At 48.6% G+C, this 71,012-nt stretch overlaps 1 protein-coding gene across 2 annotated transcripts; it reads right to left on the reverse strand.

The window, feature by feature from the left end:
- Positions 1 to 1,057: 1,057 nt before the first annotated feature.
- Positions 1,058 to 49,584, reverse strand: PHC2 (polyhomeotic homolog 2). 2 transcript variants are annotated; one of them, XM_061148501.1, is made up of 14 exons: positions 49,414 to 49,584; positions 46,656 to 46,814; positions 45,472 to 45,549; positions 44,833 to 44,997; positions 42,667 to 42,753; positions 41,286 to 41,598; positions 28,736 to 29,148; positions 28,305 to 28,470; positions 10,739 to 10,941; positions 8,947 to 9,076; positions 8,027 to 8,141; positions 6,809 to 6,950; positions 5,588 to 5,864; positions 1,058 to 2,455 (listed from the first exon to the last, which is right to left on the reverse strand). In XM_061148501.1, the coding sequence occupies exons 1-14, from the start codon at positions 49,567 to 49,569 to the stop codon at positions 2,301 to 2,303; spliced, it is 2,559 nt and encodes an 852-aa protein (XP_061004484.1). In that variant the 5' UTR covers positions 49,570 to 49,584; the 3' UTR covers positions 1,058 to 2,300. The 2 variants fall into 2 exon arrangements, with proteins under 2 accessions (XP_061004484.1, XP_061004485.1); XM_061148502.1 differs by lacking the exons at positions 28,305 to 28,470; positions 28,736 to 29,148; positions 41,286 to 41,598; ... (3 more) ...; positions 46,656 to 46,814; positions 49,414 to 49,584 and adding an exon at positions 23,870 to 23,975.
- Between the last annotated feature and the right edge of the window lie 21,428 nt (positions 49,585 to 71,012).

Here is a 71,012-nt window from a genome sequence, read left to right on the forward strand (position 1 = left end):
TAAGGCATGATCAGGAGCGTATATGTGTTGAAGGAAGCACCCTTCAGACTGAGGCCTTCCACTCAGAGTGAAGAGACAGCAGGGGTGTTTACCTGTGTCAGCCCTGCAGATCCACCATACCCTCTTTTGGGAGTTTCGGCTCCCTCTCCCACCTCACATACAAGGACAGACTCAGGCTGGGCCTGGCTTTGTCCTCCAGAAAGCGAAAGTCAAGGTCCAGCATGGACTCGCCAAGCTGCACAGGCCACAGTGGCCTGCTCCCCTGCCCTGGAGTGGGGTGGGCAACATGGGGATCTTCCTGGGGGACCCTCCCCACTCCCTCAGCCCAGGGTCCCATGCTGGCCCCTGTCCTGCTAGCCATTCCCGACCTTCCGGAACACCAGACTTCCCAAGTGCTAGCTCCATCCTGTGGGTGGTCAACTAGTCAGTTATTTGTTTCTCCTCTTCCTCCAGGAAGTAGTTACAACTTAAAGGTTTTCCGGAGAGTTGTCATCAAGATGTGGGTATTGGCTCTTAAAAGTTCCCTGCTAATCAATCTCCCTGGGGCCCTGTTACAGAGTTGAGTGCATAAGTGGCCTGTGCTTGGGAGGCCCCTTCCTGAGACAGAGACTCTCCTAATAGTTGGCTATTTCAGCATCCAAAGAATGCTCAGCTGTCGAGTGAGGCAGAGCTACCCCAAGGGCGGTGCTGGACATGGAGCCACACCCACCACAGGTGCGAGTGTGAGGGTGGGGAGCTCTGGGCTCTGCCTCCCGTGTGCCAGGTATTCCTGGCGAACAGCGTCCTGTCTCCCCAGAGGCAGTGGCGGGTCAGGGAGGCTCAGAGTTGAAGGGGCCCTGGACCCTTGCACTCCCAAGGAACACCCGTGAAGAACAGGTGGGATCTGAACCGGGGCTAAGCGTGCCCTCAAATGACGCGGCAAAGCATGGAGGATGCGCTCTCCAGTTCAGGTGGCCGTCCCTCTCCCAGCCCAGGGACCCACCCTCTCCTTGCAGGTGAAAAGTAGCTCTTCAGGATGACGGAAAGGCATCCCCAGGGGAGAAAGGCACAGAAGGAATGGATTTTATGGATTTATTTTTAAAAAACAAAAAAGGTTAAAAAAGTCCTTCATTTCCAACCCTGCCTGGGGGTGTGAGTGGGGAACAGAATGAACTGAGAAGGGCACCCACCCGCCCCTGGGGAGAGTCCGACTCTTCCCGGGAGCCTGCAGCATGCAGGGCAGGTCAGAGGCCGGCCTCGCCCTTCCCGCCCCGCCTCCTCCATGGGCAGCTCACACTGCTGCCAGCAAGTTCCAGAAGTGTGGGAGCCGAGGCTGAAGGCTGCCCTCTTCACCTCAGCGGTCACTCCAGCTCTTCTGCCCTGGATGTTCTCTGGGCCCCACCACTGGGCTCTCAGGGTGGGCGGACAGGCAAGACCAGGAGGTTCGGCCTGGCCCAGCCCACTGGCAGCTTCCTTAATGCCATCTGTGACGCAGCAGGGCAGCTGGGGCGGGGGGCATCACAGTGCGGGAAGGGGCTGCAGAGACACCACGACAATCTGGAAAGGAAAATCTCCTGCTAACCTGCATCGCTTTCTGACCCTGCCTCTGCACCGAGGCGGCCCTTTTTCCCGTTCCCCATCCCGAGGCTGAGTGGAGTCCAGGACAAAGCACTAAGTGGCTGTTTGCTACAAAACACCTGGAGATGCCGGGGGGGCTCTCGGCCCGTCAGTCAGTCCAGGCTCCCACACAGTCACACAGTCACACACACAGCGTTAAGGCGTCTGTACCAGCAGGTGTGGCCAAACCGGGCCCAGCTTCTCTCCCTCCACCTGCAGGGGTGAGGGGGGAGAACCCTTCTGGCGGCTTCAGTAACAGCTGAAGTGGGAGAAGCTGGCAATGGAAGAGCGAGCTGGGCCCCGAGAAAGAGGAGGAGGAAGGCAGGTGGGGGCTTCTGCGGCCTCTCTCCAGGCCCGGCGGCTGCCCTGGGAAGTGACCCAACTCAGGTTGGGAGCCCTGACCACATACCCCCTGGAAAATGGGGGACAGAAAGAGGGGAAGAGAAGCGGGGCTAGAGTTGTGGGACTTTGGAGGAAGCCAGTGCTATCAATATTTACAAGCATAAAGCCCCATCTTCTGTGCCACCTACCTCTCTGCCCCTCCCACAGAAAGAAAGGCCCCTGAGAGCCACCTAGGAGGTCCTGAGACCTCCCCCCAGCCACGCCCCACAGCGGGGCCCTTCCCTCCACTGGCCCTGCTCTGGGCCCCCAGGAGTGTCCGCCGGCTCTGCTCGGTCGGGAGGAGCCCCGGCGCCCGGCCAGCCCTAGGAGTCCTTGAGCATGCTGATGCGTGCGTAGATCTTGAGGGCGGGCCCCAGCTTGATGTTCATGGCGCTCATCAGGTGGTCCTCCTTGAGCAGCAGCAGAGCTTGCCCATCGATCTCCTGGGCACGGAACTCCTCCGCGATTTCCTGGCAGCCTGAGGGGATGTGACCAAAGACAGTGTCAACCAGGGCTCCACACGGTCACCCCTTCAGAAGCCCCGTTTCACTCGACCTTCACGACCACCCCATAAGGAAGCTGATGCTGTTCTCACTTTACAGCTTGAGAGGCTCAGAGACTTAGCCAGAGTAGCCAGACTCCGCAATGGCCTCCTTGTTTACATGTGTACTTGTTCACCCGCCACCCCCTCAATGGACAGGGCTACCCCGGGGAAGCGACAGCATGGGATTTCCGAGGCTGGATCATAAAGGGCACAGCATTTCACCTTAGTCTTTTGGATAAATCTCTTTTGGAGTGAGTCAGCCCCGATGTCAGGAGGGCCCTCAAGCAGCACTCTGGAGAGGCCTGCCTGGAGAGGGACTGAGGCTTTCTGCCCAGAGTCAGCCCCCACAACCCTGGGACTGCGGCTGGAAGGGGGTTCCTCCAGCTCCAGGCCTGTAGGTACCTGCACCCCCGCTGCCATCATGATGGGGTCCTTGAAAGATGAGCCAGAAGTGCCCACTAAGCCACTCCCCAGAACTCTTGAGATGTGATGACTATTGTAGGCCACTAGGCTTGGGATAACATTTCTCAGAAGTGAATTAACTAATACAGATTTTGGTACCTGGAAGAGGGGGTGCTGCCATCACCACCCCTTAGCAGTGTGGGTGTGGGCCTGGGATGCAGCAGTGGGTGGGGGCGGGAGTCACTTCGAGGGGAATATCTAGGTTCCCTGAGAGACTTTGCAGAAGCCTGATGGCCTTTGAGGAGACTGCTGGGGAGGCTTAAAGCAAAGTGAGGAAATGGTTACTGGAAACTGCAAGAAGAGGGATCCTTGGTATGAAATGGAAAATTTAGCCACACTGTTGCTGGTGGTGACCTGGTGAGTGTGAGACTCCCACTGAACCAGCACTTCAGCTCACGGGACACCAGGCAGAACCTGCAGGTGCCGCCTGGCTTCCCAGCGCGGCTGTGGGAAATGCGAGGGGAAAAACTGGGAAACAGCGAAGAACCTGGATTTGCTGCTTTTGAAAATCCTCAGCCTCTCCAGATGGCAAATGATGCTAAAATTAAGAAATGGTTTCTAGTGCTTGTTTCAGCAGCACATAAACTTAAAAAAAAAAAAAAAAAAAAAGGTTTCCAGGCAAAGACCAAATCCAGGACAGTCAAAAAAACAGTTTAAAGATGAGACAGCGGGGGTGACTTAAATCATCTGTTAAATCTGCAGAAAGCTCTAAGGTGCGGCCTCAGAGAACTGCTGGATCAAATGCTCTCTCAGGATTTTATGGGCGTGACTCACAGTCTCTCCATTCAACAGACAGGCTCCTCAGACTGTTAACGCCATAGTCCCTCAGCTTCAGAAGAAGCTTAATATGGAGTAGGGCTTGTCTTGAAGACACTTTTGGATAAGATTTATTTAAAAAGCCCACAAAGAGGAAGAGACTTGTCTGGCAGAAACACCACTCACTTGGACTGAAAGGGTCAGAGGTAATAGGAAATAAAGGCATCAGGAAGTAGGCTGAGCAAACAACTCCACCAGCTACCTCCTTTCAAGGGTGAGGAAGGATGAGTCAGGGTGGAACTCAGAGAGGAGGAGAATCATTCCAGGCTTGGACTCCTCGTTATCAAGGAAATGCCCACACACGCCTGGTGTGGACTGGTGACTCCTGCAGCCTCCTGTGTGCTCCCTTCTTCAACAGGCACATCTACCGCGATGACCTTGTGCCCGTCCCACCATCTCCTAGGTTCGTGGAGGGAAGACAACGACCTTCCTCATTCTCAGGTGTGAAGGCTGAGGGAACCCTCCCTGAGGAGCTGGACCCATCGAGCTTCATCTGGGCCTGGACCTGAGTCAGATGCTGAGATCTTAAGACCTTGAACCACTGCTGTGATGGGATGAGACCCGTGGGGCCTCGGGTCGGGGTGGGGGTGTTCTGTATGAGGGAGGAACTTGAATTACCGGGGTGAACTATACTAACTGGCCTCCAAGTAGCTCCCTCCAATAACGCTTGCTTTCATGTCTTCATGAAGCCTTCACAATGAATAGGGTTGACCTGTGTGGTCAATAAGATACTGCTGAAGTGATAATATGTGATTTCTGAGGCTAGATCATAAAGGGCACAACAGGTGGCTTCCACCTTGCTCTCTTAGATCTCCTCCTGGGGGGTCAACTGGCTGCCATATCACAAGAATCCTAGAGCACGAGTGTTCTGAAGAGACCCATGTGGACAGTGACCGAGGCCTCTTGCCAATGGCCATCCCCTCCCTGAGAATCGCATGAGTGAGGCATCTGAGGATGGATCTAACAGCCCCAATCAAGCCTTCAGATGGCCTCAGCCTTGGCTGACACCACAGCCTCCTAAGAATGCCTGTGGCAGAACTGCCCACCCCAACCACCTGTGTGCTGACGAACTGTGGGGCTGCAGCAATAGATAATGAGCACACTGGGTTAAGTGTCCGAGCCAAGACTTGAGCCCAGTTCTGTTTAACTCCGAAGCCCGCTTTCAACCACCATAGCCCACTTCAGTCTCTGAGTGAACTGGCTTATGGCCACCACAACCCAGCCAGAGCCTGGGTGAGACTGGCAGGAGAAACCGTGAAAAGCTTTGGGGCCTTAATGAGCGCAGCGGTGCAGATGCGAGCTCTGTCTTTCGAGCTTCATTTCCAGATCCTTGCCCTGAGACCCTGCATGCCCGGGGTCAAGGGCAGCCTGTGGCTCCCTCACGTGCTTCTGCGTCTCTGCCCCGGCTGCTCCCTCCATCAGGCACAGGCCTGCGCGTCCACTGCCACTTGGTGTCCGCCTTCTGCGTTCTCCTTGACAGCGTTCCTACACTCCCACCTGACGCCCCTCCCAACTCGCCCCGGAAACACACAGGGTAGGTCACGTCATCATCGCCACACAGGCCCCTGGCAGAACCCAGATATGCTGGCGTCTGGCCACAGGACACCAGTCAGGGCACTGTGCTAGAAGGTAAGCGCTCACAGGCAGGCATCCCCTCACGCTTATCTCTGCCCCGTTCCTCAACCTGCATCTCTCACTGAACCGCCCGGTCTCTCCTGGGGGTTAGGTCTCTCACGCCCTCTCATTCTTTGCTACTCCAGGCAGGCATGGAACTCCCAAGGGTCTCACCTGGCAGAGAGCGGATGAATTCGTAGACGTCGTCCACGTTCCACTTGGTGGGCTCACTTGGCAGGAAGTGGTGGCCCATGCCCACCAGGTCCCGCATGTGCACGTCAGGGAGCTCCAGGTCCCGCGGGCCTTGTCGCCGGCGGGAGGTGGACGAGCTGGCTGAGATGGGTGACAAGGGTTCCTCATAGCTTGAGTTATCTGAGCAACGGCTGGAGTCTTCCTGGCTGTGCGTTAGCTGCAGGGCAGCCGTAACTGAAAGGGGTACGGTGCCTGTCGGCTGGGAGCAGAGAGAAACAGTTTTCTTCAGGATGGAGGAGTAAACCAACTCTAGCAAGAGTGCTGGACAAAAGCAGGTAGCCTCCCCTTTCTACGTGGTTGGCTGCTATGTACTTTTGAATTCTACATCAAAAAGTATCTTTTGCAATGTCTTCTCTCTGATCCTAAGCAGAGTGAGTCCCAGTACTGGTGCACGTACCACCCTGCACTGCAATAATCTCATTATAGGTCTATTCTTTCTCGTAGATGTAGGTTTATTTAACCAGGGCTCTATGGGTTTTGGGGAATGGTCTGTGTACCACCTGAAAGAGCATGTAGATTTTCTTGTGTGTGTCCATTTTTGGCTTTCATCAGATTCTTAAAGAGGTTTTAAGAGCAAAACAATAAGTAGCAAAACAAACATACGGTCTAAAGCATCACACTAGGCTGTGAGTTCTTGCAGCACAATTCAGAGCTTTAGTGCCTAACAGTTCCTGGCACACAGCTGGTGCTGAAACATACTTAATGAATAGAACATCCAGTTTTTGATAGAGACCTTCAAGGATTCAGTGCTCTGATACACAGAGAAGCAAAAAGGTGGGGAGATGAAGGGTGTTAGCTTCTTCTCCCCTAGCCCTTCAGGTAAGGTAGGCGTAGCTACCTGGGACAGCCTGTGTCTTCATGGGCAGCCCCAGAAGTCAAGGATGGAGGTAGAGTGGGAGAATGGGGTGAGCAGAGGCAAGGTCAAGGAAGAGGGACCCTGGGTCCCTCTTGAACACCCATGGCTCTAAAAGAGCTCTCTAAAGGGACATGGGAAAGGCTTGACTTGATACATCAGGAGATATGAGAATATAATGGAGCACTGACCGCCACAGCAGAAAGGACGGTGGGCACCCAGGGTTGTGCTAGGAAGGGAAGTCGGTGGAGACTTGAGAGAATGAGCTCCAGGCTCTGCCGGCCTCTCACCTGCTTCTTGGTATCCTTGGTAAGGGTTGGCAGACTGGCTTTGCTGGCCCGACGGCGGTTGTGGGTAGTGGCTCCTGCCTTCTGCAGCTTGCTCCGGTCCGAGTGGAAAAGCCCCACTCGTTTGGTGCACCCCACGTTGTACCTGCCAGTCAGGGGAACAAGGGAGGTCAGGGCAGTTGCAGGGTGCCCATGGGCCCCAGGAGGAATAACAGCAGCTAAGGGGCAAAATCTGAGTCTGTCTACTCGTTCCAATCCTAAGTCTATCACTCAGGACTGGCTGTGTGAATCTGGACAAGTCGCTCAGGACCTCTGTTTTCCCATCTGGAGTTGGGGATGAGACCACTCACTTTCTGTAACTGGTCTGGCAGTTACACAAGCTTGTGCTTGACCCAACTGCCTGGGTTGCGGTAAGAACTCAGGGCTGCCCTATTCTATTCCACATGTTACCTGTGCCAAGAAGCTAGTGTCCCCTGTTCTGATGCGGGACAGCTTGGCAAAGCATCACAAAGGTGCCAGGAGGACCTCCAGCATAGCCCGAGGGGGAGGAAGGCTGGGACACCCCTACTCTAACTTGTCCGCAGGGCCCCTCTACCTGGGGGCCTCGAGTCCCTTCTTTTGGGAGCTCGGGCCCCTTCCACCTTGGCACAAGGACCACACAGCACTTAAGAGTCAGACGTCTAGATTCCCAGCTCAAAGACTTTAGGCACAACTACTTCTTGTGCCTCAGTTTCCTGTGTTTCTCAGTTTCCTATCACGTATAAAGGACCTGACAGCAATACCTGTCTCACACGGTTACTCAAGACGAGATGACACAATGCATATTAACGCTTGGCACAGAGACCTGCATACGGCAGGCCCACAATAAACACTGGTGTCTGCTGTGATCATCTGTCTTCTGAGTCGGGTGAAAGCTCACAAAGGAAATGCAGTCAGTACAGTGTCAGGGCAACATTTCCAGTGGGGGCTTAGGTAACCCTAAGGAGATGGGAGCTGCCAGAGCCAGGTGCCAGGGCTGCCCAGGAGGGCCAGACAGCTAAACGCCTCTTCCTTCCCAAGTGGGCTTAATGCTGCTTTCCCAGACCTGCTCATGGAGTTCTCGGGTGAACAAGTGACAGGACACTGCTTCCAGGCAGGGCACGGAAATAGGGCGCTGGGCACCAAGGCGCAGCCCTAAGAGGAGGCAGGGGCTGGGCACAGCAGCGGGGTGAGGGCACTTACCTTTTTGCACAAGCCATGGAACAGAAGCGCTTGGAACGCTTGAACTTGTAGGCGAAGTCCACCCGGCCACAGAGCTCGCACTTGAGTTTGAGGGGAGTACCCTCCTCTTTGGATTCTGAAAGGCATGAAAGTTTGTAAGTGTGGACAGTGAGTGGTCCCCACAGGACCGTCCACAGCCTGCCCTGGGGCCTCTCACACTCCGCCCAGCCTGTCCTTGTGCTCATAGCCATGCCCTGCAGCAGCGGTCTGGACAGTGCCAAACCACTTTCCCCGCTGTTTTAGGAAGGGCTATGATTTCGTCCCCTGGACACCTGGCAGTTTCTTCTTTTAGGGGCTAGAAGACAAAACACGGTGGGGAAGAACTAGCGGCCCCCTCTTTATGACTCTAGGAGAGAGAACAGGCGACCCTCTAGAGGGAAAGTGCTAATACTGTCACCACTGGTCTGCAATCATCCTACCCTTCCTGGGGGTGTCTGGCTGGCTGCTGGCCTGGGTGTCAGAGCCCAGGAGATGGCGGCCCCGCCTCCATTTAGCCGGGGGCTTCTGTGGCAAGTGCAGCCCTCACTGGCTTCACTGTGCCTCTGCGCTGGCCCCTCTCCTGAGTGCAGGCCCCTGAGGCAGAAAAAGAAGGCGGCAACTTGCCTGGGGCCGCACTGGCTGGCCTACACCTCAGCAGTAACTCCTGGGGATCCCGGGGCTGGAGTGGAAGAGGACACACGTTTCCCCCGGGACAGGAGCTCCTGTCTGCTTTTGAGGGATGGGGCTGAGTGCACACTGGGGGAAACGTTTGGTCAATCAACATGTTCACACACTTTCTGGCTCCGAGACCCTCTGTGGACACCAGGAAAGGACCTTCCAGCCTTGCTGATGTCCTGCTCCACCCTGCCCGAAGCCCCAGCATCCAGGGTCTGGCATGCTACCTTGCAGATAGGGCTCCTCCATCTCTGAGTCAGTGGTGGTGGTATGGTCCTGCTGCGGAAGTTTCTCAGGCAAGAACCCCTGTGCATACTTCTTCTTGAGATTCCCCACCAGCAGGGACGAGCGTCCCACCTAGAGGACAAGGCGACAGGGAGGCCGTGAGGGTCAGGTGGGCAGGCTCCCTTGCTCTCAGCCTCATCACAATCACAAGTATAAAGCACCCAGGCGCAGAGGTCACCCCCCACCACCATCCAGGCACACCTGCTCAAGGCCTGTTTTGCTGCTGAGCTCATGAGGCAAGAGGCCAATGGCCACCAAAGGACGGGGATGAAAATGGCTTCAGCCCAGGACTGACAGATGGTTTAGAGGGTCAAGAGGGTATCTCTTCTCCCAAGTTGTCTAAGGGGCACAGGTTCCGGCATCACTGGAACCAGGGCCAGGCCCTAGCCCTCACGTCTTGGGGCAGGAACATGGCTGAGGCTGCGTGTGAGTCTATAGGTGACACAAGAGTCCCGGCAACCATTCCTGGACCCCTTACTGCTCTCCCTTACCACTGCCCTACCCAAGTCAGAGGGACAGGCAGCCACAGGGGAGAAGAGGAACATGAGAATGCAGGGCCACACTGAAAGGCCAATTCTGGACTGGCTCATTCACGCTTTGGTTTACCCCCTTTATTGCCTTTTGATCAGGCAGCCTGGTGGCCAGAGCTCTAGCGGGGAGACGGGCTGCTACCCCGTCTGCATCTACACTGTGAGGTTCTGGTGTTTCTCTAGGAGGCCAAAAGGAGGACTGAGTCTAATGAAGGAGGGGATGTGAAGGGCTAAAGCTCCTTGTAGCTAAGGGGCCACAGGCCTTGATGGACCTCCAGAGGGAAAGCAGATGAGAACCTGTCCAGGCATTTTTGTCTTCTGGCATTTCAGAAGGGCAGTCCACCCATCTCAGTTAATCAAGCTCAGAGGCTTTGACTGACTGTTTAAACCACTCATGGATCCAAAGAAAGCACAAAAGACAGATGGCATCCCATGAAGATGCTGTGTCTCTAACAACCAGTTAATTTTATCATGAGAGAGGCTGGAGTGCACCTGGCTCTGGGCCCCTCTCACCTATGGAGCAGGCAACCTGTCTCACCAAATTACACGTGCACTATCAGTGCTGGGTGCTGTGTTCTAATGAGCCATTTTCTTGCCTCTTCTGTATTTCCCTGCGGTATAACGCTTAACTTGAGACACTTGATGAAATGCCCCTTTCTGAACAGCCCCTTACTCTCACTCCTCTTTCAAGGCTCTGTCCCCAGAAAAGAAGCTTCAGGCGAGAACTCTGTTCACTTATCTTCCATTCAGATAGGTCTTGAGGATTCTCTTCTATACAGGTTCCCTTTGCTCTCTAATTGGCTAAAGGGTTGCCATTTGGGAGTTGTGGCATTCAAACCTGAACAAGGTCTCATTTCCCAAAGTACATCATCCTGCACCAACACCCCAGTGTGAACTCCCTTCTAACCAAGGGGTTCCCACTTCACCAGGTGGGGACACTGCTGAGTCTGTCTGGAAATTTCTAACTAAAGGGGTCATGCCAATTATTCTTAGTTACTGACCCCTTCTGGATCTTAGGAAGACAAGCCTACAAAGAAAATGGGTCTGACACTCCTTTGGGGGGAAATAAGCATGGAAAGAGCAATTTTTTTTTCACATTTTTAGAAATTTTACATGGAAATGTAAAAATACTCTAATACACATCCAAAGTATACTTATTTTAAAAAAAAAAAAAAAAAAAGAGGGGAAAAGAAGTAGTCCGTACCGGGAAAGGCTCCGCCCCCTCCTGGATCACAAACCCTTCGATAACATGCGTCAGGATTTGGGGTTTCACAATGGCCTGTGGTGGTTTATTCTCACCATTCTGGGGGGCAGTGCCGGTGATGCTGGAGGCAGAGTTTCCGTTCCCTGAGGTCATGCCGGGGCTGCTGAGGTCGGTCAGTGCATGAACAATGCCCTGCCCTGTCTCTGTGCAAGGAAAGGAGGACACAAGCGGATGAGGTCAGAACCAGGTCGAGGCCAGCAGAAGGCGAGCAGGGACTCCACCTTGCCCTCAGCAACCACTCAAAGTGGTACAGTTTCCGTGGACACACCACCACGAGAATACACTCCGCTCTACAGCAATGAAGCTCAACAACCAGACGTGTTTCTTATTCTTATCCTGCGCTAAGAATAGTTTGACTAGGTTAAACAGACAAGGATTCTGCCTTTCGGAGAAGTGAAGACCTTGGTCAATATTAATCTGGACAAACAACTTAACATTCAGCTCAAGGGAAAAAAGTGTATTCAAGGTACCATCTAAAACCAGGATGAAAAAAGCTGAACTAGGTATAGGGCTTGGGGCTTTATGCGTTTGTGGGAGACAGATTAAACGAAACTTCTATGAGGTTCCTCGGAAAAGGGCCCAATTTTAAGCATGCTGTGAAATGTCAAAGTACTGAACCCCAAGTAAACATTGTAATATAGATCTGCCCATGCAAAGACTGGCTGTTTGGGATCACTGCATTGAGATACGTGTGTTCTATTTCTCCACCAAGAAAGCCGCCAGGCAGAGATGAGGTTATCTATGCTGTTCCTGCAGGTCCTGTGCTTCGAATCAAACCTTTTATCCAGTTCTCAGTTTCATACTCAATCTCATCCTTGGCCGACCACAGACTCCTTCCCTCCATGGACTGCGCTGCCTAAGTTCTCCCCATAGGCCTGCCAGACTTCCTCTGAAAGGCCTGACAGAGAGCTCCAAAAAGTGTGAGGGGGAGCCTCCATGGAACCGCATGAGGGACCTCCTCGTCTCCACTTCAAACAGTACTTCTCATGAGCTGCTTCACTCTGTGAGAAACAACCTTTATCTCCTCACTTTTGTAACTCTCTTCCTACCCCTTCCCAGGGCCATTCTCTACCACCACCAACTGTGTGAGCTGAGGCTGCTTTTAAACTGGAACTTCCTAAAAAAGAAAAAAAAGAGAAAGAAAGAAAGAACAAAAAAGCCATTTCTTTATTGGAACAAGCCTACTGACAGTAAGCATAACTCAGTGTGTATATGTGTACACACTTTGGAAAATGATTTCAGTATAATTATTAAAGCAATTTCTGCACAAAATTTATAGGAAGATGCTCTTATTTCATGTTAAAGATCCAAAATCCCACCGCAGAGGAGGAATTTACAATGCCTAATTATACAGGATGGAGAAATCAAGTAAACTCATTTTAGGAAAGGTTTATAACTGGCTGACTTTCTTACTAGTAGTCCTAGCATACAATAAACCAGGATAAATCTTTTTTGTTAAAAAAAAGTTAACTATGACATACATCTTCAGTACTCAGACTTCTATAATTCAATTATAATGAACTTCAGAGCTGAGCAGGAGTTACCTGAGAGATGTGATTAAGGAGATTTTAAAATAATTCTTTGGAGACACAGTCATACCAGCAAGTTAAGAAAAATTCCTTTCAATGTTTATAGTCTACTTTGAAAAAACATTTTTGGACAGTTTTGACTTTTCTATAGGGATGGAAATTTTCTACTTCGGAATCAGTGTTTCTAAACTGTAAAGGTGTTTGGGAAGTGAAAAAAAAAATCTTTCCTTAACAATTCATGAATAACTAGGAGGACTGAGTTAACTATGCAATCAATTAAGTTTCTTTGCTTTTAAATTTTAAATACATGAAAAAGCAAATGTGTATTTTTAAAAATGAATAAATGTTAAGATAGAATTAAATTAAAATCCTATTTTTAAATGACACCTATTTCCTTCTAATTAGAGCCTAGATAAATATTCCCTAGGTTCAAGCCCTTACCAATGCCTGACCTTTCTCTGTAACAGCCCCACTTACTGATTTTCTGGCTTTTGCTTGAACACCTCTAATGACAAAGGAACTCACTACCTCTGAAGTAGTTTGTCCCCAACTTGGGCAGTTCAAGAAGTTCTTCCTTATAATGAGCCAAAAATCCATCTGTTAATTTTTGTCTACTTATGCTGGTTCTATTCCTTAAGACCACACAGAACAAGGCTAATCATACTTGCACAATGGGTAAAAACACAGCCTTAGACTTGGCTTAGAGACTGGTCTCTATCACTCAAGTGGATTAGGGGCATGTCCTTATCTGTCTCTGGGCCTCAGTTTCTCCAGCTATAAAATACAGACGATAAGATGACACTCTTACAGCCCTGCTATGAGGCCTAAGTGAGAGGATGAATGGCAATGCGGTGTGAGCACACTGGGAAACACTCAAGAAATGCCCTTGGTGTCATGAAGGACGGCACTCATGATCCCAGTACGTATTTTCTCCAGGCCACACTCCCTCTGCTCCTTCAACTACTTCTTATCTAAAAGGCTGCAAGTTCATCACCCTCTGTGATCTTTGTCAGCATGTTTTAAAGTCAGGTAGTCAACACTAACATATCATATCAAGTGTTGATCTAAGAGATCCAGTTTGTAAGAGTTTTGTTTCTTTTGAACAAAACCGGTTTCTTGCTGAGAGTACAGATGGAGGGCAATGAGTGACTCCCTTGTTTTAGTTTATAGCACTTCTATGCAATTAATCCATTTTCCTCTAAATTCTGGGATCATGCCTGCCTGTTGCTTTTCACTAATATTTATCACCAAATGGGTGCTGAGACCTTATCTCCCTGAGATTTCGCCAACCTTGTTGGACTCTTCTTCTTGGCCCCTCTACCCTACTGATTAATGTACACTGCAGAGGTGGTGGCTCCTGAGGGCAGATTCTTTCCTCATGCCAAATACAGGAGCAGACAGAAACATGCACCAGCCCAGGGGCTACAGGGCCAACGCTTAACTCTGGGAGGAAAAAGACTTGTTCTGAATCTAAGTTCTAAAAAAAAGGATCTTATTAAGCAAGAGAACAAACTAATAAGCCTTTTCACTACATCCTTAGAACGATCACTCTCTGTTATGACTCTGGCTGGTTGCAGGAGAGACAGAGTCCCAGGGACGGGCAGGAGAGTGCTTTACAACTTGTACAGAGGTTTGCAACGATTCTGTTTTGCAGTCATCTTGCAGGCAAACCTTGATCATCTGCTTTAGCAACAAAGGAGTTTGGGCTATTTCTAGAATGACCATACACGATCTCACCCCCTGCCAAGCTCAGCACACTGAGATTAATTTAATCTGCTTCCCGTTCTCCCAGACTGCTCTGCGGCCTGTTTAGGGGAAAGCAGCTTAAACATGCAACAACCTGCCCTGCTGGCCCTGAGGCCAGATGAGAAAGAGACAAAGAAGTCCTCTATCTTTGGAATTCTTCCTTACTCAGTTCCCTTGACTAGTCTGAGGCTGTAAGTGCTGCTGGGATTCCCGCAGGTCTCAAATGCCTTTATACAGAGTGAGGTACCTGGATCTGCAAGGCGGAGGCCAGGATACCCTGAGAAGGAGAAGCTGCAGGAAGGAAATAAAACCAGGCTCCAGTGGGGGCGGGGGAGGGAGAGGTAGAATCTAGCATTTAATTGAAGCTGACCACAAAGGGCCAAGTATTCCGATGAGAATGAACAAAGCAATGTGTTCTGGGGGCGTCGTTATATAACACAGGCCTCAACCTGTAGGCTGCATCTCAATCTGCTCTCAGGCTCTGGCAGAAAACAGTCCTTATAGCGACTGAATTAAAACAGGAAGGGCGAATCCCCTCCCCACTCCCTGGGCCCCATTTGTGAAATTACCTGCTCAGGGACAGTCTTCCCTGCTAGGCAAAGCAGGGGCCCTAGTTAGGCAGGGCTGTTCGGGTCTTGTCTGTATCCTCAGGGTTAACCCAGTGACCAGCACATGACAGCCATTTAACAGGTGCCGAACCAGAGTGTGCGGTAACTGTGGTCTCCGTCTTCACGGGTGACTAGAGTACTGTTCTCCCTAGTCTTCCAGCAACAACCCGTCACCAGTTGAGATTGGCAAGTCACTTTCCGAGGCGGTAGTGACTGAGACAGAGCAGGTGGCTGGTGCCTGCCTACAAGAATGGCATTTCTGGCTACCTGGCTCTGAAGAAGAATAAGAGCTACTTCTCAGCCCATTTCTTCTTGTTAGAGTGGGGATTTCCTCAGTGGATGGGAAATTTAGCATAAATCAGCTCCAAAGACTGCAGCTCTGGGCTCCTCGGTCTGCTTTCAAACACTGATGCTGGCTCCAGGCATTTGGAAAGGCATGATGACCTCCAGAAGCAAGAGGCCAGAGGCACCTATAGAAACAGCCTTGCCCCCAGGGCCAGGAGGTAGGTATCCAGAGAGGCTGAGCTCTCCTGCCTTTGAGGACAGAGGTAGGGCTGGCCCTAGCTAGGCTCCATCTGGGCCACTTTGGAACCAGTTATAGTGCTCTTTTGGAGAAGGCAATGGCACCTCACTCCAGTACTCGTGCCTGGAAAATCCCATGGATGGAGGAGTCTGGTAGGCTGCAGTCCATGGGATCGCGAAGAGTCAGACACGACTGAGCGACTTCACTTTCACTTTTCACTTTCATGCATTGGAGAAGGAAATGGCAACCCACTCCAGTATTCTTGCCTGAGAATCCCAGGGACTGCGGAGCCTGGTGGGCTGCTGTCTATGGGGTCGCACAGAGTCGGACACGACTGAAGCGACGCAGCAGCAGCAGATGGTGCGCTTTATAAGCACAGATATGGCAAAAATCATCAGTTACGCTAAAATATGGTTCAGTACTAACATTTATTGTGGGTTTCAGATGACCTGACCAAGTCTTTCTATTTGCCCCCAAAATAAGCAGCCTTGAAGACCTGACTTCAGAGGAGATGAAAAGTAAGCAGGGCCTATCCCTGCACCCCTCAGCTGGCCAGTGGCCACTTCCACTTTCTACAGACATGAGGAGAAAGAGTATTTTAATTCACAAGACTTCTGACTACCAGAGCCTGGCAGCAGCAGGAGTAAGACAAAGCTAATGAAGTTAATAGAGGATTCAAGGAGGCAGCGTAGGTGATAATACGGATCATTTGCCTGCAGCAAATTCTGCTCGACAAATGGCTAAACAAGGTCGCTTACACAACACAGAGTGTTCTCTCCAGGCCCCTGGCTGTGAAGTCCTGCTCGCTGGGCCTCAGCTTGGCAGGCCAGTCCCACGGGCAGGAGGGGTGACAGTAGGGCTCCTAAACAACTGCCTGCTCTAGAGAGACCCTGAGCGGAGACCTGCAAAGGGACACCCAGGGAGGCCACATCCCAGGCGGAGAGCAGCTGATGCAGAGCAGGCACCCCTGGCGCGAACAGGGGGCGGCAAGCGGAGGGCCCAGTGAGCCCTCAGGAAAGGCTGTGGCCACCCTTTACAACCTCTTCATAGTTGGGCCCCTAAAGACATCAGTGCCGCTGCAAGTGAGGGAAGTACAAAATCTCATTAAGTACCAATTTGTTGATGGGGGGAGGGAGAGGGGGAAGAGAGAGGGAAAGAGGAATTGTGGCTCCATCCTGGGACCCCTACAGAGCGGTCAACTAAAGAGATTAATCTGGTTAACAACCTGCTTTAAAATGCAAATATACACTTGCAGTCATTCCCACCTGGCTGTGAATCATTTAGAGAAGCAGAGAGCTTTCCTCCCCATTTAGGGACAGAAGGTCTGGGGAGAGGCATGGGGGGTGAAGAGCGGATATTTTAGATCAGGGGCACTAGCCGTCTGTGGACTGGAGACAGGAGGGTCCTGGGTCTAACATCTTAATTTTCCAGAGGAGGAAAAGGGTGCATAATTAAGTCTACATTTCAGAATGAAGGCAAGAGTGTGTGCCATCTAAATAAAGAGACTACATTCTAAAACGGGCTTCCCTTGTGGCTCAGGGGAAAAGAAAACCACCTGCCAATGCAGGAGACCCGGTTTGATCCCTGGATTGGGAAGATCCCCTGGAGAAGAAAATGGCAACCCACCCTAGTACTCTTGCCTGGAGAATCCCATATGACAGAAGAGCGTGACGGGCGACAATCCTTGGAGTCACAAAGAGTCGGATGTGACTTAGCAAGTAAATACCACCACCCACTAAACCATGCACAAAAGGAGCTCTTAGAGGTGGGAAAATTGTAGTTTGTTTCCCACCCTGTATTCCCCTGAGAACCCAGAAGGTAAGCGGTACCAAGGCCAAATGTTTGTAGCTTGTGCAATTCTGCTAAGGACTGAGATGTCAGACACACAAAAAGTCCTTGCCTCCAGGACACACAACAGGCTGTGGCTTTTTCTCACAGGTGCTATCACAGTCCTGCCCTCAGAGCACCTTTGCTCTTGGGAGCCACTCCCGAGAAGAGAAAAAAGGACTCTGACAGGAAGATCCCTTTGGCCTGCTCTGCTGAGTCACAGGAGGCCCACACCCGGGGTCCTCACCTGTGTCTTTGGGGAGCTGGCTGGCACAATGCCAGGGAAGCTGGGCCAGGTGGCCTCAGACGGGCCTCCGTGTCACTGCGGAGTGACCCTGTTAAGTCTGGGTTAAGAGGATTCAAGAGCAGACGGGCTTCTTAAGCATCAAGTCTGGTAGGAGGGATCCTCCTCCTCCCTTGCGGCCATTACCATACAGCTGACTTTCAGCCAGTCTCTTAGGACACAGGCGGAGCGCACAGCCCTTCTGACTCACCCACAGGCCCCAGCTACAGTGGACATAAGCTGAATTGTAAACAGCTGAATGTTTTCCAAGCGGCCACCCCCAGCTCTGGAGGAAGGAATCAATGGAGTGAACCGCCAGCCGCCCCCGCACGGTTTGGGACCAGGACTCAGGGGGGATTTCCACACAGCTGCGGCACTGCTGCCCGGCTCCGGGCAAGGAGCACTGTGCGATGACTACCTCCGGCTGCAGGGAGCCAGGGAGAGTTCTCAACAAGAGCTCCACTAGCTGGAGCCAGTCCTCCAGTCTCCAGTGCCCAGGGAGGGCTCCCAGATACCCTGATGTCACAGTTCTCTAGCAGATGCTGCGATTTCACAAGGCAAAAGGTGTGGAACAGACATGAGAGGCCCTCTTCTAGGGACATCAGAATCACAGGAGATGAGAGGAAAAATGGCCGAGTGGAAAGGGCACCGGCTCTGTGCAGACCTGGGTTCACACTCTGGTCCCCTCTTTGATCACCTGGGCAGCTTCAAGCACTCGGTACTTGTCTGTGCCTCCATCTATATAAATGACCATCATGCTGCCTGTCTTGCAGGTTAATGGTGAATATCAGAGTTTATGTATGTAAAATGCTTGGCATTGATTATATCTGGAAGCTGTGCTACACAGCAGTTAAGACTTGGGATCAGGAAGACCCTAAGCTTAAATCTTAGCTTATTATCCCAGGCAAGTTACTGTAGGCCTCAGTTTCCTCATCTGTAAAACGGGATGCTTATCTTTGTCTCATATGGCGGTGGCAAGTATTAAATGTGATACTGCAGTTACAATGCAGTGCAAGAGGCCTGACTCGCCATTGGAGGGCTCCCATCACCGAGACTCAAGAGACCAGGAAGCTGCCCCAGGCTCAGTGCACTGGGCCTGGCCTCGTGCGGCTCCAGAGCACAGCTGTTCTTTCACTGGCCCAAACTCAGGTATCACTCATGTTCCTCAGGTGCGCTGGCCTACTCAGCGTCTTGTCCTGGCACTCCCGAGTTCAGGCTTCAGGAAGAAATTATTCTTCCACTTTGACAATGAACTGCAACACAAGGGAAATATACTTGCCGTTGAGGGCAGATCACACGTCTCAATTCACCTTCAACAGTCATTAATCCAAAGGACATGAGAAGTGCCAGATTCCCTTCCTATGCATTTATTTCATAAAGAGTCTCAGGGTATCATACAAAGGAACCCCAGAAACCAGGAAAGAATTTAGGAGCCAAAAAAGAACCACTTTTCCCCAGTGGTTCTTATAATGCCAGGAGGTGGTTTAGCCTGTGAAAAGAAATTACTTTAAAAAGTTGAAGATAAAATCATGGAAGATGGATTTGTAACAGTTAAAAAAACAACCACAAATGTTTAGAAAATTCTCTATCTTCAGGCTGATAACAAGGAAAGGCCACCATGTGGCTGGATACGATGCCTTTTTTGTTTACCAACTGCAGAAGCAACAATACTCTTAGAGAAATGGGTGAGAGAAAGAGAGAGAGAGAGGGAGAGAATATGCACTAGAGAAAGCCAGCCTTGGTTGTCCTTGTCTATATAATGGGATAGATTATTCTCATCTTGCAAATCAATCTTCTTGATCATTTCTGTTCTTAGAAAACACTGCCCTCTCCCTTTAATAACCACCGTCTAAGTTCTCAATCACCCTACTTTGCTACCAATCAGCTGACAGAAGTGATTAATACTGGAGGCCTAGAAATGTGGACTTAATTGATTTTTTAAAAAAACAGTATTTGGCTCACATTAATTTTGTTTTAATTTACAGTGTCATTTGCTTGGGCTATTTAAAAATATCTTAATATAGCAGTGTGGATTTAGGCCACATATGGATGGTTTCAAATATGCTAAAGATATCAGTAACTAGGGATAATTATACAGTATTTGAGACATAATAGCCGTGCAACTAGGGCTTCAAAAATAACTCCTAGCAGTCATGAACTCTCATTTTCTTGCCAACAGTTCCAATATTCAGCAGCAGGCCTGCTCTTCCTAATCTACTGGAGAAGAGTCGGTTATGACATGGCATCTAAAAGCCATCTTTTCTTAAGAGAAGCTGTGACAAATTTCACTGCTAAGAAGAAAATCATCCAAGACACAGGTTTCTGCTTTAAAGAAAGCCCAATGGCAGACCGGGACTCTCTTCAACATCTGGATTTATCTTAGAATACTGGCAATCCCTGTTTAACAGCAATCACTTCTTTGGCAGATGTAAAAAGAATGCTTTCTTTTGGACTGAACTAAAAAAAAAATCATTTGGAAATTTAAAGTATAGGAAAACACATCCCTTTTCACTAACTATAAATAATTTGGAAGGGGAAGGAAAAAGAAAAAACCATTAAGTATGCTGGCCTAGATGATTTTACAATGAATCACACAGCAACAATTTATTATTTAAATCATATGCTATTTTTTTAGTATATATCTTCAAAAACTAATCATTCTTAATTATATAACTAGATTAACTATTAAAAAAACATTTTTTTATTCATGTCAATTATATTCTACTTTTGTAACTAATGGGGGAAAAAGCCCTGAGTCTATAAGACTGTTGTCTTGGATAAACAAATGGCTGATTCTTTTCCTAACAATTCTCAAAATGTCATAAAGTTGAATTAAAGATGGTTTGTCTCTGAGTTTTTTTTTAAAACAAGTATCGTATCTGTGTTCTGATGTAATTAAATTCTAGCTGAAATTTTAAATAAGTCAATGCTTAAAATGAAACCTGCATCTATTTGAACTGTGGATAAGTATTTCAAGTTATCTTGAACAGGCCCACTTGAAACAATTTTAACAGAACACATATTCAAACAGTCTTTCAAACTGGTGACTCACACTGCAGTTTAAAGCAGGCCATAAAAACACTGAAAACATAAGTCTGTATATGTTCATCACTCTACCTTGAGGGGTTAGTTCCAGCTTTGACTTCCATCAGACAAGGTGCTAGTAAGTCACTGCAGAGAGTCATTTCTGTTACTGGCAAAAGCCCTCATGGGAGGAGATTGCGTAAGGCAGCTAGTCCTTACTCTGTTTCTCCAGGGGGTGGAAAACACCCAAGCATCTCTACAACCACTTTTGTGAGATTCCTCCTGACCACAGAAAATCATCATCTTCATCTTCCAGTTGCAAAAATTGGCACCAAAAAAAGGGAATAAAAGAGAAACTATGCTTTTCTGAAGGCGTCTTGCTTCCTTATTCTTATTTCTAGTAGATGTGATGTAGCTTTTCAGAGAATCTTTTCCAGGAGGGGATCAAATCTGCCTGGAGAGTAAATGGTACTGCACAGCTGGGAGAACTCTAATAATATAATCTGGGACTAACCAAGAGGAGATAAAAACTCTCAGTGAATGTCACACTTCCATGGAGCAGCCTTACTAGAACTGGAACCACCATCCTATTCTCTAGTTTTTCAATTTAAACTTTATGTTGGCTTACCTACCTGTCAATGCGAGCTGAAAGGGAAGGACTTTGACAGGAAAGGGGTGAACTTTATTCAGCAAATAAGTTACTGAATGCCTAGAGAGAGGCCCACAGCCCAGAGGAGGACAGAGACTTAATCACAACAGGAAAAAAGAGAGACAAAAAGACATTCACACACTCAGGGAAAGGTTCTTAATTCTGAGATAGTAATTGTTTTCTTTCCCCTAAAACAAGAAAACCTACAGAGGGGATGCTGAAGGAAGAGCATGCAAGAACAGAGGCATGAACAGTTCAGGTTTATAAATCATCTATCTATTTATTCCCCTTATTCTCTCTCCCACTGAAAGATCCAAGGGATCCAAAGTATCTGAGACAGGAAATGAGTAAGGCAGGAAAAAGGATGTGGTTTGAAAAGAGTGGATTCTGGGGCTGAGCCAGAGCAAGGCACAGGCACAGGGTCAGAGACGGGGGAAGGGGCCTCGGGGGCAGGAAGAGAAGTCTCAGGGTCACCAGTTTAGACTAGAAAGTCAGTGTCAGAGGAGGGATGTCTGGAGAGGCATGAGACACCTTCCTAAGAGGTTCTCCTCCACTGCAATGCAGAGGAACAAGGGCTGAAGAGGCCGACAGCCAGGAGAATCATTACTGGCACAGAAGGAAGAAGAGCTGGAGACTCTTCCTCACTTTGAGGGCTGTGGAAATAATACCTTGAGTGCACCTGACAAGGGCAAGTTAGAAATTAAGCCAGGACCTGGCAGAGAAGTGGACGGGGCTAGGAGGCCATGAAAAAATACGAATATTCATCAAGTATCTATGTGCCACCTAGCAATACAGCAACAGCTTAAAAAGGCGGGGGGGCGGGGGGGGGGGAGGTGATGAAAACAGGAGCTAGGGCTCACAAAAATGCAGTTTGGACAACTGAGAAACCAACTCAAGAACAACAGAAAGTGGACTTGAGATTAAAGCTGAAGAGGGGGAAAAAGGTATCTCTTCTTCCCAATGTGTATGGACAAACCTGGAAACAGATCCTGGGTGGGCTGAGAGGCAGAGCTCCCATGGTGAGTGCCTGAAAAGGGCAGGTGCCGCACGAGCACCACTGCCCATCTGCTGGGCCCTCTGTGAAAGAAGCCAGCCCTTGTGAAGGAGCCGAGCCAGAAGCTCTGGTTCCCGTCTGGCAGGGACTGGAACTCAGGGACAGAAACAGTGGGAAACACACAGGCATCAGCTGATTCAAAAGTGTGGTTATTTCCACAGAGAGATCCAGATGTTGAGGGCGAAGCGGGGAAAACCACTTTTACATTCTTCACAGTGCCTAGGACAATGCTTCGCATGGGTCAGGAGGGCAAACAAGGTGTGTGAAATCTGAGAGGAACCAAAACTACTTAGCTGTGCAGGTATCTTAAGATACGAGATAGAACCTCTTGCTCTGTAACCAACACAGTAAGTTTCTTTCTCTCCTAGAGTCAAAATGCTATGAAGCCCTATATCCCATGTGACCTCAACTTAAGCCCTAAATCAACAGACACTGCCACAGGTCTGAGGCCCTGTACTCAGAATAAAAACTGGGGAGGGCAGGGGCGGGGGCAGACATATAGGAGCAAGAAGGAATTGCCCTGTCTCATTAGCCTGCAATTTTCAGACTCATCTAGTAATCCTAGTAGTTCCAACGTTTGGGTTGACTGGGGGTGGGGTGGGGAATAAAAAAATCCCCAGTGAATGGTAATTGGATTACCCAGTTATGCCCCAGAGTCAAATGGCTGGAAAAGGCCAGGACAGCAGGGCCTGATACGGTTAAAATGACACTATTTTCTAAACCAAAAATTGAGACACTTGGCTGATAAGACAACAGGATGGAATATTTTAAATTGGGGTTGTCCTAGAAAAATTGGGGACATATGGTGGATTTAGGTCGGTAGCTTATTTCACAACAAGGGATCCTCTGGGTCCAATATGCTAATGGAAGAGGATTAAAGATCTGGGATGGGAGATCTAAGGGGGAGAGCGGTCACTGATTTAAGCAGGAAAAGGAACAGAAAACTGTGTCTCTGCAGACAGCAAGGCAACAAGGTCAACATTCTAGGTATGGAGCAGGAAGGAAAGGAAAGTTGATTATAACTGAAACTGTGTCAGTGAAATCTGTTCAGGTCTCAAAAGCGGCCTTGGGGGAGGGAGGGTGAGGACCGAGACGGTGGGGCTATCACTGGCACAAACTGGTATCCAGCAATATAGCAGTCGCCGACTAGGAGTTCTCATCACTGCAGGGTCACCGTTGGTTGGCAACCTGACCTTGGGCAGATTATTTCCCTCCCTGTGGACTTCAATTTAACGACGGAATCTCACAGGTCTCGATTTTTAATGTAAAGAGCCCACTCAATACAATATGCCTTCATTTGGCATGGGAAGGAGAGAAAACGCTCTTCTAAAAATGGAAGAGAGGACGGACACAGAACAGCTTGTCCCTTTCCATCCAATTAAAAGCCTCGTGAGACTAGATTAAAAACAAAACTCTCCAGCGAAGTCGCAGGCCCTCCAAGATAGGCAGTCGCCTACCCAGAAAGTATAGCGGATGCCAGCAGCCCTGTCCCTAAGCGGACCGTCCATCCCCAGGAAAGCGCCGTCCCCGGAGGACCGAAGCGGGGGTGGGGGCGTGCGGGGACACAACGGAAGCGTTGGGCACGCCGAGGGTGACGCAACGGCTGCCGGGGGAGTGAGGGGCAGGCAGGGTCCCCCGACAAGGCGGGGGAGGCGCAGGACACCTCCCCGGCGCCGGGAGGGCGAGAGTCGCGGGCTGGCACGGCCTGGCAGCCGAATAGGCCCGGGCCAGGAGTGGCACCGGAGGGCGGTGCCCGTTGTCCGGTGCGGCGAGCGCGGGCCGCGGGACCCCTCCGGGCTAGAACCCCTCCCCCGCCACGGGCACTGACCTGTCCAGGGCCCGGCTGGGCCTGGCCGGGCGGGGCCTACGCAACCCCTCGGCCGGGCGCCGCCTCGCGCGGGGTCCCGGGCCCGGGCGGGCCGCCTCCTCTCCGCCGGGAGCCTCCGAGCCGGGGCCCGGGGCTGCCGCGGCGCATCCGACCGCACCGGCCGAGCCGGCGTCCACAAAGGGCGGCAGGGGCGCGAGGCCGGGGTGGGGGTGCGGGCGGCGGCGGATTGCGCGCGCGCACGGCGGGCGCTCTAGGGCTGCAGCCGCCGCGGAGACAATGCGGCGCGTCCCGGCAGGGCTCCCGCGGCCGCCTCCGCCGGGGGCGGGGCGAGGCGCGGGGGCGGGGCCTGGGCGCGCGGGGCGGGGCCTCCGGGAGGCGGGGCGCCGGCGCGGAAGCCGGGCCGCGCGCTTCCTTTGTGCGGCCGCGCCGGCCCCGCCTCCGCGGCGCCCTCGGGACGGCGCCGCAAGGCCGGTGGCCGGTTAGAGACGTCACGGTGAGGTTTCGGGAGGCAGGCGCTGCGCCGACTTCCGCCCTCGCCCCGTCAGAAGTCCCCAGTGCGGTGATGAACTGTGACTCCCGCCTGGCCAAGTCGGAGGCAGGAAGAATAACGACTAGCACTAATTGAGTGCTTAATTTGTGTCAAGCCCTACATGCGCGCGCTCTCCTCTGACTTAAAAGAGTTCACAATAACCCCACAAGTAGTCATTATCCTCCCCACTGGGAACTGAGTATCAGAGAGGTTAACTAATGACCAAAGTGACCCAGTTACACCTCCATAAACGGGGATAATACCTCTTTTTTAGGCTTACTATGCAGGTTAACTGAGGGCATTTACACAAATTGCCTGCAGTGCCTGGCACACAGTGGGAGCCCAGTAAACGTTCTTTTCCTAAACCACGCTGGTTTGAACTGTGGGGAAGCACCTTCATTCAGTAGACGTGCTAGAGCTTGTGAGACCTTCACAAGCCCCCATCCCCCACGCCCAGCTTTATGCTGAATAGATGATCCGAATTCCTCTCCCCATACTTGACTTCTATTTCCAGTATCTTCTCATATCCTTACCTTTCTTAGCATTCATTCGTTTCCCCATCCCTTTCCCCTCAGGCCTCATCTCTTTTGTTTCCACATTTTACATTTATTTTGTATTCTCTGATGGTTTACTTTGCTCTCTTTTTCTTTCCCTGCCCCCCCCCCGCCCATTTTTCAATGCCTTCTTTCATTAATACTCACATTTCCTCCCCCTTTCTGTCCTTACATTTCTTACACTTATATTTTGTTCTATAAACATGCCCACACTACTCCTTCCCTACTTTTACCCACTTCACTAGTCCCTTCTGGAATACCGTCTGCTCAGCTCCACCTGTCCAGGTCCTACCTCTCCTAAAGGTCTCACAGACTCAAGAAAAGTAGCTGGCAAACTTTTTCAGTAAGAGATCAGATAGTAAATATTTTAGATTTTGTAGGCCACGTGGTCTCTATTGCAACCATTCAACTCTACTGTTGCATCAGGAAAGCGACCACAGACAACACTACATGAATGTATGTGGCTGTGTTCCAATAAAACTTTATTTGTGGACACAGAAACTTGGATTTCATATAATTTTCATGTATCGCAAAATATTCTTTTGAGTCTTAAAAATGTTTTTTTAATGTAAAAAACAATTATTAGCTTGTGGGCTGTAGGGATACTGGTGATATGATGAATTTGGCCCTTAGGATGTAGTTTGCCAACCTTTGCTCTAGAACAATGCCACTTCCCCCCCCATCCCCCCCACCCTCCGCAATCTACCCAGATAATCTCTACTCAGCAGTAACTTTTCTGTCTTACCTTTTGAAGCACTTACCCATAATCTTTCTATGACATTTATCATATCTTATCTTTTACTGTATTTTTTTCCTGTGCATTTCTTATCTTTTCCTTAAGCTCCTTGAAGGTAGGGTACAGACCTTCTTTCTCTGTGGATTACCTCCCATTTCACAGTGCTTTGCACAAAGCAGGCATTCAAACATATAATACAGAATGGATATTTAAATCTTGGGTGGTTAACAGTTGTTTTCCATTGTGCAAAACTTACTTTTCTCATGAGACAGAACCTTAGGAACAGGGTGCTTTGTTATATGTGTATCATTTGAACTAGATTTCAGAAAAAAATTTTGAGAGCTTTATAGACAAGATGAAGAAAGGAAGGCAAATGTCAGTTCATTCAGAGATTGTTGGATAACAAATAACTGAACAAAGACTGTTGATTATCACCAACCTGCAGACTGGGCATGTGTCTTCAGTCAGGTCCTATTCAACATTTCTATCAGCAAATTGGTTAAAGACATGCTATATAATATACAGATGGCAAAGTTAAGCAGAGGAGTTAGTAGAATGAGTGACAAAATTCAGATATAAAACATTCCTGGCCCATCACTTATTCTCTCTTGCCTCGGTTTTCTTATCTTGAAAATGGGCATGATAAAGGTTCTAGTTTCAGAGAGTTATTGGCAGGATTAAGTGAGGAAATGCATGTAAAGCTGGCAGAGAGGACTCATTAAATGCTAGCTATCAACTGTTACCATTTTCTGGTGTGCCTTGAACTGTGGGCTAAATTCACAAGACACCACTGAATGGATATAATTAATAACATTTTGGCTTACAATATAAACTGTACAACTTTGAGATGGAGGGGACCTGAAATGATAGCAGTTCACATAAAAAGAAACCACGAAAACAGAAACTGAAACCAAGCCCAACCCCTCTGGGATTCACAAGACACAGTGCTCTGTGAACCAAGGGTATCATTCCCTTGGGTTGGGGGAGTTAACATGGGGTCATAGGTGCAATGTCGTGATGAAGGCAGGTGAGGGCATTACCCCTGAAGCCAGAATTATGGGGCTGCCCTTTCTTACCTCTGAGACCCGGAGCCTTTCATTTCCTCCTCTAAATAATGGGGACAATGGTAATGCTCCCTCAGGGATATCATGAGTGAGCAAAGGAAAACAGAACTTGGCATATAGTAGGTGTTCAACAAATTTTAGTTCCCCTCTACTATACTATGCAGAGCTCTGCCTCTTGGAGGGCTTATAAAGCTAGGTCTAGGTGCCAACCTTGGGTCACTAGCATCTTTTTATATTCGGAATTAGTGTGCTTCATTTGGGGGAATCACACTTTAAGAGAATTAGTGGAAGGGTGGAATGTGGCTAGACAAGAATGATCATCATGGTGGAAATGGGAGGTCTTGATGTGTGATAGGTAAAAAATGAAATAAATCTCAAATATTTAGCCTGGAGATGTTTTTTCTCTTTCTCTCTCTTTTTTTAATGGGGGGGATGGGGAGAAGAAAGAGACATGATAATTGTCTACACACACTGTAGGAGATGGACTCCATTACAATCCACAAGACAGAATCACAGCCAGTGGTGGGAGTTCCAGGACAATAGACTTTGGCTTAATTTGAAAAGCCACTTTCTGATAATTAGAGCAATCCCACAGTGGAATGGGCTGCTTTACAAAATGGTGAACCCCTTTTCATTGCAATTTGTCAAGAGAACTCTGATCTCCTCTCTTTTAATTTTTCGAATGTTCTTTGCTTTCCTTTGCTTTTCTTTTCCTTGATCCCTCTTCCATTCCTTATAGGACATTTATAACTACTTTGTCCCTAAGTTCTTTTATTCTCATTTCTCTTTCTTCCATTTCCATCCCCCCCTTTCTCTTGGTTCTCTCCACCCCCACTCTCAGCACATTGAGTTCAACAATGGAACTGCCTCCCTGAGTTATACATGGCCCATGGCCCAGAATGTCATCAAGATCTGGGCCAAGATGGCTGCACAGACTGGCAGAGAAGGAAAGGAAAGTGAGGGGATTGCTGTGGCGGCAGAGGTACCACCGTGGTTCTCCTGTCAGGGTGGAGGGATCAGTGGAGCCTCCTGAAACCCAGGTTTTAGAGAAGCCTGCCTGACACTGAGCGCTCAGTGGGGGAGCTGGGAGCAGAGCCACTCTTCCTTCAATGAGGCTTTCCATGAATCCCCTGCTAGATCCCCTTAGGCATTGCCCTCATCTGTGTGCTATGCAGCCACCTTGTCATATCGCCAACTTCAAGAACACTCTCTCATACCAAGCGGAGCAGAGGATTGAGACAACTGAACCGCTGGGTGAACTCTCAACCTGACATATGGCTATGTGGATACATCTGACAGCAGTGACAGGCCGGCCTCATCTAGAACTTTCTATTCTTTTCTTTCTCTATCCTTTTATACCTTCTGGGTCCCCTTTCTTTATCCTTGTTTCATCTTCTCAATCCACTCTCTGATCCCACCTACCCAGCTTCTTTCTTGCTGCTTGGGGTTGATAGTTTCCTTCCCATTCTAGAGGCCCAAGTGCAATGTGCCAGGGGGTGGCAAGGAGGGCTGACTCTCTCCCCTCCCCCAAGGGCCCCACTACACTTCATACCGTGAGCTGGGGACTGCTGGATGTTCGGGCTCTTGGGCACAGTCAGGCCACCTGGCATCGCAGTGATGATGGCTTGCTGATGCGGTGATGGGCCAGACCGAGTCTCCGATCCACACTTCTCCCCAGGTACCGCTTCCTTCCAGTCATCAGCGGTGCACTGCTGGGGCTGTTGAAGGACAGGACAGATGTGATTTGCTCATGAATTGTCTCTGCCTTCCTGAACGCATCCCCCGTTTCTGTGGAGCTTGGGTAGAAGGACATTAAGATTCAGCCAGCCCCAAGTTAGGGAGAGGCCCCTTTTCTTTCCTGGAGTACTCAGCGAGGACTTTGATGCTCAGCCCACCCAGATACACATCCCAGTGGGGGCCGTGGGATGGCCTGAGTGGTGTCCTCCCTCTTTGTTCCCTGGACCTTGGGATAGGCTTACTCACCACCGGTGAAGCAGGCTGTAGTTGTAAGATGACAGCTGAGGCATGCTGGAACCTGCGCTGAGGGGTGTGGGCCAGGCCCTCGGGATATCCGTTGTGAGCCCCAGTGTCTGGTGTGGGAGGGGGACACTGCTGAGAGCTGCCAGGCTTGTGCAGGTTGGCAGCAGGGCACTGGAGAGGCAGGGTGGATGGGACTGGGCCTAGCGGCATGGCATGGGCTTCTGGGCTGGGTTGCAGGGCCAGGCTCGGAGGGACCGAGGCCAGCTGGGGATGAGACGGGGCCTGGAGCGCCGGCCGTGATGGCTGGGGCGGCTGCTGCTGCTGTGATGGCTGCTGCTGCTGCATCACAAACTGGGGCTGCAGGTGCTTTGAGGATGGCTGGGAGAGGAGCTGGTGCGGCTGCAGCTGAGCATAGGCTGAAGACGGAGAGGCCAGGTTAGGTGGCATGGCTTGGCCTGGTCTTCTGCTGTGTCCCCCCAGCTGCGCCCCCTCCCACATCCACATAAAGAAGGCTCTCCAGACTCAATGTTCTTGCGTTCATCTCTTTCCTCCTTTGCCGAGAGCTTAGCCTGCCCATTGCTAGGGCCTGACTTTCTCTCTGTTTTCTTGCTTTCTTCCTATGCTGAAACACTGGGCCCTTGGCTGGCCTTCAAAGTCCAGTGCAAAGCTCACCTCCTCTGTGAAGCCTTCTTAGGTCATTCCAGCTGTTCAGAGAAACCCTGAATACTAGAGGGGGCTACATTCTCTCTTTCCTCCATGCCCTGCACTTGCTTTGATCCATGTTTGCAACAGGTGCAGCCCATCACCCAGCCCAGCTCTGTAAGGATGGCTGTTAGTCATCCTCCTGGCTCTGCTCAGACCAGGCCCCCTCCAGGGAGGGCCTTCTGCACAGATAGTCCTCAGACTCTGGTGGGAGGCAGCCTGGGCTGGACCACAGTTTCCTCCTGTTACAAGTGGAGGACCTTGGGCTAGCTGTTTAACCTCTAGAGGCCTCAGATGTCTTGTCTGAAAACCAGAAACAAAAATAGCTCTTGCCCAGAAAGTTGTAAGGATGAAAGAAAGAAAAAAACACAAAAAAACTGTGCAAATGAGAGAAAAATGACATAATGTGAACAGCACAGTGCCTGGCACACGGTCACGGTCAATCACTTAATTTGCATATTCATTCATATTATTAAAAGTCTTATTTCAGTCTTAGCTTAGGTTCTGAGTGTCCTTGGCTTACCTCTACCATAATGACATGTATCGCAATGGATAAGAACTGTTTCTTAGCTATGTTCCCTTACAGGTCATGAACCCCTGATGATTGGAAACAATCACGTTTAGCTTTATCTAGAACCTCGTATGATACATAGTAGTAGATGAGGGCTGAATAAATAAATGTATTGTTGTGGACTGGGATTCAGAGGTTGCCATTTGCTGCTTGCCCTTTCTCCTTCCGTTTTTAGCCAGGCTGGCTCGTGGAGGTAAGGATTCCTATATTTTCTTATCATCCCTCCAGTGTCCAGCTCATGCGTTATGGACAGGAGGGGTTCAGGAAATTCAGCTCAGAGATTGGGCGTTCTCACCTTGCTCACTCTCTGACTAGTGGCATCCAGGCCAGCTTAGCTTGAGGGCCGCTCAGTTGGACTGGTCTTGCCTAAAAGCTATCCTCAGCAGAGACTCGTATAGCTGGAGGGCCGGCAGAGAGAGGCTGTGCTGTGCAAATGCATAGAGGACCACAGCTGGAAGCTCACAAGTGGATTTTTACAACCACAGGCTCCCAGCCAATGAGGGGAATGCCAATTCTGGGTCCTGAGCTAACATTTAAAAAGGATTCTGTGACACAGGTGCAAAGGAAGCAGACTGCACACACAGGGGAGGTACCTTCTTTCTTGAATTTTGTCGATATTACACATAGGTTCCCAGCTATCTCATCACAAGCCCATGTGGAGTATCAAGCAGAAAGCCAGCAGGAATGGAAAAGACAGGACAGAAACAAGAGGTGTTGAAGAGACACAAAACGCTTCTTGGTGACCTACTGTTGGAGGCAGAGGAGGGAATATGGATGGACTGTGGCTATAGCCTGGATGACAGAGAACTGTGGCAGAGAGAAACATGGACGGTAATGTGGTTTTGAGAGAAATGTGTGGGGCTTCAGGTGATGGTAGAACATCCAACTGGAAATTGCCAGCAGACATTTGGTGATTATAAATTGACCCCGACCCCAATCTGAGACTTGTTTCCTAATTTCACCCTGAACGGCTCTAAACTCAACAATCAGGTAAAGACTGTTAATCAGTCAAACTTAGTAATTAGGGATTTTTAAGATGACCCTTGTTAAGACACCCAAGAGATACTGCAGAGGCCATGAAGTGCCTGGATAGGCTCTAGCAGTCAAAAAGATCTGCAGATGAGGGGAAGTATCACTGAAGACTCAAGTGAAACTTGTTCTCTCTTATCCCCAAACCATGAATTCCTATCCCGGGAACAGAGTCCGTCTAGGGGCTGCTGGTTTGAGCTGAGAGCTGGAGATGGTGCAGGTCAGAGAGGCTAAGAGGGTCAGAGGCTTGTCCTGCTACCCACTGGCTGTGTGGCCCGAGACAGGTCCTTTTCCTTCCCAAAACTTTAGGGTTTTATCTGTGAGACAAGAGGTTTGAGCTAGATGATCATACAATCTGATGGGGAGGGTGGCTAACATAGGAAAAGAGTCTAAAATTCGGGATTTATAATGTGGAAGAAGGAAGTTTAAAGAAGTTTCTAGATCTGTATAAAGAGTGAAGTTAGGCACAGTACACTTGTGTTTACCAAGATTGGGAGAGGCAATTGTTGGCCTCCCAGCCCTCCCTCCCTGGACCTCCTCTCTGTCCCACTCTCCCCGACCCTGTGCTGCTTGTGGAAGGCCATTGTTTTAGGAACAGATGATGCTAGTATATGCCGAGGCTGGAAACAAAGCTCATGAAAGCTTAGAGAAGTTCATAGATCAAAGACTCCAAGATATTTTGGGGCAGGGGGAATGTACATCCTTAACCTTTCAAGGTTAATAAAAAGCAAAGACCATGATTTAACTCCAGCATTATGTTGCGTCAAATTCCTTTTATTTAAAGTGTTGTAATAACTTTCTAATAGGTCTTTCTGATTCCAGTTTTTTCTCTCTATAATCTGCCTTGTGGATAGATCACAAGTTAATTTTCCTAGGGCACAGATCTGATCCCTGATTAAAAGCCATCAGGGACTCTTCTCTGTCTGTGGTTGTCTAAGGCCCCTGGTATTCAAGATCTTCTTACAACATAAACTAACCTTTCAATTTTTATTATTTCTTTGATCCAAGCAATCTTTACTGTTCACTGCGCCCTGTACAGAAGTTTGTACCCTGTCTCACACTGTCTAGAGTGCCAGAAATCAAATCCTCACAACCTCCCTTTCCTGCCACTTACCAGCAGTGGGAGGCTGGGCAATCACTGGACCTCTCTGGACCTCTGGCTCATCATCTTTAGAGTGGGGTTCACGATGATATCTACACTCAGAATTTAGGATTCATTTGTTTCCTCCAAAGTGCCTGGAATTTAGTAGATGCTCAATCAGTGTGGCTGTATGAATGAATGAATGAATGACAGCAAGGTGGAATTCCAGCTTGTCTGTGCCACAGAACTCTTTCCCCCTCAGAGCTTGAATCGGCATGAGCTAGGGATAACCCTACAGGCCATTTTGGTTTTATCGGCACTCTGGTTTACTGAAGATCTTCCTCCTGTGTAACCTCTGCTCACCGCCTGCCTGCCCTTACCTTCATCCACCCTAACTGCTCTGCTCACTGTCTGTACAGCATTCCTCTCCACTGTGCCCTTCTGGCTTCAACTTCAGTGCTTCCATTTTCTGGAATGCCCTCCTTCTGCTTCAGTGATCTCAGTAAGGCATAAGCTTCTTTGGCCCAGGTTCAGCTCATGTTCTCTCTCTTTGCCTTGATCCCCAGTTACGGGTTTTCCCTTGGAAGTCCTGAATGCTCTTGCTTTTATTGCTGAGTTCTTTGATTCATTTGTGATTTAACATGTGCTATCTTGTAGACGTATTTCATCAATGCTTAAAAATTCTCATCCCCCTACCACCATTTTAACATCTTTTGAATTAGGATGCATATTACAGTTGATGATGCTGGTTTAATTAGTAGTGCTTTTCTTACAGTCAAAAACATGGTGCATTTTACAATCAATGGTATCTTAAACTGGAATACTTTTTATGCTTTTGTGTGTTTATTTCCTATCTATCTGGCCAGATTATATCCTTTTTGAGTCAAAGTTTTATGTTTTTTTTTTTTTAAAGAAATGATGTGCTTTAGTTGGACTAATGTTCAATGTTTCTTTTCCCTTCCACACTGTCCAGCACCATAATCTACATGTCTGTAGATGCTCAGCAACTATCTGCTGTCAATCATAGTGAAGCCAGTGGATTCTCCTCCCTTCTGCTCCTCCTCCCCGTGTGGGGCGGTTGAAGGTGGGCACTTCCCACTGAAGCCACCATACCAGAGGTAGCCGCATCCCTTTTCTCTACAGCTCAGATGGGGCATATCAGTTTTTGAAATATTAATGCACAGAAATCTCTCTGGGCCTTTATTTCCTAATACAGTCCAGGGGCTTCGTTTTTCGCTTGGAGCTCTTTTGGCTGTCCCCATCCCCCACTGCTAGAAGGCTCATTGCTTCTAGGGAACAAAAGCTTAGTTCCATGGGACCTCAGCCTTGGCTCTGGAAGGCCTCATCAGCCCTTTCTGCTATGGAACAGAGGAGGGGCAGGCCTAGGGCCTCCCTAAATTAGGGCCCAGCTCAATGGAGAGACTCTAGGCCAGCTCTTCTTTCCCGTCTGGTGCTCTAACCTTGACAGCCTCCTTAGAATCTGAAGAGACCAATTCACCGTTCCCCAAACAGTTGGTTGTTAGCAGCAAGCGGATTAAGGGCCCCTGTGCGGGAGGGCTGGCCGTGAGGGTTTACCGACACGCCCCCTTCGCTGCATCCGCTGCCAGAACTTGTGACCAGTAACGGATCTCGATTGATCCTGAGTCTTCCTGGATGCGGGAAAAAGCTCACTGTCCAGAAGTGCTGGGATTCTTGTCTCAAAACACATGGGAGCTGCAAGCATCCCAGATGTAGGTTGGAGGTTTGCTCAAACACATTTTTCTCTGAGCTGCAATACTTGACTAGAATTTGGAATTACCTGGACTACCAGTGAGGGGAGGGTGCTTGCAAGAGAGGAATGGCATAACTTTCTACTACCTACTGCTCTTCAGGGCTTAGAGAGTTAAATGAAGAGATACTTTCAACTGTTCGTTCACTCGGCAAAAATCACTGAACACCTACTACAGAGCAAGCACTATGTTTGGTGCTGGCTAAAACCTGGTCCCTAGAATAGGTTTAGTGGAATACAGGTTAGCAAGAGAGAGTTGGTAAACAGATACCCTCAGCATCACGTGGTAAATATTCATGACAGCAGACAAGCACACACTACTGAGAATACAGAAAAAGGAGATTCAGCTTGGAAAGGAAAGCAGAGAAGGCTTCCCAGAGGAAGCAAGTGTTCCGCATGATTCAGAGTTCTGAAGATGGTGAAAGGAAGAGCACGCGCGAAGACCTGAGGCATTAAATACCATGGTGCTTTCAGGGACCTATGGGCATTCTGTGCAGCTGAACCCCTGGTGACTGGTGTGAGAACAGCCAGAGAGGAGGCAGTTTTTTTTTTGGGGGGGGGGGTGTCTAAATGATGCCAGCACCCTTCAGAAGCTGCTCATCTCCAAAGATACCTCATGTCATCAGGCCTCAGGGAGTGACTGAGATTGAGGTTGACTCTGGAGGTCAGAGTCCCACATACACATAACTAGACAAGGAAGCTCCTTTTAGAAAAACCTGAAGAAATAGGCACACGAATTTTCTGAGATGCAGTCCTGCCAGGCTGAGGGCTAGGAGGAATGTGAGAGGGGAAACGGAGCTGAGGGAATCTCTCTGGCAGAGGAAACAAGTTTACAAAAACAGGGTTACCCACCTCTGGGACATGCCGTGGTGGGCATCTATGCCCTAATATCTTTAGACCTGCCCTGCAGCTGCCTGGCAAAACCACCAGACACCCTCTGTGAGCAGGATTCCTCGTAAGACAGCTTGCAGCATTAGAAAGGAAACTACCCACCCTTGGTAGACGGATGAAAATACAGCAGAAGTGACTAACAGCATGGATTTTAGAGACAGATCTGCTTTGAATCTTTGTTCTGCCACCTACAGGCTGTGCAACTGAAGACAAATTGTTTAACCTCTCAGAATCTTGATTTCCTCTTCTACAAACAGTGATACACTTCACAGAGTAGTCTGTTAGTATCAAATGGAAGATTATGTTTCAACCACAAAGAGGAGAGGTTCACTGCCTTTGTTCATGCTGAGAAGATGCACAGTACGCCGTAGCATTCTTAAAATACTACCTGCTATGTATATATTGCTTTGAACTTCTCAAAGCACTCTTATAATCTGAGTCTCATTTACTCCTTACAAGCAGCCTCTGAGGCGAATGGGCAGTGTTCCCATGTTATGAGCAAGGGGAGTTGTTTCCAGGAGACTCCTACAATGCAGCAGATTCAGGGAAATTGACTTCATTTGACAGATGAGGCAGGGTGTCTTGGATCTCATAAACACTTGAAAAATGCTGACAGGCAAGTGAAGGGCGCAGTCAGCAAGTGCAAATTAAGACGGCAGGCTTTCAAGGGTTAGTTGGAGGCTGTTGAGAACTTTGGAGGTAATCTTGGACGGACGAGGAAGGGGGAGTGTGATGCCAGGAGGATAGGTGGAAGGTCTGCACAGGTCACGTTGGTCACAAAGGGGCTGGGGCTGGGGGGAGGAGAGGTGGAGGATCTATGCAGGGAAGCCCTGAGCAATTACAGTGGTTCTGGGGGCTTGAAGGCCCCCACCCAGAGTCAGTCAGTGGTCAGAAGTCATTAACGTGCTAATCATTGAATCCCTCCTGTGATCCGATGAAGCAGGAAATAAAGACGCAGTGAAGGTTTCTAAACAAGCAAGGAGCAAGTTTCTGAGGAGGGTGACTCTGGCAGGTACGGGAGGAGGGTCAGGTGCTAACTCATACAGTCAGCGGGCCTTAAGCAAACCCGGGAAGCTAACACAGAGAAAACATGGTCAGAACGTGGTGAGAAAGTGGGTGGTGATGGAGGGTGGGAATAAGGAGCGAAAGAGAATGAGTGTCCACTGTGAACCTGCTCAGTGCTGGACACAACATCTCATCTCATCCATCTTTATAGCATGTGGTAAAAATAACCATCTTAGTCTTATAAACGAAGAAATCAAGGTTTACAGAGATGAAGTAACTGGATGCTGGTCACAGAACCAGTAAGTGATGAAGCTGGGGTCTGAAACCAGGTCTCACTGGGAAGCCTATGCTTTTCCCATTCTAACACTCCTGCCTCCCTGAAGGGAAATGAATCAAAACCGTCCTGAAACTGTAAGCCTGGGTCCAGGAATACCTGACGACTGCAGACAGCAGCCAGGAACAGGGAAAGGGGGATCCTTTCTGAAGAGGGAGACTTCTGGCTTTGGGGTTTGATGTATGAATCTCCAAATTTTAAAAATGTGTATGCAGGTGGGGTGACATCCTCGTGGGAGGATCCCACAGACAGCTGGAAATCGCTGGGGGTGGAGGTGGGGGGCAGGGTTGTATGTGTACTGAGGAGCCATCTGTGGACAGTGGGGGCAGGCATCTGAAATGTAAGAAAAGACAAGGTCTTCTAGAAGAGAGGTGTTGGAGTCAAACACGAGAGGGGATGGACTGAGCATTTTGGGAGTCCCACAGCTCATGGCAGTGGGGCCGGGGAGAAGCAGGGAGCTGCAGGACCCACTTACATGCACAGATGGTCCCAGGCCCACGTGGCCACTCTAGGCATAGATGCCTCCTCGTGCCAGCTGAGATAATCCCCTTCACTTCTGTTCTGGAAACATACTCAGTTTTCAAGGCGTGACTCAAATTTCCACAGCCCCTCTTAGAATTCACACGTGTTCAACTCTAATGCCCATATGGTTGGCATTGCGTTTGGCACATAATAGGTGCTAAATGAGTATTTGTGGAGCTGAATTGAACAATTAAGGAGGGAAAGTTATATGGAAATGGTAATTAATTATTTTTTTCTGAGCCATACCTTCTTCATTTGTGAGATGAATAATTACTGCTAGGAGTAAATAAGATATGTAGGTTAGGCATTTAGTACAGTGCCTGGAACATGGTTGTTCATTAACTGGCTAATTATTATTACTGGCAGCAACCATGGATGTAACATAAGAGGAGCTTAGGGGGAAAGATTTGGGGAAAGAAGGAATGCCCGACAGTTCCAAGGCACACAGTCCGTCTCTCCTCTTTCTCTCTTTCACACACATGCACACCCATGGTGAGAAATCTTCAGCAAATATAAAACTTCTCTGCTGGTATCTGCTGGCTTCTCCCAACCCTGACCTAATACAAGGAAGAGATGCTTAGTAATCTTAATCTGGTCCTACAGTGGGTAACTGAAATGATCTTCATAATTGGTTGCCTGATTTTAACATCAAAATTGTTTTTTTTTTTTTTTTTTTTTCAAAATTGTTTTTGGAGACTTGATTCTAGCTAGAAAATAGGACCTCTTGTAATGTTTTGGTTTCTGTTGGACTTTCTCAGCAAAAATGTGTTTCTACCCCACAGTTTGGCAGGTGCTTTGGGAGGGAAATATGGTACCCAAGGGTCCTGGAATCAGCACGCATTACATTTGTCCAGCTTCTCACAGACAGAATCACCACTCCCTGACACAAAACCCTCTCTGTGGTAAAAACAAAGCCACTGTGTGGCAGGCCTTCCCAACAGTGAATTCTCTCTCCTCCCAGAGACCTGAGGAGGGACGAAGAGACAGAACAAAGACCCGGCATCTGGAGCACAATTGTGTGAAAAGCGCCCAGGATTTTCAGTGACTAGACGGCTCTCTTTTATGACAGCATCTCCCTCCTCGTCAGCCACTTTCTTCTCACCTTTGGGCCTGCGTGTATGTCCAGGGGCCTTGAGTGGAGCCACTAGAATGAGGACTCCGGGAGCCAAGCCTCTTATCCGGAGCTGTGACCCAGCTCCCCCAGGTCTCCTCTGGAGGCCAGGCCTACGGGGACCCCTCTTCTGCCCTCCTGGTTCAGTCTTCCCATCACACTGCGAGGCCCAACCTCTCTGCTCTGCTCTCCGCCCCCTCCCCCCTCCCCCACCCACCAACCCACCCCTTTGCGGGGCATAAGGGACCTTTTCTATTTGCGGAGCCTAAAGAAGCCCGTTGCCAAGGTGACAGGAGCGGGAACAGCAGGGAGCTTGCCATGGGGGGAGGGGCTTTGCCCCCAAACAGCTGTCAGTGGGAGCAGTCCCAGCTGGGACTGCAGCATTTGCCTGCTGGGGAGGGAATGGCCCACAGAGAACACATTCCTCTCTGCTCACCCCCACCCCCAACTGCCCCCCATCACAAGTCTCCACTGGTTACTTTCCCTGGGGGCAACCAGCCAGCCAGCTCAAAAAATGCTTCAATAACAAACAAAAACCTGCCACTCCGCTCCCCAGTCCCTCTCTCTCTCAGTCTCTCTCTCTCACACACACACACACACACACACACACACACACACACACACACACACACACATGCGCACACACTCTGATCCCCGCCATTCATTCAGTGTGTTGGCTGGGCTGGAGGCCAGAAGTTACCTCCTGCCTGGGGAACAGTGGCGCGCCCAGGGCAGGTGCTGCTCCTGGCCACCCACCCCCCACCCCCAAAAGGTCGGGAGGATTATTTCAGACTTTTTTTTTGTTCTAGAGGCCCTGAAAGGATCTGTTAGCATCTTAAGCCTCCCCGCTGCCTTCCATTCGGGCTGTTGAGGGTGGGGAGTGGAACCACGGAGAGGAAGGGGTGGGAGGGGAAGGGAAGAACAGGAGGGGACAGTGGGAGGCGGGAACAATGCAAAGCCTGCTGATTCCTGTCACTGGGGAGAGAGTCTGTGGTCTGCAACTCACAGCTGCTCCATAGAGAGTTCTGGGGAACCACTGGTGTCCGTACCGCCCATAGCCACATACTGTTAGTCTCAGGCCACAGCTGGGGCCCTGGGCCTCGGTCTGTAACTCACCGGCCTTCCCTTTTATCAGGCTCAAGAGAAGAGAGCCTTCTGCTAGACTCTGTAAAACCCAGAACAATCTGAGAACCACGAGGCTCTTTGAACTTCGGGTCAGGAATAAAAAAGGCCTAGGAAGCCCCAAAAGAGCTGAAAGAGGCAAACATTGCTTGATGATTAAGAGCATACTGTCTGACTCAGCCAGACGTGGAGTCGGTTTCCAGTTCTGCCACGTAATACTGATGTGACCTTGAGTGATATTTATAGTAAGTTCTTGGGTAACCACTCTGAACTTCGGTTTTCTCATCTGTAAAATGCATGAAAATATCTACAGGGGTTCTTCTGAAAGGCAGGAGAGGTGGGGTACATAAAAAAGCCCAGTGTATTGTCTAATACACATCAGAGGTTTTTATCAGTGCTGGTCCCCTTTGTATCCAGTTTTCTTGAGGCCCCAGGGTTGCCTAAGAGCCTTAGTAGAAACCTAAGAACTAGTCTTTCCATTGAAGGGTCCTCAAAATCTGGGGGGGTGGGCACTGGCTTAGATCTAGGCAGGGGTAACATTTTGACCTGGGTAGAAACAGGGTTCTCAAGAAGTCTTGAAGCGCAGATGTTGCTCTATGGTTTGTAGGTTGCATGAGGAGGTAGAAGAAATGTTAATTTGGGGTCCTTGCTTTAGTCTCAGCTGATATCAGCTCATTTCAAGACACCCCACCTCCCCCCCACCCAGACTTTACCCTCTGAGCCTCAGTTTCTTTCTCCATAAAAGGAAGACGCTGGACTAGTCTCTGGAGAAAGCAATGCCAGACTGGAAGAAAGGCCCGGTTAGGCTTCTGCACAGAGCTGCCTGCCTCAGCTCAGAGGGTCCGCTGGAGGCAGAGACTACCTCTGTCCTTGAAGCCTCCAGAGGGTGAAGAAAGGACTTGAATTCAGACTCTTCGCGGTTCACATCACAAGGCTCTACTTATGCCTCTGTCGTCTGTCTAGAATATCTTCCCCTCCTTTGTTGGGGAAACGACTCCTGCTTCAATACCCAGTGCCATTTCCTTGGAGGGACAGCATCTCTGATCCGTCCTGCCTGGCACAGAGGTGTCCACATGGGACACCCCCCCCCCCAATACCTTGTACTTACAATGGCAATTATGAAACCAAATGGATTTGCTTAAAAATCTATCTCCCTCCTTTTGATTGCACCCTCCTTTAGGTGAGAAATGACATTTTGATCATTGTGGTTAATCTAGTAACAAGCATAAAGTAGGCTCTCAAGAAAAATAAAAACGCAGGTTAGACTGGATGGTAAAATGGTCTGGGTGAGGAGAGAGGGGGAGTGGTTATTTCAGGGATGTGACCAGGGTGACTCTATCTTTAACGCAAGGCCACATGGTCCATCACTACATTTCTGTGCTATAAGAGCTTGGTCTTCTTCCTGAGACTGATTAGTCTGGCTTTCAGGGCTGTTGGCAGATTTCCTCATTAAAGATTGCCTACAGTAGGCAGCGCTGGGAGAATTTTAGCAGCAGGGAGAGTCTAGCCCCAGGGAATACTGATTCATCCTGTTCACATAATTTGCCTCATAAGTAATCTGCTGGATTATTACTTTTTTAATCTGCAAGATTTATTCTTGAGTGCCACTCTTACTGGCAAACCTTTCTTGGCTCCTCTCCCCCAGGCTAGATGGTGCCTCTGTGATCCTCCGGGGCTCAGAACTCACATATACGACAGGCTGTACTCATCTGTATCTCCAGACTGTGCCCACCTGGGAGGCAGAGCCCATGTCTTATTTATCTCGGCACCCTTGGAACTGGCAACATAACCGACACATATTAGTCAACAAATGTCTGTTGAGTGATGAAAAAATAAACTTCTCACTTCCTCATCTCCCTGTGTGATTCTTACATGCCTCTGGCTAGACCCTGTCCTTTTTTTGCTGACTGTTAGAGAATTTCAAAATAGTGTAACTGCCTAACCTCCACTGCCTAGGTGAAGAGCTATGATTGGGTACCCTGAGAATCATGGTACCCATTGTGAAGAAGGTCTTGTTTGGGATTGCCCTGCGGTCCAGTGGTTAAAACTCTGCACTCCCACTACAGGGGGCACAGGTTCGATTCCCTATTAGGGAACTAAGATCCCACATCTAAGTGTGGCCAAATAAAAGAAAATTAAATGATGGAGCATTTATGTGAACAAGGTTCTCCTCTTAAAAAAAAGAAAAAGAAGGTCCCATTTATTTCCACTAACATGGCTTCCTTCTTTAAAGCTGGACAAGAAGTATGAAAGAGAATCTGGAGCTGAAGCACATCTCAAGACTGCAGAAGGGGAAAGAGAGACCCATGGCTGACATCTTATCTTGCCCATGGGAAACACGAGAGTGTGAAAGTTTCCCCCGACCCATCGTCCCTCTGAGTTTTCTGGGATAGGATCCTACCTCCTGGAGCCCTTACCTGGTGCAATGAGCGGGTGGGCAGCCACGGCGGGCACCATCCGGCTGAGCCCAGCCCGGCCCTCCAAGCTCCCGGGCACACTGCCGTGGCTGTCTCCTCTCTTGGGTGGCTCTGTCACACTGTCGGTTGTGCCAGACTTGGCACCTGCAGGGGAACCCTGAGCGGTGCTTCTGCCCTGTGATGGGGTAGGCAGAGGCTGGCTACCACCTGGCGTGGGCTTCAGGGCCAAGCTGGTCAGGACAGGCTGGGTGGGGGTAGGGCCCGAGGCTGCTGCAGCTGGTGTCTGCTGTGATCGGAGGGTCAAGTTCTGTACCTGGAAAAGAGGCGTCTGTAGGAGTCCAGAGAATGTGGGTGTGAGCAATGCCAACACACAGTTCAGACAGGGAAGGAGTTAGGGATGGATCCAGGAATGCTGAACATGAGAGTGAGTTGTTAAATCAGAAAGAAAGCAAGGGAGACAAGAGACAAGGGGCTCAAGGAGAAACCACGAGCAGAGTTTCTAAAGGGGACAGACAGAGTGCTGGTCATTGGATTCATCAGAAACCAAATTCTGAGCAGGGTTGTCTGCCTTGGCTGGGGCAGGCTGGGGCAGGCTGGGGCAGGCTGGGGCAGGGAGGCCAGGGCTTCTTCTCCCTTCTGTTACCTCCCCTCCTCCCCCAATCTATCCGGATGGGCTGCGTACCACTTAGAAAAAATCATGGCAGGGCATGGGGCTTCCCACACTGGGAAAGGCCAGGGCAAAAGTGAAAGTGAATTGACCAGCAAGGTCTCCCAGGTGAAGGATTATCCTGTCCTGAGGATCGGGTTTACACATCAGGATGGGCGGGCTGACTCAACTTGGTCCCTGGCACCCTCTGCTGGACACACAGAGGTTACGCCAGTCTCACGTCTGATCCCCATCCCTTAGATGGGGCTGGTTCCTCCCCACCACCCAAAGAATCTTTACAGCCACAGCTGTGTCTGTGTGCTTCCAGCAGAAGGAAGGGGCCTAGGACTCATCCTTGCCCCCTCTTCCATGCCGTTTTTCCTGATTCCTAGAGCTGCTAGCATGTGTAATCAGAGCGGAATTTTCCTCTTAAAAAGCAATGACAGAGCTCATCCTGGGGAGGGTGTAAGGTAGTGAGGGCCACCGTTACTGGCGATCACACTTGTTCCCGCCCTGTGGCTGGGGCCCGAAGCAGAGTCAGGAGTGGCCGAGGCCTTCTCAGCGAGGAATCAAGGAGCGAGTCTAGGGGTAATGGGACGCCGTCTCCCACCTGCTTTCCTGGAGCACCCCGAGACGTTCAAAGCTCCTCCAGGGCTCGGGCCCAGACCCAGCATCAGTGCCCCCTCGGCGGGGGTCCCCACCCTCCCTGCCCACCCACAAGCATGGAATCCTCACCTGGGCGGGGGTGGGGGGCCGGGCGGGGGAGCCAGTGCCGAGCTCAGGCTGCACGGTAGCGACGGTGGCCGTGGGCGTGAAGATGAGCTGAGGGGACAAAGGAACAGTGCCGCCTAGGCTCCTAGCTACCTGCACCAGGTTACCTGGCTGGGCCTGGAATCACAGGAAACGAGGCGCCTTTTACCTGCCCAATGTGGGCTCAGCCACAGGACACGACAGCTCAGCCAGGGAGCAGACGGGGTGAGGGGGAAGTGGGGGAGGTGGGAGAGGGAGCGAGTCCAGGGGTGTCTCCTGAAAATCTCAGCCCCTCAAGTCCTGATCCAGGCTGGGCAGGGAAGGGCCAGGGCTAGGGGGCCATCCTGGGGCTGCACCAAGTCAGGTGTACTTCAGAAGCCTCTGCTAAGAGCTCACCCCAGAGGAGGGACCAATAAGGACGGCTGGACACCCTCAAGTCCCTCTCTGCAGCATCCCGGAGAGCAGGGCCCCTGGGCTGAGACAGATGCCCTGGAACCATGTTCTAAATCTCACCTGCAAGTTATGTGGCAGCCTGGATAGGAGGGGAGTTTGGGGGAGAATGGATACATGTGTATGTATGGCTGAGTCCCTTCGCTCTTCACCTGAAACCATCACAACATTGTCTGTTAATCAGCTATATCCCAATACAAGATAAAAAATTAAAAAAAAAAAAAAAATCTAACCTGCTCTGGACTCTAGGTGTGGGTCAGAACAGGACTTCCTGCCAGAAGGGATCAGATTAGATTCTTTGGGCCATTTTTTAGTCAAATTTAGACTGAGCTCTGTGTGTGTGTGTGTGTGTGTGTGTGTGTGTGTGTATACATGCATGAGCAGAGACAATAGTGCCAGAGGAACCAAGAGGAACCAAGTTGTACTTGTGTCTACATCTCCTTGAATGGCATGCAGGGACTGAGGGTCTCTGTGTGACACTCCCACCCCTGTGAGTCCAGCTCTGGACATGTATACGACAGCACACCTACTCCTCTGAGCAAGGGCACCCCACTTTGGGGAGGGAGGTGGCCAGGATCCAGGGCTCCAGCGGGAGCAATTGAGCCAGAGAAGGGATGGGGTAAACTGAAGACAGAACAGGTTTGGGTGGTGTCACGTGGGCTGCCTGGCTCCCTGGAGAAGTGGAAGTCTGGTCCCCATGGGTGTCTCAGAGGCTATTCCCCAGGAATGGAGCTGCACCTCAGTGAGTTCAGAGTCAAGAACGGACGTGCTGGAGCAGAACCAGAAAAGCTCCCAGTGTCAAGCTCTGGCCACAAAAACTAGGCGAGGGCTGGGGCCATATAGCCTTCAGGATGGTATGTCAAGGAGCTGGAGGGAGCACAATTCAGAGCAGAGCCGGGAGACTGGACTCACAGTGGGCTGAGCCCAATCTAGACCTAGACCTGCCTGCTTCCTCGGGTGAACAAATACTGCTGCTTTCTTGGGAAAGTCTGCTTAATTTTAGGAACCCCTCAGCTTCTTACGGGCCTCTGCACCTCTTAAGGACAGGTATCAAGGTGGGACTCTAGGTATGTTTGTGGAGGGCTGATACCGTCCTGAGTACATTCGGCCCAAGCAAGCCCACCTGATGAATGTTTGACCAGGTGGCCCTGATGGGAATGTGGGCCCGGCTGGGAATGCAGTGGTGACAACACAGGTCCTGGAGCTGGCGGCCGCCTTCACCACCCGGGCTGGAATGCACTTTTGGCCCTGAACTAGTGGTGGCCAATCCCTGCAGGACAGTCCCAGTGGGCTAAGACCCCACTTCTGCAGGGTACTCGGATGTTTGTGCACTTGCTTGTCTTACGTGTCTGAGTGGACAGACCACCTGGGTTCCCTACTGTAACTAATTTTAGGGAGTGGTTTCTGATAAGAGGAGGATAATTCTGTTTCACTCTCAGAGGGAAAGGAAAGGAGGCATCATGGGTAACTTAATTTTGGCCTAGAACCCTACCTTTCTTTGAGTCATGGAGCCGATATCAAAGCTCCCGTCAGCCTTCCAGGCTGCCTTCTTTATACCACCCCTGCTTTCCTGCCAACTTCCGCCTGGTGCTTCTTCCCCACCCTTCTCTAATTCCCACCCTTCTTTAATCGTCCAGCTCCCAACTTCTCTGCCTTTGTCCTCCTGGCTTACCTGAGCCATGGCCCAGGCTGGGGACTCACCATCTGTGCCCGGAGATACATCTGTGCTTGGCTTGCGGTCAGGGCTGGAGAAGATGTGTTGCCCAGAAGCACAGCCTGCTGGGTGATGCCCGAGGCTGCCGCCGAGTTGACGCTCTGAGCCCGGTTGATGAGCTGGGCTGCTGCTGGGGAGGCTGCCAGGTTGATCTGGGGAGAGAGATGCGTGCAGTAGGAAACAGGTGCTTCTGTGGCTTAACTCTGCACCCCTTCATCCACTTCTTTCTCTCCACCTCCTCTGTTCCTTCGCGGACTCAGCCTTCTTTAGGACCAGCTCTGATCCTTGGGTCCTAGATCTCCCCCAGCACTGCTGCATCTCTGGCCTGTGTGCAGTGCTGATGGGAGGACCCCATGGGAAGAGGGCTGAGGCATGAACCAGGAGCCCTGACATTGTAAAGATGACAGGGAGTTACTAACCGAAGTTAGAAAGTGGCACACATCTATTTTTCTTTCCTGGCAAGAGTGATGGATTCCAGCCATGATTCTACATGACTGAGGATTCACCACCATTGCATGTGGAGGCTCATGAGCATTTTGGGCAAAGTGGAAGGAAGTGGTCCTGGAGGAAGGAAGGAAGGTCCTGGAAGGAAGTGGGCTTGGCCTGCTGCTCCCCACCCTACTCACCGAGGATGACTGGGCAGGGGCCTGTGCAGAAATACTGCTGCCTGAAGTGCTCCCTTGTCTGTTGGCCACCAGGCTTGCCTGGGAAAGAAGAATCCTTGTCACTGAGGCCCAGATCTCCTCCAGCCATTCCCTCAGCCCCCACCTACTACGCGATGCACTGCAGGGCAGTGATGAGGAGTCATCTGGCTCATCTGTGGGCCCTCAAGCAAGTGCCTCGGCTTCCTCTTTTATACAGTGGGGACTACTTGCAGGATTGCCGAAAGGCTTACACGAGGCCAAGCGTTTACACAGAAGCACTCCAGCTGGTAGCTAGGACCATCACCCATGTTTCCAGCTTTCTTCAGCTCCTCACCCTGCCTCCCTCTATTATACCCGGCTCAAGGCTCCCATGTGGCGAGCTGGGCACAGACTGTCTGGAATGTCCAGCCTGTGCTCTCCCCTTGGCCAGCTTCCTCTCATCCTTCAGTTCCTTCAGCAGACATTCATTCATTCATTCACTGTTCCTCCAGCAGAATTCATTCATTCATTCATTCACTGTTCCTCCAGCAGAATTCATTCATTCATTCATTCACTGTTCCTCCAGCAGACATTCATTCGTTCATTCATTGTTCCTCCAGCAGACAGGCCCCCACCCACCCCCGGACTAAGGTGGGCCTCCTTGTTACTCTTCTCTTTTGGAGAGCTTGTCAGCACTCTGATATTTAGCTACTTTGCTTTCTTATCTATTTGGGTTTCTGTCTACTTGCTGTCTCCCCACCACAAGCTCCAGGAGGACAGGGTCCACGGTGCACCCAGGGCTGACATGAACTCTGGCATAAACATTCTGTTGACTGGATGACTGAGCTCTTCTCAGCCACTGAGGGCAGATGGGTGGGCTGAATGGGCGATGGCCTTCTCCTGCGGATGCCTTCTTGCACCCTCAGTCCCCTTCCTGCGGTGCAGTATTGTGGTGAGGCAGGCAGCCGGCGGTCCTTCCTCGAACAAGGTCAGCTCCCCTCAAGAGCTCTGTGGCCCCCGGGGGAGGTCTGAGCCTCCCAGAGCCTCTCTCCTCATCTGCTGAAGGACGCAGATGACAGTGGTGCCTACTTCGCAGAGGTTCCATGACGATGGAGCTAGAGAATGTGTGGGAGGGGCGGGGCACCTGCCTCCTCCCCCGCTTCCTTTGGCGGCATCCTCGGTCTCACCTGCTGCACGGCCGCCAGGCTCTGGAGCTGGGCGCTGCTGAGGTGCTGCTGCTGCAAGGCCGCCGTCTGCAGCATGAGGTGCTGCTGCTGGGCTGCATACATCTGCTGCAGGTACTGGGCCGCCGTGCTGGGCTGCCGGTGCAGGGCCTGCTGGATCACCTGCGGAGGGTGCGGCGGGGGAGGGAAGAGCCCCTTCTAGGGCCAGGCCTGCTCCAACCCCTCCCCCCGAATGACCAGGTCTGTGATCCCCACTCGCCAGGGAGTGGGAGAGACAGCTGTTTGCACAGCTCCACACGTTCTCGCCTGATCTATCCCCATCTCTCTTCAGGGTACACGCTCCCTGTTCTTTCCAGATACCAGTGGCACATGCCTCTCTGACAACCCTCAGGTCAGGAGAGAGGAGACCCGTCCCACCGGGTCCTATGGCAGGCTTGTTAGGTACCCCTCCCCACCATTCTGCAGCCTCAGATGAGGGTAACAGGACCACAGGGGTGATGATGACAGAGGGAACTGAAGCTCAACAAGGCAGAAAGGGGGAAAGGGATGGGAAGAAAGAGAGACAAGTTGGAAGTGGGGGCCTATTCCAGCCAGCCAAACTAAAACCTATGCAAGGGCAACACCCTCCTGGCAGGGTCTGCCCCCAGCTGCTGAGAGGTCCTACTGGTCCCTCAGGAGACTGTCTCTCTGGCCTTGCGGAGCAGGGATGCTACAGCCACAGAGATGCTACGGGTACAAGGATGCTGCGTTCCTCTTTTACTTTCTCCCTCCTTCTCTCCATTGCTCCCCCTCTCGAGCCACCATCTCCCACTAGTCTTACTGCTATTCCCTCTTTTGGATAGGACTGGTTGAGCCACACTCTCTGGGAAACAACAAACGGCTGCTCTTTGATCCCCTCCCACTCTCCCATTTCTCAAAGCCTCTCCTCCACCCTCAGGGACAAGGAAAAGTGAACGCCTGTCCTCCAGCCCTGAGACCCTCTATCTTCTTCTCTATTCTCCTCCTTTCTTCTTACCTGGTCACTCTCCTGCCATCTTCCCGGGGTGGGGGGTGCCCTACTTGGGTCCTGGCCAGGCTTTGGCCCACTTCCCACCCTTATTCTGCTGAATCCCTTGGCTATAGGGCTGCTCCTGCCCTGGGTTCTGCCCCTTGGCAATAAGCCTCCAGTCTAGCTCTCTTTGGCTCAGAGTGATTTCCAGGGGCTGGTGGTTCTTGGACAAAATCACCTTGGGGCTCAGATTGGGGGTTTTATAAAAACAGGCTGATATCACAGATTCTCCATGGGCTCTGGGGTCTCCCCAGATACCCCTTCCACATATCATCTCCTCCATATGCTTCCTTCAGTGCACTTTCCCCTCTGAGGTTCCTGCTTTACATGCACTCAGTTCTTATTCCTTGTTCTCCCCGTAATTCTTTCTCCTTATTCCCTTTATCTAGCCTTTCTATCTTCCTTAGACTCCTAAAAGCACCTCCCAGCATCCAGACAGCAGTCGTAGAGACAGACTCTTCCTCCCTGGAGGATGTGAACGAATGGAAGTAGGAGGCACCCCACTGGTTCTGCTTGGGTGAGGAACACAACTTCGGGTCACTCCACTTGCCAGAGCAGAAACCGCCATCCCTTTTGCCTAGAATTGTGGTGAGAGGCAGGAGAGGTGGGAGGGCACCTCCTAATGTCAGCAGCTAGAAACTGGCGCTAAAATACTCATGTGCAAAGGGCCCAGAGGAAGAGGCTCTGGAGGAGGCAGCAAGGATAGAAGTGTGGTGCTATTAAGAGTGAGGCAGAGATAGCTAGGAGAGGAAAGATTCCAACGTATCTGATGGGGTCTGCTCTAACTAGACTTCTCTGGCTCTCCCACCATCTGCTACGGCTTCCTCTCCATCCCCGAATCTGGGCCTAGGGCCAAAGCAGGCTAAGGACACTCAGCTGGGACACTCAAACTGCAACAGCGAAGCCATCAGAAAACACATCTCTGCTGTGGTCTTTCTTTTCTGCCTAATTTATCCAGGAACTTCAACCAGACATTGTAGGGAATAAGAGCGCAGGTTTGGGGTGGGGGGCAGGTGAGAATCAAGTTCAGCATTTTTGTCTTTACCTGCATGACCCTAGATAAGACACTGCTTTCTCTGAGCCTCAGTTTTCTCAACTATAGAATTGTGCCTAATAAGAACCCTCCTCCCAGCTGGAGGAAAAGATAAATAGGCAAAATGCTTTGGACAGCATGGGGTGCGTGGCAGATGGCAGGCAATGTGTGGTCATGACTGCATTTTGGAAGAGTGTGTAGTCACCCAGAAGGCCTCCCGGATGACATTTTGCAAACCACTGCTTTAGGAAAGAAGGCAGAAGGCTGCAAAGACAAAGGGTTGTTTGGGGGTCCTTTTTGGTCCTCTGTGTATTAGAGAATTCGATTTGTCACGGGGCAATGGTCACTTAGATAGAGGGTCTAGGTTGCAGCTGAGCTGATCCTGATAATTTTTTTCTGTTTGCTAGTTTCACTTGTCTGCCCTTAATAATTTCACGTGCATCTCCTCCCCAAACGGCCCTGTGGGGTCTGAGTCACCAGGTAAGAAAGGAATTTTCTGGCTCTGCTAAGTATTTCCACTCTCCCCAGACCTCCTCAAGGGAACCCATCTCACATCACTGCTTCTCCAATGATGCACAGACATTTGCCACTAACATACGCCCTTGTATGGCACCCTGGCTGTCTGACCGGACCACGCCAACATGTCCTCCTGGTTAAGGAGTCGTCAGGCGGCATCTTACCTGCACAGTCTGCCGGTCAGGGATGCCGCTGTACACAGAAATCTGGGGCCCCGTGGGCCGGCCATTCCCACCACCGCCGCTATTGCTGCTGCTGCTGACGCCGCCGGCACTGCTGGTGCTGCCGGACGTATGCGGGACCGGCAGCTCGTTCTCCATGGCCTACGGGATGGCACAGTGAGGGTGCTCAGGTAGTGGATGAGCAGGCAGGTGCTGGGAGGAAAGAGGCAGAAGGGAAATGCTTAACAAACTAGAGAACGCACAAGTAGGCATCTGTCTCCCCCAGCCTTTGGTGGGACCACTTCTGAACCAAGGTCTTGAGCCACCCCGGCCATCAGGACAGGGCTCGCGAGGCGAGATGTGAAATCAGGTCAGCCTGAATCTAAACCTTATGACCTGTTATTCTGCTTGGGGAGGTGAAAAACAGCCATGGAGGATCCCCTACGATGGGCTTCCTAGCAGTGATTTTAGGGAGCATCCTTTGCACCAGCAACCTTTTCATCGGTGGGGTGGAGAAACCGAACATCAGAGAAATTATTACTTGTCTGTATTTAAACAGGCAGTTCTTGAAAGAAATGGGATAAAAAAATCTGGAGAGAACAGAAGGAGAGAAAGAGACAATAAAATAAACTGTAGTATTTGTCTTGTTTGCCAAGACAGAAGAGCTTCGAGTATGTTTGGAGTCTGTTTCCTTCCCAAAGTACTCAGCGAGTGTTCCCCGGTCTATGCTGAGCAGGACACCACGCTGAGCAATGTGGTGAAAACCACAGGCTTTGGAGTCAGAGAGACTTGAGTTTGAGTCCTGGCTCTGCCACTTACCAGCTGGGAAGCCTCGGCAAGTCACACTTCTCTAACCTTCTATCTTAACCTGGCAGACACAAGACTGAATGGGTTGTTGGGAGGATATTAACAATACAAAGTGCTAAGTGGGGAGTCGAGCATATACTGAGGGTTCCTTATGCACTGGCTGTTGTGGTTATTAAAACTGTCCCCAGCCTGGTTCCCACTGTCCAGTTCCAACAGATTGATCCTCTTCCAAGGTGGAACTGGCAGAGTCTCCTGGAACTTCTATCCTGGGCACTAAGGACGGAAGTGCCAGAAATTCCTATAGGGACCATCGTGCGCTTGGGATTCAGAACTGGAAGCTGTGCATCCCTCAAGGCAATGTGATTGGAAGTGGAGAAGAACTGAGAAAAAAGGAAGGAGGAGGGAAACTCATGCCCAGGTCTCAGGTCAAGTTCCTCTCTTTTTCTTCTTTCATGCTATTCCTAAAAATCCTAATACATATGTGTGTGTATAAGCTTTTCCTTCTACCCACTCCTCCATATATCTAAAGACCACACTTCTTCATCATCCTATCATAGAGTTCAATTCTCTGCTTGCAGATTATGCCAACTTAATAAATGAAGAAAATAATAATATATTGAGAACCTTAGTGCAAAGAGCTAAAATAGTCATTAATAATGCCCTGCCATCTTCTTCCCAACATGCTTAGTTTGGAGGTCGTCAGCATTCCTCAGGATGCTGTCCTCAGACTGGGTGGGTTTTACCACGGGCTGCAAAAACTATGGGTGAAGGCTCAAAGACAGGAAGGTTGGAGGTGAGGAAATCCAGGTTACTCCCAGTGGAAGGCAGCAATTTGAAGTTCAGAGGCCTATGGCTTCCAAGGCAAAGCAAACAGCACTCATGACCTGGTCCTTAAGCAGTGATTTCCCCTAGCTTTTTAAAATTTAATTTTATTAGTTTTTAAAAATTTATTGGCCATGCTGTGCAACATGTGAGATCCTGGTGTGCATTTTGGCTGAAGACTTTGTCACATATATCACATTTAAATAATTTCTTTCCTGTATACATTTTCTGATGTCTACTGAGGTTTGAGCTGTTAGTAAAGGTTTTGCCACACTCAAAACAAACAAACAAAACATGTGAGATCCTATTTCCCAGATCAGGGATTGAACCTGCGCCCCCTTGCATTGGATGTGCGGAGTTTTAACCACTGGACTGCTAGGGAAGTCCCTCTCCTAATTTTTATGTCTGCTTTTACTGCCACAGGCCAAGGCTGTCCTCCATGAATTCTCTTTGTCCCGAACTGCACTCAGCTCTAGGACTCATTTTGGCCACTCACTTGTTAAGAATGCTTATGACGATAATGGTGGTGCAGGCTGATGAAACAGCAAAGCCAGCAAGTATTTCCTGTGCTCTGCTCAGTTGAAATTTACCTTATGTTCCATGGAAGGAAGGGTTGGCTCAATAGAAAGCAACAGAAGGCATACTTCTGATCTTGCAGAAACTGACAACCTAGCTGTAGAGATGAGGCTATGCTGGAATTAGGAGGCTCACCAAGCAACAAATCAGTAAATGAGAGTTATGTTCAAACTTGGAATATCCCACAGAATCTCAAAGTCTTCTTTTAGTTCAATGCCCACCTCGCTTTTCCAAACTGTTGACCAGAATTGAGTTTCAGTTTTTTGCTTTGCGTCCCACCCTAGGAAATCTCAGCAGAAATAGTATACTTACAAACATCAATAAAATGAAACAAGACAGCAGCCACAGCAAATAAAGGAGGGGGCAGCCTACATCCTGAGTGGTCAGGCTTCGGCTTGATTGTGTTTTTGCAGTGGCCAGGGCAGATCTTGGGCACAGTGTGCACTCAATTCTTGATGAGAAATAAAAGAAGACAACATTCTAAAGACAGCAGGGCATTTGTTTATGGAAAAACTGCACAGGCAAGATAGCAGCTGCTCCCCATGTGAGTGAGAGAGAGAGGGAAAGAGAAAGAGAGAGAGAAAGAGGGAGAGACAGAGAGAAAGAGAAAGAGAGAGGGAGAAAGAGAAAGAGAGAGAAAGAGAAAGAGAGAGAAAGAGAAAGAGAGAGAGGGAAAGAAAAAGAGAGAGAGAAAGAGAAAGAGAGAGAGGGAAAGAGAAAGAGAGAGAGGGAAAGAGAAAGAGAGAGAAAGAGAAACAGAGAGGGAGAAAGAGAAAGAGAGAGGGGGAAAGAAAAAGAGAGAGAGAAAGAGAAAGAGAGAGAGGGAAAGAGAAAGAGAGAGAGGGAAAGAGAAAGAGAGAGAGAGAAAGAGAAAGAGAGAGAGAGGGAAAGAGAAAGAGAGAAACAGAGAGAAAGTGAGAGAGATTGACTTTAGCAACAAGGGGACACAGTATGTTTCCTGAACTCTCTTGCCCGTCTGCCCGTTCCTTCTGCTCCCAAGCCTCCTCTCTTCTTCACCTCAATCTTGGCTTCTGCACCCCGCTTCTGTCTTGATAATTTTTGCTCCCAGGCCCTGGTTTCCCCATTCCTGTTGCTGCCCCCTCAACCCCATCCCTTCTCACCCCCGAGCTCACAGCTGCCCTCCCTTCCCCCACCCTCCTGTGCCCGCACACTCACCTCTCCTCTGGACTGCGTATGCCCCTCCTCTCACCCCCTTGCCCTCCTCCCATGGACCCTGACTGGCGACTCCAGTTGCTCCGAGGAGCTCTCTCCCTACCCCTCCCTGCTGCTCACTCCTGGTCCCGCTCTCCTGGCTCCAGCTCCCCTTCTGTCTCTTGGGGCCCCCCAGCCTGGCTCTCCCTCTCCCCCAGGCCTGATCAGGCACGTCCTCTTTTTCATTCTCAGGCACACTCTTACTCTCCGGACAGCACATGGAGAGTGAGGGAGACTCCCTCTTCCTCCCTTCCTGCTGGCTGTTTCTCTCTGTTCTAGCTCTGACTTTTGAAGGCTACCACTGTCTCTCCGGTTACTCTCTCTCTCTGGCTCCCGTGCAGTCTCTCCTGCGAAGCACAGAGGAGGGAAGAATAGACTCTGCCATACAGACTAGGGATCACTTCAAAGGAGAAGTAACATTTGAGCTGCCCAAACCTACACTGTGTCTCTGCTTTCAAAGCATGAAGCTGCCTATTCCCACCTTCCACTTGTCAACCACTTCTAGAATGTTCCCCAATCAACACGTTCCTAGTTTTCCCACAATCTGAACATCTGATGAGCATCTATAGCATGGGAGGTATGCTTGCTAAGTACTGGGAACTGAAAAGAGACACGGACCCTCATTTCAACATTCATAACTTTTGCAGGCTTATCAGAAATGGTGACACCTAAAGCCCTGTAGCCCAGAAAAAAATGCACAGATATATAAAAAAATGTGCTTACAATTGTAGAGGTTAATGAATCTTTGAAAGCCTGTCCCTTAACTCCTGACTCCATTTCTTAGTTGGTGGGGACTGGGCATAAAGTACAAATTTAAAAATAAAAATAATGTTGCCCACCCTGATCTGAGTTCCAAATGAGTGGTAAGAGCACATGTACTGGCATTCAGAAGAGTGGTGTGTGGAGGGATGTGCGCAGTGTGGTGGAGGGAAAGAGAAGGAGGGTTTCGCTAGGTTTCGTGCATGCAGAGTAGTTCCTGCTGCAGGTGAACAGATCACCAGCCTTTCCCTCTGCCCGTTCTCTGGTGCTCAGTCGTCCCAGGAGAGGAGACATGCTAAAGAAGGCAGGGCATGGACTTAGGAGTCCAGTAATCCTAGCTTTGGGAATGCCAGCTCTGCTGTGACTAGCTGCATGGCCTTGGGCAACCACTATCTATTTCCAGAATTTTCACCACCCCAAACATAAACTCTGTCATCATTTAGCAATAACTGAATGTCCAGCCCCTGATGAATTCTAATCTACTTTCTATCTCTATGAATGTCTTTTCTAGATATCTCATATAAGTGGAATCATGTAATATTTGACCTTTTGTGTCCAGTTTACTTTATTTAGCACATTTTCAAAGACTGGAGAACGGGATGGAAACCCATTCCACTACTCTTGCCTGGAGAATCCCCAGGGACAGAGGAGCCTGGCGGGCTGCAGTCCATGGGGCCACAAAGAGTGGGACATGATCGAGTGACTAACATTTTCACATTTCACTTTCACTTTTCAAGGCCTATCCGTGTTGTAGCATGTATCGGAATTTCATCCCTTCTTATGGTTGAATAATGTTCCATTGTATGTATATATCACATTTTGTATATCAATTCATACATTGATGCACACTTGTGTTGTTTCTACATTTTGGCCACTGTGAATAACACTGCTATGAACATGGGTGTACAATTACCTGTTTGAGTGCCTGCTTTCTATTCTTTTTGGGTATACACTTAAGAGTGGAATCGCTAGACCATAAGACAGCATATTAAAAAGCAGAGACATTACTTTGTCAACAAAGGTCCGTCTAGTCAAGGCTATGGTTTTTCCAGTGGTCATGTATGGATATGAGAGTTGGACTATAAAGAAAGCTGAGCGCAGAAGAATTGATGCTTTTGAACTGTGGTGTTGAAGACTCTTGAGAGTCCCTTGGACTGCAAGGAGATCCAACCAGTCCATCCTGGAGATCATTCCTGGGTGTTCACTGGCAGGACTGATGTTGAAGCTGAAACTCCAGTACTTTGGCCACCTGATGCAAAGAGCTGACTCATCTGAAAGGACCCTGATGCTGGGAAAGATTGAGGGCAGGAGGAGAAGGGGACAATAGAGGATGAGATGGTTGGATGGCATCGCCGACTCAATGGACATGGGTTTGGGTAGACTCCAGGAGTTGGTGGTGATGGACAGCGAGGTCTGGCATGTTACCGTTCATGAGGTTGCAAAGAGTCGGACACAACTCAGTGACTGAACTGAACTGAACTGATGGGAGTTCAATATTTAGCTTTTTGAGGAACTACTAAACTGCTTTCCTTAACTTCATTCTTTGATATTCCTGTTGTCCCTGCACCATTTGTTGAGTTATCTCTGTTCTTGGGCTCACACAATTTCCCCACTGTTTCTCAATGTGGCATATAGACACCCATGAGCTGACCCTGCCTGTCTCCCCGGCCCCATTTTCCATACCACACAGTCACTGGGAACAGCATGATTCCAAAAGACTTGAAGTTTTGGACATCTAGCTATTTCTGACCTCCGTGCTTTTACTTACGTTGTTCCCTCCTCCCTGAAATGCCCACCTTCCATTTGTCACTTAACGAGCTCCTCAGATCATCAGAACAACCTGAGTCTCTTCTGTGAAAATTTTACTGAACACAGATTCCTCTGACATTTCTCTTGCTTCCTTCAAACTAGGTTTTAATTTCTCCCTTAGAGCCATCCAGTTGGGTGGCTATTCCATGACACTTTGTGCTTACCTCTCTCCTAGCACTTGTAATGTCATGTCACATGAAACTGATCTGCTTATATGTGTCTTTCTCACGTAGACTCTGAACTTCTGGGGAACGAGGATCATATCCTGTTTTCCCATTTATACCTACTGTTTTATTTCATAAATGTTTGTTGAACAAAATTGCTTGAAACATACCACACTCTATCCTACTTCTCGCTAGAAAACTTCACTTAATTTCTATCTCATCTAAAGAATTCTTACCATCTCCTTTAAAGCATATAACACTGGTGGCTTAATTTCAGTACCTTCCACTAGTAGTATCTGCACTAAAAACTGAGCACCTATTATGTATCAATCACTATAGTAGATTCTTTATATATATATACACGATCTCCCTTATGGGATAGGTATTATCTCAATTTTATCAGTGAAGAACTTATCAAAGTAACTTATCTAAGGTCATCACAGAACTAGGATGCAAAACCCAGTCTGACTCCGAAGCCAGAGCTCTGGCACTACACCCTCTGAGATGTCATCCGTGATCTCATCTTGAGCAATTATTTCAATGACACTGCCAAAGTCTATACCAGAGCATACTAGATTTTCAGAGCTGACAAAGAATTGTGGTCACTAAATTTAACCCCTAATTATTAATTAATGTCTATTAGATATTGCATACTTACAAAACAACCTCTCTCTGTATATAATATGGGCTTCCCAGGTAGCTTAGCGGTAAAAAATCTGCCTGCCAATGCAGGAGATGGGAGTTCATCCCTCAGTTAGGAAAATCCCCTGGAGTAGGAAATGGCAACCCACTCCAGTAGTCCTGCCTGGGAAATCCTGTGGACAGAGGAGCCTAGCAGGCTACAGTCCATGGGGCTGCAGAGAGTTAGACATGACTGAGGGACTGAGCATGCATGTATATAACATGCAAAGGATAATACACAAGGGCACTCACCAATCCATTTAAGAAATCAAACATTACCATAATCCCCCTTGTTTTCCCTATACAAAAACTGATGCCTAGTGTTTGGGGAAGTGAGTCACTTAAGGAGACTGGGCTCCGCTGACTGTCCTCCAGAAGCATGGACATGGAGGCACCCCTGGCAAACCTACTGGACCTGTGGTTGAATTTACTCAACTGGAGGACTGGAGTTTGTCCTAAGGAGAAATCTGAAGCTAGGGTCCTGCCATACGACACTTTCTCACTGGTCTCTAGGTGGAAAGGAACTAGGGTTAGAAAGAAACAGAATTAATTAGTAAGTGTAGAACAATATAGCAGCTTTTAGACTTTTTCGACTACAGTCCCCTCTTTGAAGCCAAGCTTGCAGGGCCTTCTACCCCGAAGCCCTGCTCTGTGGGGAGCGGCAGATGCTCTGAAGGCTCCTGGGAGCCACAGAGGCACGAGTGGAGTCTCCTTACACCCCCACCCTGGGGCCCCACATGAGAAAATCCGAACACTTTAAACTTAACTCGGCTTTCAACATTTCACATACCCCTATTCAATTTCCTTTTCAATTCCTACCCTTATTCCTCCCTTCTCCTAACTAGTTCCTTACTTCTCCCCCAAGGCCACCCATCCCTGTGGACTCCCACTGCAAACCCAGCCAGATCTGATTAATGGCTAATGTCTAGAACGGGTAGTCTGTTTTTCTCTGGGTTCCAACTCACCGTGTGGTTTTGTGTGAGCTGGCGCTCTGAAGGCTATGATTGGTACTAGTCAATTTCCCCTTCCCCACCGTGAGGGACCACTTTGAATGATATGCTGACTGTAACCGGCTCTGATAGTGATCTGATTACAGGTCCCTGCTGCCCAGAGGGCCTGAGACCAGCAGCTGGAGAAACACTGATGGTTCTGCCCTCCCAGGAGCCACCAAGTCTGGGGAACACTAGGCTTTTGTCCCAAGGGTCAGAGAAATAAATCCATTTGCTGCGGATTACAGCTGTGACAGGGGTTCCAGGGAAGAAGAGGGGAAGAAACTGAAAACAGAGCTCTCCAAATGGAGCTTAAAGCCTTGAGGGGGTGGAGTGGGGTCGGCTTTCCCTAATGGAAGTGGAGACTGACTGATGGGAGATGAGCAGTCTAGTGCCCCTCAGAGGCTGCTGGCTCGGGGGTGGGAAGTTTGAAGAGGCAGGGGACAGTGCTCTTTGCTGCGGATCTGCCTCTCCTCTGGCTGCCTCTCTGTCCAGGTACAAGTCAGTGTTAGCAAAGTGTTCAAGCACTCTAGACTCAGGGGCCCGAAAGAAGAACTCCTTGCACCTCCCTACAGTTTCTGCATCAACATAAGTGTCCTGATTTGCACTAATGTGACTATGCCTCTGGCAGCTGTCTGAGGTTACTGATATACTGGAAGCAGCCCAAATGGATTTAGCTCAAACTGCTGCGAAAAGTCCTCTCTCCCCAGTCCCCTGTATGTTGTCTCCTTTAGTGTCTCTAGAAACCCAAGTACATAAAAGAAGGCCCACAAAGGCAGAAATGAAGGATGAGAGTTTAAAACTGGTCATGTAGTCCTAGCCATCAAAATAGAATAATTTCACTGTGAAAAAGAACCCAACAAATTAAAAAAAAATTTTTTTTTAAGAGACGCACTGAGAGATGCGGTTTCGATTCCTGGGTTGGGAAGATTCCCTAGAGGAGGAACTGGCAACCCACTAGGTATTCTTACTTGGAAAATTCCATAGACAGAAGAGTCCACAGGATCACAAAGGGTTGGACAAGACCAAGCATGCCCATGGGATGCATCTGTTTTATTTTGTACTTGGAAATAATTTTAGATTTATAAAAAAGTTAGGAGAATAGGTAAGAGCTCCCATATACTCTTATAAACCACAGTTTAATCATCAAAACTAGGAAAGTCACATAGATACACTGTTACTAAACAAATTACAGACCATATTTGGTCCTCCTTTTAGTCCTTGGAATGGGCTTCCCTGGTAGCTCAGTCAGTAAAGAAACTGCCTGCAGTGCAGAAGGCCCGGGTTTAGTCCCTGGGTCAGGAAGATCCCTTGGAGAAGGAAAGGTCAACCCACTCCAATATTCTTGCCTGGAAAATCCTATGGACAGAGGAGCCTGCTGGGTTCCAGTCCATGGGGTCACAAGAGTCAGACATGACTTAGCGACTAAACCACCGCTGGTCCTGGATGTCACATAGTATTTGATTGTCACGCTTCCTCAGTCTCCTCTGACCTGTGACAGTTCAGTCCTGTCCTGTCTTTCATGCAATTGACATTTTTTGATGAGAGCTGGTCAATTATTCTCCAGACTGTCCTTCAATTTGAGTTTACTTGGTGGTTTTCTCTTTTATCCTCATGATTACATTGAGGTTCAGAGAAGGCAATGGCACCCCACTCCAGTACTCTTGCCTGGAAAATCCCATGGATGGAGGAGCCTGGTGGGCTGCAGTCCATGGGGTCACTAAGAGTCAGACATGATTGAGCGACTTCACTTTCAATTTTCACTTTCATGCACTGGAGAAGGAAATGGCAACCCACTCCAGTGTTCTTGCCTGGAGAATCCCAGGGACAGAGGAGCCTGGTGGGCTGCCGTCTATGGAGTCGCAGAGAGTTGGATACGACTGAAGCGACTTAACAGCAGCAGCAGCAACAACAGATTGAGGTTAGCCTTTTTTCAGCAAAATACCACAGAAGTGCTGCTGTGCCCTTCCCGATACCTCATCTCCAGGGTGACATGTTATTGATAGGTCTATTATTGGTGACGTTCATCTCAGTTACTTGGTTGAGGCCAGGACCCTATAAATTTAAATGACCAAACTTTTTCTGAAAGCTCATTGTTTCCTTTGTAATTTATAGACGACAGACTCTATCAAGTGTTTCTATAACAAGCTGGTGCTGGTTGGCTGAAGAATATGAAGGGGAAAAAAAATTTGATCTCTTTTGGAAGGAACATCCAGTTAATGCCACATTATGTCAGCCCTGGGTGTTTGGGGATGGAGGCAGCCTTAGTCCTACTGCTCCAGGACAGGGCACCCATATAGCCTGCATCTTTTGTGGCAGGACCGGCACCTTTTGAAACAGGCCTGAGAGCAAATATTTGAGGCTCTGCTGTGACCACTTAGCTCCGCTGTGCAAAAGCAGCCACGGACAAGCCCTAAGAAGAGTGTGGCTGTATCCTAATAAAATATTAGTTACAAAAAAGGAGGTAGGCTGGGTTTGGCACGTGGCCTGTAGTTTTCAGGGCCCCTGATTTGTGCAGATCCACGTGGCTGGCTATGCACCAGCAGCAGGTTGGCTAACAGCATGGGCTCTGGTGTTAGGAAGACCAGATTCAAATTCTAAGCAGGCTATACATTAGCCACGTGTCCTTGGGCAAGTTATATCATCTATTGGGTCTCAGTTTCTTCAGCAGAGAAATGAGATCCCATTTCCCTCACAGGCTGGTTCTGTGGGGTAAATGAGATATCTGTAAAGCACCGAGAGCCACACTTAGCAAATAGTGAGCACATGATGAATGAGAGGAGGCAAGCCTGATTTGGGATTTGGAGAATGATGACTTTAAACATGGTCAATAGTGAAGATCCCAGAGGTTGTTTTTGTCATCAGTCACAGTCACATTCAAAAGTCTCCTTATAAAGAACCATGGTCTGGTCTGTTTTACCTGTTTACATTTGTGCCTCTTTTTAAAAGGGCATTTTTCCAGAAGGCTCTTTGGGAACAGAAGATTTAGATGGTTGATCTCTGTAGTGAGTAAGAATGTGCGCTCTCGAACCAGCCTGCCTGGGCTCCACCTTCAGCTTCTCAGTTTGACTCCAAGAAAGTTAGGAAGTCCTTCCCCCGCCCCATCCAGGCTTAGATCTCCTCAACTGTAAAACTGGGGCAATGACATCACCTTGTAGGGTTGTTTGGAGTATTAGATGAGTTAATATAGAGACAGCAGTTAGATACGTAACTGGCACTTAGTAAACTCTTAATAAATGTTTTTGCTGCTATCATGATTATTATTAATTGCTATTATTATTAACATTATTAAAGGTTCTTCAGTCTTAACTCTAGAGTTTGAAGATGGATGCTCTTCTATTGGTTTCCCAGAAGACAAACACACAGACAAACTTGAATCCAGTTGTTACATTAAGTTGGTGCCTAATGTTAGGACATTCAGCTCTTTAATTTCCCAGCCAAACATCATACACTGTATCCGTGTCCTTTATTCTCTCACTTCAAACACTCCTTGTTATGGGCTGAACTGTGTTCTCTCAAAAAGATGCCCAATTCCTAACCCCAACATGTCAGAAGGAGGCCTCATTTAGAAGCAATGTAGATATAATTAGCTAACACGAGGTCATACCTGCATAGGGTAGGCCCCTCATCCAATATGACTGGTGTCCTTACGAAAGAGTACAGTGTGAAGGGGCAGACACACAAGAAGGGAAAGCAGCCATGTGAAGATGTGGGCAGAGTGGTGTAATGTTTTCATAAACCAGGGGACACCTGGGGTCACCAGAAGCTAGGAAGAGGCAAGGAAGCCTGTCAGGGGGAGCATGGCCCTGCTGACCTGAATTAACACCCTGACTTTGGACTTACAATTCCCGGAACTATGGGACAACTCTGGGACACAGTGGCTGTAGTTTGAACAGCCTCCTAGATTATGGCACAGACTCAAAAGAGAGTAGGTGGTTGTTGTTTAGTTGCTAAGTTGTGTCCGGCTTTTTGCAATCTCATGGACTGTAGCCCACCAGGTTCCTCTATCCATGGAATTTTTCAGGCAAGAATACTGGAGTGGGTTGCCATTTCCTCCTCCAGGGAATCTTCCCAATCCAGGGATCGAATCAGCGTCTCTTGTATCTCCTGCATTGCAGGTGGATTCTTTATCCACTGAGCCATCGTAGGGTAAAAGAAGACTCTTTTATGAGAAAAAGATACTTCAATTTCCACCAATAACCTCAAATTTAGAAAACTCTTCCTTTGTATGTCCGGGGACAAAGTAAACTCTTTACCTGATGGTTTCAGTCAGTTCTCCCCTGTGTAGTTTTAGCAGAATTCTGCATTCCTGGGATTTGTACATAGAAGTCTCAGGAGCCAAGGCTATAAAAAGACCTCTATTAAAAACCTCTTCATACTAAGTTTCTCCACCAAGCTCACAGTCCCCCCCCTCCCATTTCTAAAGCATTCCATTTTCTGCCACCCCATCTCAGCCTTGAACTGGCCTGATGTTGGGTTATGTCACAGTAGGCTAGTCTGTCTGCTATTGCTACTTTCTGACAAGCATAACTGAGCTAGGACAGAGATTAGGGAAAATTAGCCAGGCTTTCAAATTGTTCAAGGACATGGACATTTACCTACAAAGATTTGTTTTTTTTCTGGTTGCGCTGAGTCTTTGCTGCGGGTGTGTGTGTGTGTGTGTGTGTGTGTGTGTGTGTGTGTGTGAAGGGCAGAGCTTCTCTCGTGTGTGTGTGTGTGTGTGTGTGTGTGTGAAGGGCAGAGCTTCTCTCATTGTGGAGCACAGGCTTCAGAGAGTACGGACGCTCTAGTTGCTGTGTGTGGGCTCGGTACCTCTGAGGCATGTGGGATCTCAGTTCCCCGACCAGGGATCGAACCTGTGTCCCCTGCACTGGAAGGTAGATTTTTAACCACTGGACCACCAAGGACAACCCTCTATAAAGTCTTCACCAGACTTATTTTCTCTTCTTGTCCTACCCTCCAAACTAGATATACCTTGGATCTACCAGTGGTCCTGTAGCTATCACTTGACTCCTGGCATTTGCTCACATAATGAACACCAGGGTCAAGAGTCCCTTGAAAAAGCAGGGGCTATGTTGGGGAACTGCCACTTGAACATGCTCCCCCCAGAGCTTACTCCAAGAGTGTAGCCTTCCTCCTTTACAGTTTCCTTTTATGTCCCCTATGAGGAGCTTAAAAAATGGGTCTTTGAGATATTATAGAGAGATAGATGGCCTGGGGTAGAAGTGATATCTCCTGTCATGAAGATTCTTGGTCTGTATGTGAATGATCTTTTATGCACTAGGAGGCCAGTGGCCTTAGATCTGGTGCTGGTAACTGATAATTTTTGCCAATCTGGGGGTACCTGCTTAGTGATAGGAGCCTGAAATGCATGATCTTATTTATTCCTCACAATAAACCTATGACACAGGGATTATGTCTTCATTCTTCCCACAAGAAAATTGAGGTTCAGAGCAGTCTAAGAAGTTACATGAGGCCATGGAGCTTGCAACTGGTGTGTGCAGGGTCTGAAACCAGGGTTGCAAGTCTACATACAAATGACAGAGTGACTTATGTGTACTCCAGTCTAGGTCTCTCTGGGCCGGTGAATTTCTTACCAATTTAACTTGGCTCCTATGGCCTTCTATCTGATAGACTGTCTCACAGGTGTTATCTCAAACAGGGGGTCAGTCCACAGCAGATCTGTCAACCGTAACTCTCCCCAGGCTTGCCTCTGTGTACCCCAGAAATCACACCTGGATTTAGGGTGTGTCTAATGTTTATAAGCCTTTCCTGTACCTATTTTCAGATAATTATCTTATTTAGATATAAGTCTGGTCCTGTTCACAGTGTTTACAAAATCATTTGGGGGATGAAGGATACATACCTTTCCTGAAAGCCCACTATGTGCCAGGCACAGTCTCAGGGAGCAGTATGATTTAGAAGAAAATAGAAAGAGTTCAGTATTCAGAGAAGGCTACTTCCATTCCTGCCTCTGCTCTAGCTGGGAAACCTTAGGTTACTTAAGTCCACGGGACTCAGTTTCCTCATTTGTAAACAGTGCTACTGATAGAGATTTTTAAGACTGATTGGGAAAAGTGAATAATAAAATGCAAGTACAGTGTGCAGCACAGAATAGGCACTTAATAATGATCAGCCTCCCTCACCCACTTACTCTTTCTGGCATTGTTTTGGAGTAGTAACTACTGATTATTACTGCTGAGGAATCAGGGTAATAAAAACAAAGACACTTTGCTGACAAAGGTTCATATAGTCAAAGCTATGGTCTTTCCAGTAGTCATGTATGGATGTGAGAGCTGGACCAGAAGGAAGGCAGAGTGCAGAATAATTGATGCTTTTGAACTGTGGTGCTGGAGAAGACTCTTGAGAGTCCCTTGGAAAGCAATGAGATCAAACAAGTCAATTTTAAAGGAAGTCAACCCTGAATGCTCTTTGGAAAGACTGATGCTGAAGCTGAAGCTCCAATAGTTTGGTCACCTGATCCATTGGAAAAGACGCTGATGCTGGGAAAGATTAAAATCAGAAGGAGAAGAGGGCGACAGAGGATGAGATGATTGGATGGCACCATGGATTCAATGGACATGAACTTGGGCAAACTTCTGGGGATGGTGAGGGACAGGGAAGCCTGGCGTGCTACTGTCCATGGGGTTGTGAAGAGTTGGACATGATTTGGCAACTGAACAACAACAACCACTGCTGAGGAACCTGCTGAGGAAGCGGGTTCTGAGAAGTCAACTGGCTTGTCCAAGATCACACAGCTATTAAATGGCATAAACCAGAACAGTCTGAATCTAGAACTCAAGTCTGAACTGTCATATGGGAGCTCCTTGAATGTGGAGAAGGGAAGACCCTCAACAATTCGGGCTTTTAACCCTTTACAATTATTGAACATACTCCTATTCTAGGCTTGATTATAAACGTTTCCCCAGCATCCTAAAAGCCCCTTTCTCAAATCTAAGGTATTTTCTTCCTAAGCAAAGGGTGGGGGAAAAAAGGAAAAAGAAATCCCACCACACTTACAGGTGAAACTGGAAGAGGTGATAACTATGTAGATTTAACCACGGTATGTATGGTGTGTGTATGTGTGAGAGGGGCAGGTTCACGCATGTGCACTCGTGCACATGTGCGCTGGGAAGGCAGGCGGAAAGTAAGAGACCAGAAGCTTATTGGTGTCTGTTATTTTTAGATTAAGTGCCCCACACAATCCCAGGCTCTGTGTGGTAACAGTGCTTTAGAAAACCAGAGAGTAAGTGATCAATAAACACTGTTCTTACACAGACGTAGAGAAGAAATGTATGGATACCAAGGGACGGGATGAGATGAACTGGGAGATTAGGATTGACATATATGCACTACTATGCATAAAATAGACAACTAATGAGTTAAAACTCTGCTATAACCTACTTTACAGCACAGGGAACTCTAATGCTCTCTGGTGACCTAAATGGGAAGGAACTCTAAGAAAGAGGGGATATATGTATACATATAACTGATTCACTTTGCTGTATGGCAGAAACTGACACGTCATTGTAAAGCAACTCCAACAAAAATGAACAGAAACATGAAAATAAAAATGGGTCTTGGAGCTACTTTTCATGCAGTGATCGGCTGGTCAGTTCGCAAGGTGTCTGGATGAGTACTCAGCCAACATTATCCTGTGAACAGGTATTGAGCCTCCTTCCTCCACGCCCTCCTCCCACCCCCTTTGGAACAGCTCCCTCCTTAAGCCCTCACTGCTTTGGCCCAGACCACCAGTTAAAGGACTCAGCCATTCTTAACAGCCTTTCTCTTGCTGTGCGTCTGCCCTAGCAACTTGTCCTGGCAGCCAGTTCAGAGCTTTGGGATCACAAAGCAATTCAGAGTTTCCCCCACTCCCACACCCATCCCCGCCCCAGCCCAGCTGTTTCACTCATTTGTCCCAAAGAATAGCCTTTAATTGCTATTAACATTCCCCTCGAGCGGAAACACACAGCATGTCTGTGGTCAGCCTATGGTCTACTGTCACCGCCAGTCTTTTGCTTCCTATGTATTTGGAATATTATGTTCTATCCCATTTAATACCTATATGTTTGCTTTACTTCCTTTGGCATACCTGCTGGCTTTTAGCTTCTGGTATTTTTGGACCACCTTGCTACTCTTTGCAGAAGAAAACTATCTAAATAGGGGTAGATCCTCTTCAACCTTCTACTCTTTCCAGGCAAGTGTACATTTACCTTAATTTCCCCCTCATAATTATCAAACTTTGGTAGCTAATTGTAATAGCTAGAATAGGACTACAGAGTGGAAACTGTGAGGAGACAGACTTCAACTCAACAGAAAAAAAGTGCTTACTAACAGGTGGAGTTGTTAAAAGTGGAGTGGGCTGGTTTGTGAAGAAATGAGTTTTCAGTTGGTGGAGACATTCAAGCAGAGGGTGAGCCATGACGGTGTGATCCGTGCAGTGTTGCCTCTAGGGTCTCTCTCTCTTTTTAAAGATTTTTTTTTTTTAATGTGGACCATTTTTTAAAGTCTTTATTGAATTTGTCATAATATCGTTTCTGTTTTATGTTCTGGTTTTTTTGACCACAAGGCATGTGGGATCTTAGCTCCTCAATCAGGGATCAGGGACCAAACCCACACTCCCTGCATTGGAAGGCAAAATCTTAACCAGTGGACCACCAAGGAAGTCCCTCCAGGGTCTCTTTTTAACTCTGGTAGTATGTAACCATGAAAATCTTTTACTGGACACCGAAAATCCAAGTGAAAATTCAAGCTTTTAGTTTATTTTTAACACTTCCATTTATGAACATTCTAAAATGCTAGTCTTGTTTTTCAAGCAACAGGACAACTCCTAACTGGTTTTCATCATTCTAGTTACTAACAAAAAGAATACATTCCATTAGTGTAGACTTCGTGATTCTCATCACCTACTCAAATGAGAAACTACTGTTCTTATTTCGTGGACATGGCAGTCACAAAGATAGCTAAGTAGAAAGGCTGATCATTTCTTCTGGACCTCAGAACACTGGTTAAACACAAAACTGGCTCACCCAACCAGCACCATCCTCTCCATGTTTGCTGAACAGCTATCATATGCTTGGTACTGAATGAAACACAAATCAGATATTGACTCTGGAGTTAGCAGTTTATGAGGAGAAAAAAGGGAAAAAGTACATAAATAAATATAAGAGGAATCGGCAAACATTTTTCTGTAAAGGGCCAGAGAGTAAACAGCTCAGGCTCTAAGGACCACATCTGATCTCTGCTGCATACTTCTTATTTGATCTCCCTCCCCCAACCATTTCCAGTCTGCTGATCCCTGAAATGTAATAAGGTGTAATGTGATAACCTATTGTCGAGTTAGCTAGAAGTTTCACTTGGAGTGGGTCTTCAAAGATGGGTTTGATTGGGACTAGAAGTGGGAAGGTTGCATTCCAGGGGGAAGGAGATTATTCCCATTACACACTGTCCCCTGTTCTCTATTCTTAGAGCAGAGGTTTTCAAGGATTGGTCAGTATCACTTGGGCACTTATTAAAAATGCTAATTTTCAGGCCCACAGTGGTTCCCAAACTTTAGCATATCTGAAAATCCACTGGAGAGTTTGTCAAAACTGACTGCCAATCCCACCTACCTATCTCTGATGCAGGTGGTACCACTATCTTATCATCTCTCAAACCTGTACACAGAGCTTTGGAAGCTCTGCCCTGTACCAGGCTCATGCCCTTTAGTGCACGTACTCAGAAGAGGGCTTTGAGCCACTGTTAAGTTGGCTCAACTTATGACAAGGACCACAGCCTTGTCTAACTCAATCAAACTATGAACCATGCAGTGTAGGGCCGCCCAAGACAGACAGATCATGGTGGAGAGTTCTGACAAAACGTGGTCCATTGGAGAAGGGAATGGCAAACCACTTCAGTATTCTTGCCTTGAGAACCCCATGAACAGTATGAACAGGCAAAAAGACAGGACACTGAAAGATGAACTCCCCAGGTGGGTAGGTGCCCAATATGCTACTGGAGAAGAGTGGAGAAATAACTCCAGAAACAATGAAAAGATGGAGCCAAAGCAAAAACAATGCCCAATTGTGGATGTGACTGGTGATGGAAGTAAAGTCCAACGCTATAAAGAACAATATTGCATAGGAACCTGGAATGTTAGGTCCATGAATCAAGGTTAAATTGGAAGTGGTCAAACAGGAGATGACAAGAGTGAACATTGACATTTTAGGAATCAGTGAACTAAAATGGACGGGAATGGGCAAACTCAGTTCAGGTGACCATTATATCCACTCCTTGGACAAGAATCCCTTAGAAGAAATGGAGTAGCCCTCATAGACAACGAAAGAGTCTGAAATGCAGTACTTGGGTACATGCCCCTTTCTGAGTACACGCACTAAAGGGCACGAGTGTGGTGCAGGGCAAATGATCTCTGTTCGTTTCCAAAGTAAACCATTCAATATCACAGTAATCCAAGTCTATGCCCCAACCACTAATGCCCAAGAAGCTGAAGTTGACTGGTTCTATGATGACCTACAAGACCTTCTACAACTAACACCCAAAAAAGATGTTTCATCATAGGGGACTAGAATGCAAAAGTAGGACATCAAGAGATAACAGGCAAGTTTGGCCTTGGAGTACAAAATGAAGCAGGGCAAAGGCTAATAGAGTTTTGCCAAGAGAACGCACTAGTCATAGCAAACACCCTCTTCCAACAACACAAGAGACAATTCTACACATGGATATCACCAGATGGTCAATACTGAAATTAGACTGATTATATTCTTTGCAGCCAAAGATGGAGAATCTCTATGTAGTCAGCAAAAACAAGACTGGGAGCTGACTGTGGCTCAAATCATGAACTTCTTACTGCAAAATTCAGACTTAAATTGAAGAAAGTAGGGAAAACCACTAGACCATTCAGGTATGACCTAAATCAAATCCTTTATGATTATAGAGTGGAAGGGGCAAATAGATTCAAGGGATTAGATCTGATAGACAGAGTGCCTGAAGAACTATGAATGGAGGTTTGTGACATTGTGCAGAAGGCAGTGATCAAGACCATCCCCAAGAAAAAGAAATGCAAAAAGGCAAAATGGTTGTCTGAGGAGGCCTTTCAAATAGCTGTGAAAAGAAGAGAAGTGAGAAGCAAAGGAGAAAAGGAAAGATATACCCATTTGAATGCAGAGCTCCAAAGAATAGCAAGAAGAGATAAGAAAGCCTTCCTCAATGATCAATGCAAAGAAATAGAGGGAAACAACAGAATGGGAAAGACTAGAGAGCTATTCAGGAAAATTAGAGATACCAAGGGAACACTTCATGCAAAGATGGGCATAATAAAGGGCAGAAATGGTATGGACCTAGCAGAAGCAGAAGATATTAAGAAGAGGTGGCAAGAATATACAGAAGAACTATACAAAAAAGACCTTCATGACCCAGGTAACCACGATGGTGTGATCACTCACCTAGAGCCAGACATCCTGGAGTGTGAAGTCAAGCAGGCCGTAGGAAGCATCACTATAAAGCTAGCAGAGGAGACTGAATTCCAGTTGAGCTATTTCAAATCCTAAAAGATGATGCTGTGAAAGTGTTGCACTCAATGTGCCAGTAAATTTGGAAAACTCAGCAGTAGCCATAGGACTGGAAAAGGTCAGTTTTCATTCCAATCCTGAAGAAAGATATTGCAAAAGAATGTTCAAACTTACTGCTCAATTGCACTCATCTCACATGCTAGCAAAGTAATGCTCAAAATTCTTTAAGTGAGGCTTCAACAGTATGTGAACTGAGGACTTTCAGATGTTCAAACTGGATTTAGAAAAGGCAGAGGAACCAGAAATCAAATTGCCAACATCCACTGGATCACAGAAAAAGGAAGAGAATTCCAGGAAAACATCTACCTCTGCTTTATTGACTACACCAAAGCCTCTGACTGTGTGGATCACAATAAACTATGGAAAATTCTTAAAGAGATGGGAATACCAGACCACCTGACCTGCCACCTGAGAAATCTGTATGCAGGTCAAGAAGCAATAGTTAGAACTGGACATGGAACAGTGGACTGGTTCCAAATTGGGAAAGGAGTATGTTAAGGCTGTATATTGTCACCCTGCTTATTTAACTTATGTGCAGAGTACATCATGCAAAATGTTGGACTGGATGAAGCACAAGCTGAAATCAAGATTGCCGGGTGTATATCAATAACCTCAGATGCAGATGGCACCACCATTATGGCAGAAAGCGAACAGGAACTAAAGAGTCTCTTGATGAAAGTGAAAGAGGAGAATGCAAAAGCTGACTTAAAACTCAGCACTCAGAAAGCTAAGATCATGGCATCCGGTCCCATCACTTCATGGCAAATAGATGGGGGAACAATGGAAACAGTGAGAGACTTTACTTTCTTGGGCCCCAAAATCATTGCAGATGGTGACTGCAGCCATGAAATTAAAAGACACTTGCTCCTTGGAAGAAAAGCTATAACCAACCTAGACAGCATGTTAAAAAGCAGAGACATTACTTTGTCAAAAAAGGTCCATCTAGTCAAGGCTATGGTTTTTCCAGTAGTCATGTATGGATGTGAGAGTTGAACCATAAAGAAAGCTGAGCACCAAAGAATTGATGCTTTTGAACTGTGGTGTTGGAGAAGACTCTTGAGGGTCCCTTGGACTGCACAGAGATCAAATCAGTCCATCCTAAAGGGAATCAGTCCTGAATATTCATTGGAAAGACTGATGCTGAAGCTGAAACTCTAATACTTTGGCCACATGATGCAAAGAACAGACTCACTGGAAAAGATCCTGATGCTGGGAAAGATCGAAGGCAGGAGAAGGGGATGACAGAGGATGATATAGTTCACCGACTCAATGGACATGAGTTTGAGCAAGCTCTGGGAGTTGGTGATGGACAGGGAAGCCTGGTGTGCTGCGGTCCATGGGGTTGCAAAGAGTCAGACACGACTGAGTGACTGATCTGAACTGAAGTTGATGACTTCCTCCTCTGAGGCAGGAGCTTTGAACCTTGTTAGGCTCATCTACTGGAGGCAGCTGCTCAGTGCTAGAGGCTGTGTGCTTGGGAGGGCATTCCCTTCTGCCTCTTGGTTATTGGCATGCATTTTGTCTTACTCCTGATACATTTGTATATTTTTATCACTGCTACCAAACTGTCCCCACTGAGCTGAGCTGGGGACTACCTCCATTGATCGGGCAAAAAAAGAAAAAAAGAAAAAAAAAGATGGTGCCTTTATTTTGGGATTTAAATGACTTCTAAAAATCCAGATGTGGAATTCAGAGAGACTGAGCTGAGGAGGCAGGTAAAGAAGGGAAAGACAAGCCAGAGGGAGGACACAGAGGAATCTCAGAGGAGGCTGTGGGCAACCAGACACGGGAGGAATCATGAATCGGGCAGACAATGAATAGTAAAAGGCAATTAACTTGCTGGGGTTTGTAGCAGCCAACGAAGTGTGCAGTACTCCAGTGGAGAGTCTGGTGTCAGGGCAGGGTCACTGCTAGGGAACCCAAAAAGAGGACAAGATAAGGGAGGTTAGAGGTGGGAAAGCCATCTGGGACTGGCAGGAAGGGAAAGGAAAGTGTCTGTAGTCTCCATGGCAACTCCTTACCCGGTGGAAATGTCCAGGTGTAGCTGGACACCTGTCAGGGCGTGCCATGCTCTTATGCAAGGAAGTGATCTTGAAAATGAGCTAGGTGCTCCAAAGTGCGTGCATGTGTGTGTACAAGCACTCAGGTGTGCCTGGGCACATGCACACACACTCACACACAAATGTTCTCTTCATATTACTCTTCATTCATCAGCC

This window comes from Dama dama, chromosome 8 (genome assembly GCF_033118175.1).
Source record: "Dama dama isolate Ldn47 chromosome 8, ASM3311817v1, whole genome shotgun sequence".
In the NCBI taxonomy this organism is placed as follows: Eukaryota; Metazoa; Chordata; class Mammalia; order Artiodactyla; family Cervidae; genus Dama; species Dama dama.

Bases quoted from the DNA above. Each gene is read 5' to 3' on its own strand.
- PHC2 (XM_061148501.1), bottom strand. From the start codon at position 49,569: ATGGAGAACGAGCTGCCGGTCCCGCATACGTCCGGCAGCACCAGCAGT. The intron at 45,550-46,655 runs GTGAGACCGAGG...CTTCTTTCCCAG, and splicing joins GCCTGGCGGCCGTGCAGCAG to GCAAGCCTGGTGGCCAACAG. The intron at 5,865-6,808 runs GTGAGAGGCCGG...CTCTGCTCCCAG, and splicing joins CCAAGGATACCAAGAAGCAG to CCGACAGGCACCGTACCCCT.